This window comes from Colletes latitarsis, chromosome 12, assembly GCF_051014445.1.
Source record: "Colletes latitarsis isolate SP2378_abdomen chromosome 12, iyColLati1, whole genome shotgun sequence".
NCBI classification, from domain to species: domain Eukaryota; kingdom Metazoa; phylum Arthropoda; class Insecta; order Hymenoptera; family Colletidae; genus Colletes; species Colletes latitarsis.
The window spans coordinates 14,780,440-14,852,528 of NC_135145.1; the positions used below are offsets into that span (position 1 = coordinate 14,780,440).

General features: G+C 46.1%; 1 pseudogene; it reads right to left on the reverse strand.

The window, feature by feature from the left end:
- Positions 1 to 23,418: 23,418 nt before the first annotated feature.
- LOC143349087 (uncharacterized) lies at positions 23,419 to 36,208 on the reverse strand (annotated as a pseudogene).
- Positions 36,209 to 72,089: the final 35,881 nt, after the last annotated feature.

Consider the following 72,089-nt stretch of genomic DNA (forward strand, 5'->3'; position numbering starts at 1 on the left):
TCACGCGGACCCAGGTAGTCCGAGCGATGCAATAGCAGATAATGTGGACGAGCTTGAAGAACGTTCGGCATCGGGCAGCTCTCGTCGAGACGTGGAGAAGCGCGCTGCTTTGAGGCATTTCTCTAACATATCTGTGTATTCATTTGTTTCTTTACTGTTAAATATATTCGTTCCTTGAAATACCAAAGGTTTTGTCAGCCCATGGTCAGTATGATACTACACACATATAAAGTCCGCTCGCTTAGCTGCGTATCGCGGCGGCTGAGATTCCCGCTCCTGAGTGCGACAAGCACAAACCAGGAGCGCGCGGAAAAGAGTAAGACACACAGCGTGAATCACGTCGACAGGCATTTAACGCCTATTCGTGTCTCTTTCTGTTGCAGGGTATATTCTGGCGAATTATCTTCGACGTCTGGTAGCCGCAGACAAGTTTTTCTTCCACCAATCAACCGTCACAATAAGCAATAAACGGCTTAGCCGAATAATTCGGCTGAGTGAAAATTAAAATCAAAGTTGTATTCTTTTTGCCACAGTTCCTTCCCTCGAAATTCGGACCACCGTTAGGTGAGGTAATCAAACCTCCTCCCTATAACAATAAGAAACATTCGGAATTTTTGCTTGGAAGGCATGGACCGGCTACAACAATCTGTGGAACACGCAATTTTCACTCATTTACTCCAACCAAAGAAGTAACGCATTTAAATACCCGAATGTATTCAGACAGTGAAAAATCAACAGTTGTAGCTGTTATGAGGTAAGTAATTTTATAACAAACAATTTAATCCGATAGACGATCATTGGTAGAATCCAACTATTATTCCTTAACCAGAACCAAATCCCATTACATCCCATCATATCCTATCCCGCCTCCCGATGGAAGAATACTCACCACCTTCTCGTGGTTTCCATTGAACATTGACAACATGTGTATAATGCTAAGTGTCATTGACAACCCCTCAGGGGCTGCCAGCCTTTCAGCTGCAGTACGGGCTTAACGAACCCGGGGTACCCGAGTCATACACACACCGTAAGCCTCCTGTTGGTCGTCACAACGACCCATTCACAATTCCCTATTGGTTTTGTGAATGGTACGTGACGGCAGGAGGAACGGGGGTCTTGGCTTAACCGCCTGGGCCACGAGTATGGCGACTCTATAAAATCGCCCTCCAATCTTAAGCTATGGTGCGCGGCGATGGGATGCATGGTTGGGGGAGAAGGCCCAATCCCAAGCGACCACCTCCGGGGAGCCTGCCGAACCCCCGGAGTATATAGGCTTACCCGGGTAAGGCGGCTCTGCCCGGGCGGACCTTTTCTTCCGACCTGCTCGTGGGAATATTATGGAGTTCAATATTAAAACGGGGATGGGACGGGGTAAGTCAGAGGGGGAGGACGAAGGCGGTGTTGGGACTGGAGTGACGGCGCTCGCACCGCCTCCAGCGCCTGGCCCGGCTTCGTGGAAGGTGGAGGAGGACGACGAGACTGCGTCAGTCTCGTCCTTCTCCTCCACCAGGAGCCTCATAGGCTCTAAGAGGAAGAGGGCGGGGCAGGCCGTCGTCGAGGTGGGCGGGGCGATGAGCCCGTCGGTGAGGCTGAGTTGTCTCAGGGACGAGGTGACCGAGGAGATATCGGAGAGGATCTCCTCGTCCCTGAGGCGGGTGGAGAAAGTCGCCGCTGCCTGCGCCTTTAAGGGGCAGAAAAGCGGTGGCGCGGAGGCCCTGAAGGCCGCGGCGGAGGAAATGAGGGAGGCGGCGCGGGAGCTCAGAGGGCGGAACGCCCGTCTGCAGCTCCTGTTGGAGGAGGAGCGACAGGGGAGGAGGAGGGCAGAGGCGCTGTGGAACAGCGCGGCCCTCCCTCCCATCCTCCCTCCTCCTCCACCGCCGCGTCCCTCGGCGGAGGTAAATAAGCGGAGTGCGGCGGCAGTGGTGCGGGGCACCGCGGGCCCCTCCACCCGCACTCCGCCCGTGAAGAAGTCCCCGTCCTCCTCAGAAGACGATCTTCTGAGGAGGATTGGGGACATGATTGATGGCAAGCTGGCCGCCTTCCGGGAGGAGCTCCTCGCCGGAAGAGCGGTCAGCAGGAAGGCGGTGCCTCCCCGTCCTGTTCCGGTACAGTCGGGGAAGGCAAAGAAGGGCGGAGTGAAGGCTCCGCCCAGCGTTGCGGCACCAGGGCCCCGCGTCGCGACCCCCAAGGGGGGTGGTGTACCCGTGGTCGCGGTGGTCGCGTCCTCCACAGCACCCTCCCAAGGGGGGGTGGCGTGGAGTGAGGTGGTGGGGCGGAAGGCGAAGCGGGCGGCGAGGAAGGCCTCGCAATCGCAGCCTCCGCCTCCGCCGCCGGCGGCCAAGGTAAAGGCCGCGAAGGTCGGGAAGGCACGACCAGGTCGTCCCCCAAAAACGGCAGCGGTGACGCTGACCGTTGCGCAGGGGGGCGACCTGACCCTCGCGGAGGCGATGCGGCTCGCCAGGGAGAATATCTCCCTGGAAGAGCTGGGCATCGCCTCCGTGAGGGCGAAGAGGGCCGTGACCGGGGGTCTCTTGCTGGAGATCCCCGGTGCAGAAGGCGGCGCGAAGGCGGATCGTCTCGCCCAGAGGCTCCGGGAGCAGCTGGGCGAGCGAGGTGTCCGGGTCGCCCGGCCCACGAAGCGCACGGAGATGCGCGTTTGTGGGCTGGACGACTCGGTCAGCGCACAGGATGTGTCCCGTGCCCTTGCGAGGGCGGGGGACTGTCCTGTGGAGGACCTGCGGATCGGAGAGATCCGCAGGTCGCCCTCCGGCCTCGGGTCGGTGTGGGCCCGGTGCCCCCTCTCCGCCGCCCGTAAGGTGGCGGAATCCGGGAGGGTGTTGGTGGGGTGAGTTTCGGCGCGAGTGGAAATCCTCGCGCCGCGCCCGCTCCAGTGTCACCGCTGCCTCGAATTGGGGCACGTGAGGCAGTGGTGCACCTCGCCGGTGGACCGCAGCGGTCAGTGTTACCGCTGCGGTGCCAAAGAGCACCGTGCGAGCCAGTGCTCAGCGGCCCCCCACTGCCCGCTGTGTGCGGACATGGGGAGGCCAGCCGATCACAGGGTGGGGAGCAAGAAGTGCTCCCCCCCTCCCGGAAGGAGAGGAAGAGGCGGGCTGCACCGGCTCCGGTGCCGAGGGCGGTGGCATCGTCCTCCATGGAGGTGGACGGTGCTACGGGGACGGACGGCCGGGAGGAGGCTGGCGCGGCCATTAATTAATGCCGCACCGCCTCCTCCTCCAGGCCAACCTCAACCACTGCCGCGCGGCACAGGACTTGATGTCCCAAGTCCTCGCGGAGTGGGGGGTTGGCCTGGCGGTCGCCGCCGAGCCGTTCCGCGTCCCTGATCACCCTCATTGGGTGGGCGACGCGGACGGCTTGGTGGCGACGGTATGGGGAGGGGGCGACGGGTCCCCACCGTTCTCCTTGTTGGAGCGCGGTCGGGGATTCGTCGCCGTGGACTGGGGGGGAGTCGCTGTGGTGGGGTGCTACATTTCGCCCCGTAGCGGTCACGCTGCGTTCGAGCTGTACTTGGCCGAGGTCGCGGCATGCGTGCAGCGCTACGCGGCCCGGCCGGTGCTGGTCCTGGGGGATTTTAATGCCAAGTCGGTGGCTTGGGGATCCCCCAGGACCTCCGTTCGCGGCGGGATCCTGGGCGATTGGGCGGCGGGGCTCGACCTCCGGGTATTGAACCGAGGGTCGGAGCACACATGCGTGCGGCTATATGGGGGGTCCATCGTGGATGTTGGATTCGCGACCCCCAACGCCGTGCGCATGGTGTCGGGTTGGCACGTGGTCGCGGGGGCAGAGACACTCTCCGACCACCGGTACATCCGGATGGAGGTCTCTGCCGCCGCGAGTGCATCCCGACACGGCCGCCTGCGTGGCACCCCACCACGCCGCTGGGCGCTTCGGCGCCTGGACAAGGACGCCCTGGTGGCAGCTGCCCTCGCTGCAACTTGGCCGCAGGGAGCGGCCGAGTTGCCGAGCATAGAGGAGGAGGTCGCCCGGCTCGGAGCATTGGTCGCGGGTATTTGCGACGCGGCGATGCCTCGGGTCGGGCGGGCTTCTCCTCGCCGGGCGGTGTACTGGTGGTCGGACGCGATCGCGGAGTTGCGAGTCGCGACTGTCCGCGCCCGACGCCAGTACACCCGCGCGCGCCGTCGTCAACGTACAGGCGACGGCGTGGCGCGAGCGAGGGCAGCTGATGACCTGTATGGAGCATACCGCGTGGCGCGGGTTGCTCTGCAGGTCGCCATCAAACGGGCCAAGACCCGGGCATGGAAGGAGCTCCTCCAGACCCTTGATGACGATCCATGGGGGCGCCCATATAAGGTGGTGCTGAATAAGCTCCGCCCGTGGGCGCCCCCCGTCACCGAGGGTCTTGACCCCCGGCTGCTGGAGGACGTGGTCAATACACTCTTCCCAATTGGGGAGAGGGGACCGCGTCCTCCGGCGGTGGCGGCTGTCCCAGTGGAGTGGACGGCCGAGCTGGGGGTCACGCAGGAGGAGCTGGCAGCGGCCATCAGACGGCTCGGGGTTCGTAACACGGCCCCGGGTCCGGATGGTGTGCCCGGCCGGGTTTGGGTCTTGACCCAGGGCGTTCTTGGGGCCGACCTCAGGCGGTTGTTCGACCGCTGCCTGAGGGACGGGCGATTCCCCCCCAGTTGGAAGGTGGCGAGGATGGTCCTCCTCCGGAAGGAGGGTCGGCCCGCGGAGTCTCCCTCCGCATACCGGCCCATTTGTCTCCTCGACGAGGTGGGCAAGCTCTTCGAGCGGGTGATTGCTGCCCGCCTCGTCGAGCACCTGTCGCGGGGTGATCCCGGTCTGGCCGACTGCCAGTTCGGTTTCCGGGGGGGCCGATCGACTATCGACGCGATAGGTCGTGTGAGGGCCCTCTCGGGGGCGGCCGTCTCCCGGGGAGGGGTGGCATTGGCAATATCCTTGGATATTGCCAATGCCTTTAACACCCTCCCCTGGGAAGGGATAAGGAGGGGACTCGAATATCATCGAGTCCCCCCTTGTCTCAGGGCGGTCGTCGGGGATTATCTCCGCGGCAGGTGGATCGAGTATCCGGGCCGGGATGGTGATATGCGGAGGGAGGTGTACTGCGGTGTTCCGCAGGGGTCGGTCCTCGGGCCACTCCTGTGGAACATCGCGTACGACTCGGTGTTGCGGGCCGGCCTCCCCGACGGCGTCAGCACGGTGTGTTATGCGGATGACACACTGGTGCTGGCCGTCGGGGCGCACTGGGGGAGGGCCATGCGTCGCGCGGAGGAGGGGTCGCAACGCGTCGTCGACCGGATCAGGGGGATGGGGATGACGGTGGCGGTCCATAAGACCGAGGTGATTGCGTTTCATTCACCTCGGCAGGATCCGCCACCCCCTCTGATCCGGGTGGGTGGGGCTGACATCGAGGTGAAGCCCCAGATCAGGTATCTGGGGCTGATCCTCGATAGCCACTGGCGTTTCGAGGAGCATTTCCGCTGCCTGGTCCCCCGGTTGGAAAGGATGGTTGCGGCTCTGGGCCGGATCCTGCCCAACCTGGGGGGCCCGGCGGGCCGAGTTCGTCGCCTCTATGTGGCAATGGTCCAGTCGGTGGTCCTATACGGGGCCCCCGTCTGGGCGGGCGACCTGGCTGCCTCCCGGCGCAGCATGACTATGCTGCGTCGGGTGCAGAGGCGCATGGCGCTCAGGGTCGTCCGCGGGTATCGGACCGTGTCACATGGGGCGGCGACGGTTCTGGCGGGGATGCCGCCCATGGACCTGCTCGCGCGGTCGCACGCGGTGATGTACCGGCACCGCGTCGACCGTCGCGCGGGGGTGGGGGCGGTCCCGGGCGGGCAGGAACCTGCTTGGGGCGATTTGAAGCGCCAGGCCCGGCAGTCCGTGTTGCTCGCGTGGCAGGAGCGGCTGGCTCTGCCAACCGCGGGGCACCGGACTGTCGGGGCTGTTCGGCCACTCCTGAAGGAGTGGCTGGACAGAGGCCATGGCAGCCTCACCTACCGGCTGGCACAGGTATTTTCCGGGCATGGCAGCTTCGGAAGATACCTGTGCCGGATAGGGAAGGAGCCGACGGCGCGTTGCTGCCACTGCGACGCTGAGCAGGACACGGCGGATCATACCCTGGAGGTATGCCCCGCGTGGGAGGGGGAGCGCCGTGTCCTGGTCGGCGTCGTCGGGCGGGATGTCTCGCTGCCGGGCGTGGTGCGCGCCATGCTCGGCAGCGAGGAGAAGTGGAGGGCCGTGGCCTCCTTCTGCGAGAACGTAATGTTGCAGAAGGAGGCCGCGGGGAGGGAGCGCGAGCTTCAGCGGCGCGCTGAAGCTCGCGCTCGTGCGGTGGCCCGAGGTCGTCGCCCGGACGCAAGGAGTCGCGGGCGGCCGCCTCGGCGTGGCGGATGACCTAGGCTGGGAGGGGGGTCCTGAGGGGACCCTCCTCCCGCCAGGCGGCGCCGGGTCGGACCGGTTGGGGGTAGGAGTGCCACCCCCTACCGGTCCGACGCAAGGGGAGGCACCCTCGGCGGTCTGGTGCGGCCATGAACGCCCAGCCGCCGAGGGGTGGAAACGGGGTCGCGGGCGGTTGCGAGTTGGGGCTCGCAGCCGCCACTAAACGCGGCCCCGGGACGGATAGCGGCGGGATGGAGTGGCCCCGTCCCGCCGCTATGAGGCAGTGTGTCTACTGGGGGGACCGATTGTCCCCCCGGGGGATGGGCGCGAAAGCGCGGGCACGGTGAGGATACCGGACGAATGCTTCGAGCGATTCCCGGTATCCTCCCAAAGCGTGCCGAAGGGTCACCGTGGGGTTTTTAGTGGGTAGGTCCCGCGCCTGTCGTACGGGCGCGGGGAATCCCACACACCCCTCCCACCTCTCCCCAAGGAGGTGGGAGGGAGTCTTTCGAAGATTTTCCCCACGACAAAAAAAAAAAAAAAAAAAAAAAAAAAAAGTGTCATTGACAAAGAGTGAGTGTCCAATAACTGTTACACCTTCCAGCAGTCCAACATCCTATGTATGTATAACAATAGCAGGTATAGCCGCTTGGCTGTGCAGGCACCGCGCGACTTGGCCGGTCGAGCCAGCCTGCCATGACGCGACGCCGCGTTCCATTCAATTAATTTTTATCAGGCCAACTTTAATGTCCGTATTTTTAAACCTTGGGCCGTAAAGGGACAAACAGGACTATATGCACATTTCTTTCAGATTTTTAAATATTTCCCCGCTATAAAAAAATGACATTTGTTGTAAACAATTGCAAAATAGTCAAAAAATTTTTTCTTTAATTGAAATAATTTTTATTCGGTACTCCCATGGATCTACTACAAGTACCTAAAGTCTCATTTTTATAACTTTCTTACTTTAGCAGCTATTATTTATTGAAAAAAGTGAGCTCTATATTTCAAACAAATGTAAAACCAACAATTTTTAAAAATCTTTCGAGATACGTTTATATATCACTAAAGATTACAACATATTCAAATCAGAACAAAATCCGACATGGTACTCCAAAAGGTGTCCGACTTCGCATGAAATAACCCATTTGAAAACACCTGTGTTTAAAGATTTGCATAATGCCGAGCGATTGTCCTCGGCCGCGATTACCGTTAATCCTGTTAACGTACAATTCGAAGTAGATTATCTCTAATAGGATTTGTACAGCAAACAGTGATAGAAAAACGCGTGTATTACTAGTTTTTCTGGCATCGGTAACGGCTCATTACCTTCGATTCGAGTGTGCTAACGGTGTTGCTGACGTCAGTACCGTGAGAGAGTAGTGCGCTAAGAATCAGACGGAGAAAGACTGCCGAAATTTAGACAGCGCCGCGTAACGACTAATTAGAGTAACGCGGCCGCATCTTCGGCTGTCAATCCGGACAGTCCAACAACGACTTCTGCGAGAGACACATCGGCTTCCGATCGCGTCCGACCAGAATTCGAACACGACTTGAGAAATAAATTCTTAAGTTACTGGATTGCTTTTTCGAAAATAAAAGGTGCTACGAGCAGATGTTCAGTCTGGTGCGGGTCCAAAACCAATGTGGCCAAAAGGGCATTCGGTGGAAGTTTAATCCACCCAGTGCCCCCCATTTCGGTGGGATCCAGAAAGCCAGAGTCAAATCTGTGAAGCATCATTTAAAGCGCATCATAGGAGAATTCACTCCTACGAGCGAGGAATTACAGACGTTACTCTGTAAAATCGAAGCCAGTTTAAACTCGTGACCGATTGCCGCTCTGAGTGATAGCCCTGATGATTATGCGCCGCTCACACCGGCACACTTCCTAATTGGAGGGCCCATGATGGCACCCCCGATGGAATCCGTGGAAAATGCTAATATTTCGCATCTGACAAGATGGAGAGCTATGCAAAATTCCACGAGCAACTCTGGAGACACTGGACGAGAGATTATCTCATGCACCTCCAGAACCGCTACAAATGGCAGACAGAAAATACACGCCTAAAAAAGAATGATCTTGTTTTAGTGCAGAATCCTCTCCACCCCCCGAATCAGTGGAAAATGGGAAGAATAGAGGAAGTATTTCCGGGAAAGGATGGGCATGTACGTGTAGTTAAAGTACGCACTGCCAAATCCACATATACGCGACCAATTACGCGATTGTGTACGCTGCTAGTGGCTGAGTTTTCGTTTGAGTCACCTTCGGCAACGGTTCCCGAAGCCGAGCAGGTGATCTAAACAAAACCGTTCGAGTTCGAAAAGGCAAGGATTTTGGAAGGTGAGAACGGTTGATTCTCACCGGCCACTTGACTTCTGTGCGATAACGAAGAATAGGGGGGAAAATCCGCCAATCTCGTTATCGCTTAGGTACGGGGACACAGCCTACGCTAGCGCCCCTAAATCGAAATTCGTACGACACCTCGCCGGAAAAGATCAGTTACTGATTAACCATGGAAAGCGAGAGTGCAAGTACGCCGGAAACGGGAGTGTCGTCTCCCGGGTTCGACATAGCGTTCGAGCGCATCCTGCAACTCGGCGAGCTGGGCACGGCCAGCATGAAACCGGAGTGCGAAGATCAGCCGGTACCGACGACCAGCGGGGGCGTACAACCCCCGCTGCTGTTCCCGGTGGGCCGCCAAATAATATCCGTCCCGGCGCACATCCCGACAACACGCCGGTACAAATGCCCGGTACCGGGCGGACGATACGTCTTGCGGTGGGCGAAGGACGACAGTTTGAAGTCCTGCCTTTACCGGGAGGACGTGCCGACGGAGGTCACCTCAGCCGCTATCGCCGTCCCAGCCGCAGCCGCCACCTCAGCCGCTGCACCGGTCGCGGCCACGACCACGACCGCAGCCAAGGTCGAGACGGCGCGGAAGAAACGGAACCGGCACCGCAAACCCTCCGCGGCCGAAGGGTTAACGAAGCACAGGGTACAGCGGCCGGAAACCCGCAGGGAGAGGCGTCGCCGGTGGCCCGGCAATCCTAACAGGGCACCCCAGAACAACCTGCCATTGAAGGCGATTCAGGTCGTTCTCATTTCCCTGCAGATGATGCAGGGAAGGAATACTGCAGGACCCTCAAACCAATGTAAGTACATTGCATGTTTTAATTATGTACACGCCTACTCTCACTCGGGTCTTGGCCGTTCGGTACTATCGCTCCCTGGTTCATTGCACGAGCCGTGCAAGGGGGGCGGTATGTTTAAAGATTGCATAATGCCGAGCGATTGTCCTCGGCCGCGATTATCATTTAATCCTGCTAGCGTACAATAATCGAGAGATTATCTCTTCGAGAATTTGTACAGCGAGCAGTGATAGAAAAACGCGGTTATTACTAGTTTTTCTGGCATCGGTAACGGCTCTTTACCTTCGATTCGAGTGTGCTAACGGTGTTGATGACGTCAGTACCGTGAGAGAGTAGCGCGTAGAGAATTAGACAAAGATAGACTGCCGAAATTTGGACAGCGCCGCGTAACGACTAATTAGAGTAACGCGGCCGCATCTTCGGCTGTCAATCCGGACAGTCCAACAACGACTTCTGCGAGAGACACATCGGCTCCCGATCGCGTCCGACCAGAATTCGAACACGACTTGAGAAATAAATTCTTAAGTTATTGGATTGCTTTTTCGAAAATAGAAGGTGCTACGAGCAGATGTTCAGTCTGGTGCGGGTCCTCGAATTGACCTCGCACAGCTGAGAATTCAAAAGCTCGGATAAAAGAGTGAGAATTATTTCACTTTTTGCTTGCTAAACGAATCGGATTCCGATTCGTGCAAAGGCATCTCGAAGTTTCGCTCGGGAAATTCCCAGACAAGCTTCCGATTAAATATTGTTCAATTTGGAGGAATCGAGAATACACCAATAAGGTGCTCGACCTCCCTGGTAATTACAAGGTCGTTTCGAGCGTATAAACGTTTGAGACACAAAGAAGTGGACGAATACCGTTCAAACTTCTTTGGGATTGCTATACGGCATAGGAGACACCGAAGGGAAGAACCTACGTGGTGAACCTCCAGGTGGGCTCACTGGAGTCAGGTCAACGTCCACCTTGGACGTGTGACATTCGGTCTTCGCCTCCTTATCTCTACAGACCCCGCCGGTGTAACGTTTAGAGGAGCACCAGTGCGGAGAGGTAACGGAGTCGTGGGTCAGGCCCCCACATAGTTCAAATACTGTCACGAATTACGTCGAGTGGTGCATTCGTGCAGTGAACAACGTGCTGTCGGGCTTCGCAGTGCAACTCTCGACCAACAAGTCCTCTGTTGGAACGTCTAGAGAAGCCGCAGATCGACGGTCGTGCCGTTGCATTGCAGTGCGACTCGACGTACAGATTCAGTGAGCATACTCGCGGGATCAGTGCATTTGGAGACTTACAACCTCCACGTGCATCCCCGTCCATTGAGCAATCGACCTAATCGGCAAAGAAAAGAAGTTTAATTCTTTTCACGCCAATAAATAAAATACAGTCCACTAGCGAGTTCGTAATTTACGAACGAGCGAAATTCTCCGCTCCTGTAAATTCGAATAACGAGCCAGGAGCGTGAGGACACAAGCGCGGCGAATATACGTGTAACGTATTTACGTGTCTAACACATAGCCGTGTTTTTCTGTTCATAGGAATCCTGGCCTACCTCAACCAGAGGCAAGTTCGTCGACCGGGCCGAGGCAGGAGCTGAACCTCCGAAATTAATTGCTAATTATACTGACTCATGATTTTCGAAAATTTCTTCATTGTTTTTTTTTAATTATTAGAAATAAACGTTTTGTTGTTCAAAAGAAAATCATAAGTGCCTGAATTCACTTCCCACAATAATAAATCCGATCCCTCTATCCGGACCTCGTCGTTAAAAGCATCAGCTTTTTAACATATATATTTTGAATACATTCAAGGTTTTGTGTTTTACAGGGAAATTTGTGGGATGTCATGTATAATAGCAGAATCACATTATAATTTGTATAGCCTATTGCATGGTTTCTATTTTCAGAAACGTTGAGTGTATTCCGGGATTGTAAAGTCCTTTCTTCACGCTTTCACGTGGCCAATCCCGTCAACATTATTACACATACAATAGTAATGGAACTAAGATGAAAGAAAGGCACTTATAATTATAATGATAATTTCACATGGATTCTATTTTTCAGGCTTCTATATACGAGTGAGTCAGTCGGACAAATCATTCACAGAAGAAGATAATTTACGCGATGCATCTAGGAAAATACAAAACTTACGTTCTACATCATTAATCTCGTTTAGATCTTGTGTATAATATAGTGTAATTTGTATATTTCTTGTTAAAGTTATATTCTCTACATTACTTGTCTGTATGCATTCTTCCTTTTTGTACATTATGACCTTTAAACCCGTTTATAAATAAATTTGTTTAAATATCGCGTTAATTCGACGTATTTTCGAGTAAAATATAATTCGTCACCCGGTATTGTTTTTCGGCGTACGTAAGACCAGAGGTACCTCGGTCGTCGTGTCCGCTACGCGAAAACAGTACGGGATAGAAAAACAGCCGCTCTCGGGTTTTTTTCGAGACCTCACGCGATCGATCACGTAACGCTCAATTTCGAAACGAAAGTTTCGACGCGCGTGTCTAGAGAAGGTACGACAATTTTGTATTAGACAAAGACGGACTCAAAAAACGTTCACAGCGCCGCTCTACGGAGGTTTCACCCTTCGAGCGAACATTTTGACTGTCCGTGCTCGTCCGTCACTCTTAATCTGGAACCGGCAGGGAGCACATGGGCATACGACCCCGCTCCTCGGGAATTCCATAGTTCTCGAATAGTTACGAGTCACTCGAACTTTTCGAATAAATTCTGAACGTGGAAAAGGAAGGACTCCATACGAGAACGGATTGTAAAAACAATCCTTTGCCGTGACTCCTTCCGTGACCCGTTCACAATTTAAATTAAAAAATCGTAAACGAGGAAAGGAATCGAATACGAGGACGGATTGTGAATCAATCTCTTCCCGTGATTCCTTTCGCAACTCGTTGTAATTCGATATAGATCAGGTCGGGTTTCGACCAGATCAAAGCGACTGTAGAATTTCGTGAATTATAATCCGAAATTCCCATTCAGCGGTGGTTATAGTCCACATCAGTCTGACATCAGACACGTATCGCTGCAATCAGAGGTCGTGTCCGAGGTTTCGAATTTGAATCTCGAACCTCTCGACTGTCGAACGGTGCAAACCCACCCTTAGGGGCCTTCGTGGCGTGCATACCCTGGGTGGTATTACCGTCCTCCAGTCGGTGTTCGGGACAATACTTGAGTTCCGGCATCCGGCGACCAGCTAGAGCGCTGTTCAATCATCGCCAGTGTGTACGGACCCTGTGCGTAGAACCGCTCAGTATAGCGCCGTGGTGTACGCACTATAATTATAAGTCGCTGCATGCGCTGTAAAGGTGCTGCACCACACAGTGCCCGTACGCATTACGAGGACGATAAACGGCCGAGGAGCAGGTAAATAGTTGGAGCCTTACAACCTCCCTCTGTTAACCTCTCCGGCGACAGTCGAAACTAGCAGTCGGGAAAAATCGAGATCGATTCTCGTCTCCCAAATCTGCAATCAAACGTTTCCTGGTTTAAAGGGAACGTTCACACATACAGTCCACTAGCTTAGCTGCGTAACGCGGCGGCCGAGTTCCCCGCTCGCAAGTGCGACAAGCACAACCAAGAGCGCGTGAACCTTAGAACGAGACGGACAACGTGACTCACGTTACTCGATATTTACGCATAGTCTCGTCTCTTTTGTTTCAGGATAGAGCAACGCGAACCGCCGGAAAGGAGACGGCCCATCGGCGGGGTTTTTCTGGCCAGACGCCGGCCAGACGTCTAGGCGGTTAGATTTAAGAGTTTGTGTTTGTGTTCGTCCTGAAAAGAAAACCTGTAAATAAATAAACGGCTTCGTCGAATTTTCGACGAAGCGAAAATAAAACTAACGTGCAATTAATACTGTTCCAACGTCCTTTCCCTCGTGATCCGGACCTCCGTTAGACGAGGCGTTCAATTAAAATATTTGAAACCTCCCTATTCTAACATAAGGTCCTTCGAGCCGGATTTAAACGAGGTTATTGGACCAGGAAAAGGTGCACGATCGTACACGTGTGGAATTACCCACGTAAGAGGTTATTTCGAGCGGTTTTATCCTCGAAAATCCAACTATGGCGGTAGCTAAACAAGCCACGTGGTCGGAGCTCGATGATCACATCGATGCCTTGACCGAGGGTGCATACCGACTCAATAAGTTGGGCATTAACCTCAAGAAGAAGGGAAAAGCGAGCTACTCGGTACGAGGCCTTGAGGAAAAGCTCGAGTTTGCCAAAAACTTATGGAGGGAACTCACAGATCGGTACTCGGCTGTACGGAAATTAGTACAGCCGGCGCAAAGGCAGGAATACGAGTTCTTTAAACAGAACGGTATGGCCACTGCCGAAAACGACTATCACGATTTCGTGGAATTCGTAAGCGCTGAGATAGAACGACTCGCCGGGGATCCAAAACCGGCGACGTCGGAAGCTCAATGCAGTATACCGATCGAGCTCCCAAAACAAAGATTACCAAAATTCGGAGGGGATCCTCGAGAGTGGGAACACTTCGAGGATCTGTTCACCTCCGGGGTGATCAATAATGCATGGTTGTCCGATGTACAAAAACTGCATCATTTAAACGCATGCTTAGAAGGACCGGCTCTGGCGACGATTTCGTCTATAGAAATCGTCGGTCGCAATTTCCCGGAAGCGTGGAAAAAGCTCAAGAGCAAATTCGGTCTCCCACGTCTAGTAACGGGAAAACTACTAGACAAACTTCTGTACATGAACCCCATCGATCTAAATGATCTAGCTAGTATGCAGCAGATCACGGTGGATTGCACAGAAGCCCTCGCTGCCCTCCGGAAAAAGGGAACCCCAGAACAGCTGGTAGAATGGCTACTAGCGCACTGGGCGAAGCAACATTTCACCCCTGAAATGGAGTTGAAATGGCAGAGGACACTAGGCAGCTCGCCCGACTATCCTACGTTCGAGGACGTAAGGAGGTTCGTGGAACGAGAATCGTGCGCTCTGCTTTCCATGACCGAGGAGCGGCGGAATGCAGCCTTAGGGCTTTCAACCAAAAATGCACGAAATACGAAGGCCACTCGGGTTTCCGGTGACGCCTCCAAACACGTGCGCAGCCATAATGCTGTCCTAGACCACATCCGGGCGGAAAAACCCCGGGAAACGAGTCACGACAACAGGCAGGTTGGAACTACGTCAACAAAGTCGTGTGGATTCTGTACAGGGCCGCACAAGTTGACGAATTGCGACAACTTCATGCGATTGACTGCAAAAATGCGCAGTCAATACGTAAAACGTAGTCGGTGGTGCATACAATGCTTGGGCACCACCCATACGGTAATGAAGTGCAAAAGCCCCACGGCGTGCACGAGGTGCAGCGGAAAACACCATACCCTGCTGCACTTCGAAATATCACGGGAGCCTCAGAATAATCAGCCGGTATCGGAAACCGAGTACGGCGATAAAGAGGAAAGGCGGTCAGAAGCCCCATCCCGGCGGCCTGGAAAATTCAGGCCAAAAGGAAAAACCTCGCCGAGCGCCAACACACCGAAAGCCACGACGTCGCACTGTACGACATTCGGTACACATGTACCGAGGCCCGTGTTGTTGGCTACGGCTCGAGTGCGAGTGTACGGAAAACACGGTGCGTCGCGAATCGCGCGCGCACTGCTCGATCAAGGTTCGGAAACTTCCTTCATTTCCGCGAGTTTGGTGAATGACCTCAAACTCGCACGGAGGAAAACTCCAGCCACGGTAACGGGCTTAGGAGGAAAACGAACAGACGCGATCAAATATAGCGTCGGAATGAACCTCAGCGCGAAAGAAGATAGGAAACCGACATGTACGGTCGACGCGTACGTCGTGCCTCGAATCACGACCTACGCAACGTCGTCCAAAAAAACGCTCGGCTACGAAGCGTTTCGGGACCTACCTCTCGCCGATTCCGACGTCACAGCTGATCAAAACATTGAGATTTTGATCGGCGCCGACTTATACGCACAGATTCTGCGTCCGGGATTCCGCCGCGTAACAGCGGAAGGTCCGATAGCCCAAGAGACTGCGTTCGGCTGGGTAATCTCCGGGCCGATAAGTGCAGCGGGCGCAACCACGAATACAGTACGGACGTTGCATTGCACCGTACTCGAATCGCTGGATCAAGCGATTCGGAAATTCTGGGAATCGGAAGAAATTCCCGCGACGCCACTGCGTACAAAGGCAGAGGAAGAGTGCGAAGCATTCTTCCGAAAAACCGTCGTCCGTAACGAGACTGGGAGGTTTCTAGTACGACTCCCCTTCAATTGCCCGAGACCGGAAGAAGCGTTGGGAAATTCATTCCATATCGCGCTCTCCGCTCTCGCAAGGCTGCGAAGGAAACTAGAAACAAATCCGACCCTGGGTCAAGAATACTCGGAGTTTTTAACCGAGTACGAGTCCCTTGGTCATATGGCTCGTATCGAGCCCATCGACCGAACTAGACTCTACATACCCCATAGAGCGGTCGTCCGTACGGACAGTACGACCACGAAACTACGGGTCGTATTCAATGCGACCAGTAGGACGACTGGAGGTCGCTCCCTAAACGACATCCTACACGTAGGTCCGAAATTACAAAACGATATCACCTCGGTATTAACGAGGTGGCGTGTGTACGAATACGTGTTAGTGGCCGACATTGAGAAAATGTTTCGACAGATTCTCGTCGCCCCACAGGATCGTCGATTCCAATGCATCGTGTGGTGTGCACCCGAAACCGAACAGCTGCAAGCGTTCGAACTAAATACCGTCACATACGGAACGGCGTGCGCCCCATACTTATCGATGCGTACCCTTCTCGAATTAAAGGAGCAGGATGGGAGAAAATTTCCCTTAGCCGCCCCGATTCTCGAGAAGGACATTTACGTCGATGATGTATTCATGGGAGCACCGGACAAACCCTTGCTGGAGGAAATCCGCACGCAAGTGTGTGACCTTCTGCAAGGAGGTGGGTTTCAGCTGAGAAAGTGGGCTGGAAATTCGCCACAGTTGCTGCGAAACATCCCCCACAGCGCTCACTCCCACGCCGTGGACCTCACCCTGTTCGAGGATTCCGAACTAAAAGTGCTTGGTCTACGATGGATTCCGTCTGGAGATTATTTCTATTTCAATCTCCAACGGTTTCAACCGTCGGCATCACCGATGACAAAGAGAAATTTGTTTTCGGAAATTGCCAAACTCTTCGATCCGCTCGGCTGGTTATCACCCGTCGTAATACGCGCAAAGATTTTAATGCAGTCCCAGTGGCTGGAGAAAATCCAGTGGGACGACCAAATCTCCGCGAATACGCAGAAAACGTGGAATACGTTCTGCACGGATTGGAGTAGTTTAAAGGAACTAAAAATTCCAAGATGGATACGTTATGGAGCAGATACCGCGACCGTGGAGTTGCACGGATTCTGCGATGCCTCCCTCGCAGCCTACTCTGCCGTCACGTATTTACGCGTGACGACAACGAGCAATGAAGTCTTTTCGACATTGATAATGGCAAAAACGCGAGTGGCTCCAATTAAAACGCAGTCCATCCCCGTCCTGGAATTAAACGGGGCTGTACTCCTCTCCGAGCTTGTGATGCACGTAAAGCGGTCCCTTCCGATGAAGCTGGACCGCATAATCTGCTGGACAGATTCTACGATTGCACTCGCTTGGTTGAGAAAGCATGCATCGACATGGAAGGTTTTAATCGCCAACCGTGTCTCCAAAATCCAAACTATGCTCCCAAACGCTGAATGGTATCACGTTCCCACACGCTCAAATCCCGCAGATTTAAATTCGCGTGGAGTAGAAGCTGCGGAACTTATTCAGTCGGAGCTATGGATTTCAGGGCCGACGTGGCTTCGACTGGCGGAAGAAAGTTGGCCGAAAATGCCCGCTTCAATCGAGACCGAGGAGGGTAAACGCGTATCGCATACCCTCGTAGCAACTCCGGAAAAGGAATGGGATTTTGTATTCCGATTTTCTGAATGGAGTAAACTACTACGCGTCACCGCCTACTGCCTTCGGTTCCGAAGGGAGTGGGACGGGGAACGCCGGTCATTCGACGCCAAAATTATCGAAGCCTCGGAAATACGGCGTGCAACGGAAAGGATTGCACGCTACTTGCAACGCACGCACTTTGCAGACGAATACCAATGCTTAAAAAAGCAACGGGAAATCCCTGCAAAATCTCCATTAAAAAGCCTAAACCCCTTCCTCGACGACCGAGATGTCTTAAGAGTGGGTGGAAGGTTGGAGAATGCGGCACTCGCATGGGAGACCAAACACCCAATAATTCTGCCGAAACATCATGTTTCAAACATGATAATCAGGCAATGTCACGTGAATACGTTGCACGGGGGTCTGCAATTAACCATGTACACGGTGAGACAGAAATTCTGGATCATCGGCGCTCGTAATGCGGCGCGGACGGTTATCCACAAATGCATGCGATGCGTGAGATGGAAAGCAACCACCTCCACGCAAATAATGCAGGATTTAATACCAGAACGCAGCCGCCCTGCACGACCTTTCTCGAACTGCGGAGTAGATTACGCTGGACCGTACAAGGTCCGCGATTCCGCCGGTCGAGGGAAAACGGCTCACAAAGCTTACATAGCAGTTTTTATCTGTTTCGCTACAAGAGCCGTGCATATCGAACTCGTTCACGATTATTCAACGAGTGCGTTCTTGGCCGCCTTAGAACGATTCATCGCCCGTCGAGGAGTTCCGTCCTGCATATGCAGTGACAACGGGACAAATTTCGTCGGAGCGGATCGAGAATTGAGAGAGCATTTCAACCTCGTGTATAATACACAGGAAATGCGAAATACGTGCGGCCAGAAAGGCATTCGGTGGAAATTTAATCCACCTAGTGCACCACACTTCGGCGGTATGCAAGAAGCCGGTGTGAAATCGGTGAAACATCACCTGAAACGCATACTCGGTAATTTCGCGCCAACAAGCGAAGAAATGCAGACACTGCTCTGCAAGATCGAAGCGAGCCTAAATTCTCGACCGATCGCCACTTTAAGCGATAACCCGGAGGATTATGCACCTCTCACACCGGGCCACTTTTTAATCGGAAGTCCGGTAAACGCACTTCCGGTCGAGACCGTGGAAAATGAAAACCTCTCGCGGCTGACGCGATGGAGGGCGATTCAAAAATTCCACGAGCAACTCTGGAGGCATTGGACGCGTGATTATCTCACGCACCTCCAGAACCGCTTTAAGTGGCGTACCGCCCAATTGCAGCTACAACCAAACGATTTGGTATTAGTGCAAAACCCCCTCTTACCCCCCAATCAATGGGAAATGGGAAGAATAGAGGAAACATTCCCGGGTAAGGATAGGCACGTACGGGTTGTAAAAGTACGCACAGCTACTTCCACCTACACACGACCAATCACACGTCTGTGTAAATTGCCCGTGGAACAGTCGACGCCGTCAATAAACGAAGACGACGCTACCGGGACATAAGAAATCCCGAATTCCGCGGTACAAAGAAACAAGAATGTGGTAACCGCTGGTGGTAATAACAACGGTGTTGATTACCACGTGTCCTGCGTATGTGGTGACAAAACGAGGATAGGGGAATCTATTCCCTACCATCCCGTTAACAATTAAGGAAGGGAGCAATTCGCGAGAGTCCCAGGCTTTAAAAGCAGGACCCGTAGGCCGAATTCGCTCAGTTCCAAGTCATACGCGGAAGAAAAATCAAAAAACAATGGCGTCAAGCAGCTCCTCGGACGAAAGTGCCAAAACCGTCGTGGGGCCTCAACGAGACCCGGAAATCGACAAACAGTTCGACCAGCTGCTGAAACTGGTCGACACCTCCCGTCCGCTAACGGACGCACCAGAAACAATGGAGGCAGCGCCGACCACGACACCCACGCCAACGGAGACACCAGGTCCGTCCCAAGACTTCCTGCTAAATTTGGGGCAGGACGTCCTCCGGGTACCGGCGCACGTACCGTGGACGTCCCGGCGCCTTAAATGCAAGGTGCCCGGAGGGCACTTTCGCCTAAAATGGGCCAGGGGAGGACGTTTGATCGCCTGCAACTACCGAGCTGCAGTCGACCCGACCACAGCGCGGCCGGTCTCCACTCCGGCACTACCACCCGGAGGTCAACCATCGGTGCCCGTATCGAGCTCGAGGGGACAAAACCCGACAAGCCCCGCACGAGGACGAGCCAGGGAGGGTGGGGTCAGCCGCCCCCGAGACCGCCAGCACCGGCGACACAGGCCCACAGCCAGGGAAGGCTTGGATAGGAGCATGCTCCAGGAGGCGGTGCTTACCACCCTTCAAATTTTGGAGGGCAGACGGGCCTTAGCTCGGCGTTAAGTAAGTACTTTGATTTATATAATTATGTGTACAACGACCTTCTCTACGGTAGATTGCATGTGACCGCGAATTACCGCTCCTCCGGATTATTGCACGGACCGTGCAAGGGGGGCGGTATGTTTAAATATCGCGTTAATTCGACGTATTTTCGAGTAAAATATAATTCGTCACCCGGTATTGTTTTTCGGCGTACGTAAGACCAGAGGTACCTCGGTCGTCGTGTCCGCTACGCGAAAACAGTACGGGATAGAAAAACAGCCGCTCTCGGGTTTTTTTCGAGACCTCACGCGATCGATCACGTAACGCTCAATTTCGAAACGAAAGTTTCGACGCGCGTGTCTAGAGAAGGTACGACAATTTTGTATTAGACAAAGACGGACTCAAAAAACGTTCACAGCGCCGCTCTACGGAGGTTTCACCCTTCGAGCGAACATTTTGACTGTCCGTGCTCGTCCGTCACTCTTAATCTGGAACCGGCAGGGAGCACATGGGCATACGACCCCGCTCCTCGGGAATTCCATAGTTCTCGAATAGTTACGAGTCACTCGAACTTTTCGAATAAATTCTGAACGTGGAAAAGGAAGGACTCCATACGAGAACGGATTGTAAAAACAATCCTTTGCCGTGACTCCTTCCGTGACCCGTTCACAATTTAAATTAAAAAATCGTAAACGAGGAAAGGAATCGAATACGAGGACGGATTGTGAATCAATCTCTTCCCGTGATTCCTTTCGCAACTCGTTGTAATTCGATATAGATCAGGTCGGGTTTCGACCAGATCAAAGCGACTGTAGAATTTCGTGAATTATAATCCGAAATTCCCATTCAGCGGTGGTTATAGTCCACATCAGTCTGACATCAGACACGTATCGCTGCAATCAGAGGTCGTGTCCGAGGTTTCGAATTTGAATCTCGAACCTCTCGACTGTCGAACGGTGCAAACCCACCCTTAGGGGCCTTCGTGGCGTGCATACCCTGGGTGGTATTACCGTCCTCCAGTCGGTGTTCGGGACAATACTTGAGTTCCGGCATCCGGCGACCAGCTAGAGCGCTGTTCAATCATCGCCAGTGTGTACGGACCCTGTGCGTAGAACCGCTCAGTATAGCGCCGTGGTGTACGCACTATAATTATAAGTCGCTGCATGCGCTGTAAAGGTGCTGCACCACACAGTGCCCGTACGCATTACGAGGACGATAAACGGCCGAGGAGCAGGTAAATAGTTGGAGCCTTACAACCTCCCTCTGTTAACCTCTCCGGCGACAGTCGAAACTAGCAGTCGGGAAAAATCGAGATCGATTCTCGTCTCCCAAATCTGCAATCAAACGTTTCCTGGTTTAAAGGGAACGTTCACACATACAGTCCACTAGCTTAGCTGCGTAACGCGGCGGCCGAGTTCCCCGCTCGCAAGTGCGACAAGCACAACCAAGAGCGCGTGAACCTTAGAACGAGACGGACAACGTGACTCACGTTACTCGATATTTACGCATAGTCTCGTCTCTTTTGTTTCAGGATAGAGCAACGCGAACCGCCGGAAAGGAGACGGCCCATCGGCGGGGTTTTTCTGGCCAGACGCCGGCCAGACGTCTAGGCGGTTAGATTTAAGAGTTTGTGTTTGTGTTCGTCCTGAAAAGAAAACCTGTAAATAAATAAACGGCTTCGTCGAATTTTCGACGAAGCGAAAATAAAACTAACGTGCAATTAATACTGTTCCAACGTCCTTTCCCTCGTGATCCGGACCTCCGTTAGACGAGGCGTTCAATTAAAATATTTGAAACCTCCCTATTCTAACAAAATTAATAAATAAATTTTAATTTGTTGGTTATTACTTAATCATTCTTTATCATTATAATTGTATTACTTTATATTTTTTTTATATTTTTTACAAATAACGTATATGAAACCTTGTAATGAGAACATAAAACTTAAATGTAAAATTACATTTAAATTCATTCGGTTGTTTAAACTCAATCCTACTAATAGTATAAATATATGAATGCACGTCCATAAGCGTAATAAAAAAATGTTTTTTGTTTAATAGTTACAATATGATCAGAGAGTCTTAAAACGTATATTTCATTTGATTGATTTTAACGAGTCAACGTTTTTTTAAATTGCTAAACAAACAGGACAAATACGACAGTATTACGAAATTTTTTTAGATTTAAAAATTTAAAATTACATTGAAATTCATTCGGTTGTTTAGACTCAATCGTTCAAAAGTATAAATATATGAACGTACGTCCATAAGCATAGTTAAAATATGATCAGGTAGTCTTGAAACGTGTATTTCCGTAAAAAAAATTTTTGAAATTTTTGAAATTTTTTTTTCATTATGGTATTTTGCTTATTTGCGCCTACATAGGTCGGAAAGTAAAATATGCCAGGGCAGTCGAGATTCGAAATCTCATGCCGGTGATACGAGATCGAATTTCAACTGTGTTGAGAGCAAGAAGGGGAAAGGCTTACATTTCCTTTCCTTCTCGAATCCTCGAAGCTATACGAAGCGCCAGGACTCTTATAAAAGGTGTTTATGCATTATTGCGTTTAAATGGAGGGGCAGTTTCCTTTGGGCACCGGCCTGCCGTCTGATAATAGAGTCGTGCCCACATAACCGACCTGAAGTTTGCTCACATAAATGACTAGAGGTATCCCCACCAATTCTAAGAAGCCAAGCGACTTCGAACATCGAGCGTGTCGAATGCAAATTGACGCCGGTCGTTATCGATACATTGTATATTTGTATATGCTTCCGGGTGCAAGCTATTGTATCTTACTCGCACTTATCCTCCTTCCTTATCTCTGTTGAATTCTGAGAACTAACCATACCCACATAAATGACCGAAGTCGGTCCCGAGCTTGGTCATTTATGTAGGCATTACTGTACTGGATTGCCTTTTTCAATCCCTCCCATAGTCAATTCACATGTATTTACGCATACACTACTGCTGTCTGCCCATCAATATTAATTCGAAGAGGACACTAAAATCACCTCCGAATTTTGCAAATCTACTCCTATACCTCGTCTGTGGTTCAGCCACATATTTTTAAACATTGGAATTTTTATTGGAACACCCCCTAGGATTATGCCATTAGATGAAAAAAGTGTGGCACATCAAAACTGAAAATTTTTTATTTTCGTAATTCGTTTTTCTCCGTTTTAATTTACAGTTTTTATAGTTTTGTATATCGCTGAATTCGTCTTTTTGTGCTGTATAAAAATATAGACAAAAAATATATCATTGCATTTAAAAAAAAAAACAAGGACTGAAATTTCAAAAATTGACTTCGAAAAAAATTTTTTCTTTGAGGGTTACATTTCATTCATTAAATTTTTGTTCGAACAATTTTGTTATATATTCACAAATAACGATGACATGTATAGAATTTACATATTTCTATTTAAACGGTCTATTTATAGAAGAAAATATAACATAAAAAAAGCAATTCTGAAGCATTGAAGTAATATCTAAGAGAGTACAAAATGAAATTATTGTTATTGTGTTAAAATATCTTTCATTAAAGTATGTTTTATCACATTAGGCAATTGTTTACGGTGTTTTGAAATTATTTACTATGTAAAATTGTTTTTTTGCCTCATTTTTGGATAATAATTAATTGTATTCTTTCATAAGTTTAATTTTACGTTCAGCAGTGTCATCATAATTGTCATCATCTTCCCACGTGTCAGGATCTTTTCTTAAAAATCCAGCTGACATGGAAATTCCTTCAAAAAATCATGTTGCCTCGTGGAAAACAAAATGGTCCAGTCCTTTGTCAATATAATTTTGTATATCTTCAGTACCAATTTTTAGTCTTTGGCCAGAGTCATCTATAGCATCGTTGATCCATCGCCTCCAGCGTTCATAACTTACTGTCCTTTTCCACTTTGTTATCGGAAAAAGATAATGTTAATGCTTCCGATGTGAAGTACCAAAAGTGGTTGAAACATTTCTTTATTTCTACCTTGCTTACTTCTTCACCAATCTCATGAAACGCATGAGGTTCTGCAACGAATTCCAAATCTTGGCGTAAAACTACCATCGTCGCTGAACTTTTAATCCATATTTTTAAATACACTTTGGCGAGAAAGAAACAAATATATCTAATTCCACTTTCTTCTTTATCACTTAAATTAAATTGTTCCTTGAATGAATACATTTTCAAGCAATACAAAGCTTTCGCCATCCATCGAGCGTGATAAAAATCTCCTGGAGCTCGAAAACTTATATTTTTTAGTTGAGTTCCATCTATGAAAATAATAACAAGATCAAGAATTTCTTTATAATTCTCTCGTGGCTGTTGCTCATTTTCTAGAATATTTGTTGAAAATTGGATCATTTCTTGAACTACTGTAGTTTTAATTGTTTGGTGGACATATTCATTTTCAATTCCGGGTACAAATCTGAATTTATCAATTTTTGGTTATGTTTCTTGAAACTTGTTGTATAACGGACCAGTGGGAGCCAAAGATTTTGATAGTTTTTCGTTAAATACATTCTGTAGAATAATCTCATATATACGACACCTACAGGGTAAATATAAGATATCCCTGTTTAATTTTTGTTCAAATAGAACGCAAGTTCCTTGGAAACGTCCAGTGTCTGTTGGAGTATGTAGTGTCACAGCAAAGTGCTTGAACTTTGTTGCACCATTCATCTAATGAGTCATATATCGCAGAGGCTTGATCATTCCCACTGTTACGTAGAATGATGGGAATCCACAACAACCGTATGACACCTCTAGAAGTGATAATTATTGGTAATCTTTTGACTTTTCCTGCTGCATGTAAAGCTGGTGAAAGTATTCCGTCCCAATGTCTCGTAATCGCATCAAACCCGCAGTCATTGATTGTTGTATTACATTTTCATATTATGAATGTACTATATGATCCATTATATTTTCATATTTCATTTCACTGCATATTCCTTTTTTAGTTTCACGGCTATTCATTTCATGCGGTATATTCCATTACATTGATTCTATATCTTATAATGATTGAAATAGAAACACTAAATATTTTCGTTATTTAGAAACATATAAAAAAATGATATAGGTAAAACTTGTCCTATTTAACGAAGAAAATATAATGTGAGAAAGTATATTTTTTTCTCGCAATTAATTTTTGAAATTTTACAGTCGTAATTTATAAGAAACGAAAAATTCAAAATTCTGTTTTTATATCCTTATAAAAGTGTAAAAAGACGAATTCAGAGGAGTATTAAAATGTATGACAGCGATACATGGAGATTTAATGGAGAAAAACGGGTTACAAAAATAAAGAATTTTCGCAATTCCTGGGGTTGTTTCGAAAAAAATTTTTCATTAAATATAACTAAGGTCCACTCTATTCCCGGCCAGGCATTTATCTTTCCTACCTATGTAGGCATATATGTATGTAGAAGCAAAACAGCAGAATGAAAACAAATTTTGAAAATTTTTTGTGCAGAAATACACGTTTGAAGGCCCCCTGATCACATTTTAACTATTAAAAAATAAGAAATTTTGTCTTACTACGCTTATGAATGTGCGTGTATATATCTATATTATTGATACGATTGAGTCTGAACAACTTCATGATTTTCAATGTAATTTTACATTTACGTCTTATATCCTGATTTCAAGATCCAATTAGAATTTAATTAGCCCGTCGATTATGATTAGTATGCCCTCATAGTTTTTTAGTTATTTCGCTAGATATACCTTATTTATACAAAATGTAGGGAAATTTCTAAAATACTCTTAGAACATTTATATGTAAATATGGACCATTGTTATATAGTTAAAACTTGAAAAAATGAGGAATAAAAAAAAGTAGTAAAATCTAAAAAGAGACTTGAACTTACGGTCGAAAAACTTTCTAGCGGTTCCGCAGTTGGAAAATTTATCCCGTATACTGTCTTGCAGTCAAAACAGTTGTCGGGTACCATAAAACCACACAATATTACACTCGATTATCGGCGCACTTAGTAGCAGACATATGAACGTAGGGGAGTCCTTTAATAAAGTAGATAACGGAATAAACATTCTTTCCGAATTTTACACGAAAAAACCATGAGACTTCTTAATACGAGTATTTTGCTCACTTTATTATTCGTATTTGGGGATAACAAATTTTTTTAGAACAAAATAGTAAGAAATGTAGGAGTTTAATAATGAAATGTATAGGCTCTTTTGTAAAACAGATCCGGATGGCTGACATCATAGCGACTGTCCTGCTCATCTCAAACAAAGAAATCAAAACGTATTCTAGTAAGTGAAGATACAATTACTATAATTTTTTAACCACTGACAGCTTTTTGAATTTGAAGTATCAATTTTTCCTCATTTTTTTCATCTTTGAGATTTAGAACGAATAGAATTACACATCAGATATTCATGGGGTCTTCTACTATAAAACGCGTATTTTCAATGTTTTCTTTGGTATTTTTCTTGCATCCACGTATCGCATATATATTTATTACTCCTTCAGTAATATTCACAAATCTTTACAACGAGAAACAGTAAAAAGTAGTAGGAGTACAGAGCCTCGTATTCAATCGTGAATCGAAAAAGTGTTCTAATTGCTTCCATAAGTCCAGCAGTTCTGTTTGTCTAAATCAAGAAAACGCAAAAGGTGCTTAAGGGGCCTTTCTACTTTGTGGGTTCAAAACAATTGAATTTTTTTTGCATTTTCTTTTAGTATGTAGTCTCGAAAATATATCAACCAAATATTAAATTGGAATTTGGAAAACTAACGAAGTTATAGCCTGCTGAAATGTACCACGCGCAGATATAACAACTGGACGTGTGTTAATTATGTTAAAAACTATTTAAAATCGCATTCGCCCAGAACATTAAATTCTCGCTGCGCGACAAGCGAAAAATGACTAATAAAACTTGTCAATTGACTTTCCCTGCTATTTCCCTCGTTCGGACCCCGGTTAGAACCCTTAAACTCTAACAAACGGTCCTTCGAGTCAGATTCAGGTTCAAAGAACAGGAAAGATTTGCAAGTACGTTCACGTAAGTCGCTGCTTACGGAACAAATTAACGTCGAGTAGATTATAAAATCCTTGAATCAGAGATCAGCATGTCTGTAGCCAAGGATGAAGGTTGAAGCGAGTTCGAAGGCGATCTCGACGATCTGATCACCTGGTTCGACATGATGTCAAGGTCGATCTCTTATTTAAAGAAACGTGGCCGAGCTCAATACACTGAGCTCCTCAGGACAATGCTCGCCACCGTGTTCAAACAATACAAGGAAGCCGTTGAGCAGTACTTGTCGATTCGAAGGAAATATGCCCCTGCGAAACGCAACACTTGCGACTTCCTCGCAAAAGGTGGCGTAGACAATAAGGAGACCGAATATATGGAATTCCAGGCGTACGTTACCACGGAGCTGACCAGACTGGCCGCTGAATCAAAAGCGGCACCCACGTCGGTCAGCCCCCATGACGTCGCTATCGAACTTCCAAAACAACGGCTCCCCAAGTTCGGAGGTGACCCACGTAAATGGAGACATTTCGCGGATATGTTCACCTCCGGCATAATAAATAATCCGAGGCTGGCAGATGTGCATCGATTGCAATATCTGAACGCCTGTCTGGAGGATAAAGCGTTGGCAGCGATCGCGCATCTCGAAGTTACCGATGAGAATTTTGAAGTGGCGTTGAAAACCTTGAAAGAACAATTCGGGTTACTACGTATCGTGACCGCCAAACTGCTCAATCAATTAACAAATTTGAAAACGATAAAAAGAGATGATCTGGATAGACTAAACCAGATTGTCGTTTTCAAGCAGGTCCTTGCGGCATTCGAAAAGCAGGGCACAATTTTACAGCAGCGAAATTGGCTGCTGGCCCATAGTATTCGAAGCCATTTGGAAAGGCCTCTTAAAGCGGAGTGGGAAAGGTCGCAGCATCTCTCCCCGGACTATCTTTTGCATGTCGAGTTGATCGAGTTCCTGGAAGGGCATGCAAGGGCTCTAACTATGTTAGATGATGGTCCGAGTAAGTCTGCAATCGAACACCCACCGAAACATAAACTACGGAGTCACAACTCCGTTCTAGAAAGTCCAGCTGAAAAAATTGTGACCTGCGGATTCTGCGGCCTCGAGCACAGAATCACCAAATGTGGTGCAATCCGTAACTTGACGCCGAAGCGCCGCTATCAGTTCATAAAAGATAGCCAGCGGTGCATTCTCTGCCTGTCACCTCAGCATGGAAGCGCGCGTTGTCCTTCCGAGGAGGGGTGCCCGAAATGCAATGGCAGACATCATTCTCTGTTGCATTTTGAGACCTTTCGGAGCGAAACCGAAAGTCGTAAATCTGCGACAACGGTTTCATTAGACAAACGCCCGAAAAAGCGGTCTACGGCTCCATCGAACCGGCCACAGCATGCCGAACGAGCAGCTCGTACCACGACGTCACAGGCAACGACGTCACAGGCAACGACGTCACAGCCCGGTACGTCACATTGTACCGCGCTCGGTGCAGACGTACCGAAGGCTGTGCTGTTAGCCACGGCGAACGTACGCGTGTACGGAGAAAACGGTGCGTCGCGAATCGTGCGCACACTGATCGATCAGGGCTCAGAGTCGTCTTTCATCTCCACGAATTTGACAAATGACCTCAAATTCTTGCGGAGGAAATCCCCAGCCACAGTAACGGGCTTGGGGGGCGGCCGAACCCAATAAATTAAATACAGCGTGCAAATGCATTTGGGAACGGTACAAGATACCGCGTCGATAGTCAAGACGAGAGCGTATATCGTACAAAAAATTACGAGCTACGTCTCGCCCTTGGCAAGTGCACTCAAATGCGACACGCTGAGGAATTTGCCGCTTGCAGATCCCGATCCAGCTTCCGGTCAACCAATTGAAGTGTTGATCGGTGCGGAACCTGTACGCGCAAATTATTCGACCAGGTTTCCGTCGAATAAGCAGTACGGGTCCAGTCGCCCAAGAAACTGCATTTGGCTGGATTCTTTACGGCCCAACAAATGCTAAGGGCAATAAAAACAAAACATTGCGGACGTTACACTGTAACGTCCTCGAATCGCTGGACACGGCGATTCGCAAGTTTTGGTAAGTCAAAGAACTCCCTTCGATCTCGGAACGCACCAAGGCGGAGGAGGAGTGTGAAACGCACTTCCAAAAAACCGTCGCTCGAGATGCCACAGGACGGTTTGTCGTCCGATTGCCTTTTTCTCACCCGAGACCGGACGAAGCGTTAGGAAACTCCTATCGAATCGCTCTCTCCGCCCTTGGGAGGTTGAGGAAAAAATTGGACACAGACCAGACCCTCGTAAGAGAATATACTACGTTTCTCGAGGAATATGAGGAGCTGGGTCATATGACTCGCATAGAGTCTATTGACGAGACGAGACTCTATATTCCACACCGAGCGGTCACACACACCGAAAGTGCAACGACTAAATTAAGAGTCGCATTTAACGTGACAAGCCGAACTACCGGCAGTCGTTCGTTAATTGACATCCTACGCGTAGGTTCAAAATTGCAGAACGACATCACGTCAGTTTTGACCCGATGGCGTCTGTATGAATACGTGTTGGTGGCCGACATAGAGAAAATGTTCCGACAAATTCTCGTCGCCCCGCAGGATCGTCGTTTTCAAAGCATCCTATGGCGCGCACCCGAAAACGAACAGCTCAGTGCGTTCGAATTAAATACCGTAACTTACGGTACGTCGTGTGCACCGTACTTGTCGATGCGAACCCTTCTTGAGCTGAAAAATCAGGACAGGCACAGATACCCCCTTGCCGCCCCGATATTCGAGCAGGACATTTACGTAGACGACGTTTTTATGGGAGCACCCGATACGTCCTTGTTGGAGAAAATTCGTAACCAAGTTTGCGAGCTCCTACAAAGAGGTGGGTTTAAGCTGCGAAAATGGGCAGGAAATTCGCCATTATTATTGCGAAATATCCCCCAAAGCGCTCACTGCCACGCCGTCGACCTTATCTTATTCGATGATAGCGAATTAAGGATATTAGGTTTACGCTGGATACCATCCGGCGATTATTTTTATTTCAATCTGCAACGGTTTCAGCCGTCTGCCTTGCCGATGACAAAACGAAATTTGTTTTCGGAGATTGCTAAGTTGTTCGATCCGCTCGGCTGGTTATCACCAGTCGTGATTCGCGCGAAGATTTTGATGCAATCCCAATGGCTGGAGAAACTCCAGTGGGACGATCAAATCTCAGCAAATACGCTCAATACGTGGAATACGTTTTGCGTGGATTGGAGCAGCTTAAACAAGTTTAAAAAACACCCAGATGGATTAATTATGGAGCCGACACAATTTCCGTGGAAATTCATGGATTTTGAGACGCTTCGCTCGCGACCTTCTCAGCGGTCACTTATTTAGGAGTGACAGCAATGAGCAATGTCACGTCCTCGACATTGATAATGGCAAAAACGCGAGTGGCTCCGATTAAAACGCAGTTAATTCTTGTATTGGAATTGATCGACGCCGTGCTGCTCGCCGAACTCGTTACGCACGTGGAAAAGTCACTTTCATTGAAGGTCGACCGAATAATCTGCTGGACAGATTCCACGATCGCATTGACATGGTTGAGATAGCACGCCTCCACATGGAAGGTTTTAATCGCCAACCGTGTGTCAAAGGTCCAAACGTTACTTCCGAATGCTGAATGGAGACACGTTCCCACCCGCTTCAATCCCGCGGATCTGAATTCGCGCGGAACGGAAGCTGCAAAACTCCTTCAATCTAAGCTGTGGATTTCAGGACCAAATTGACTAACGGAATCGAAAGATTGTTGGCCGAAAACGCCTTCGTCCATCGAGACCGAAGAAGGGAAGCGGAAAGTGCACCTCCACGTAGCAATTCCGGAGAAAGAATGGGAATTTGTATTTCGATTCTCGACCTGGAATAAACTACTTCGCGTAACCGGATACTGTCTCCGACTGAGGGGACCGATGCAAGGTGAGCGAAGGTCGCATGATGCGAATATCGTTGAGGCGTCTGAGATGCAGCTCGAAAGCGAAAGAATTGTCCGCTACATCCAGCGCACGCATTTTGCAAAGGAGTACCGGTGTTTGAAAAATCACCGAAAAATCCCAGCAAAATCAACGTTGAAAAGTCTGAACCCTTTTCTCGATGACAAAGATGTCTTGAGAGTCGGAGGCAGACTGGAAAATACAGCACTGTCATGAGAAATCAAGCATCCCATAATTTTGCCGAAACTTCACGTTTCTACGATGATAATTCTGCAGTGCCACATTGATACGTTGCACGGGGGATTGCAGTTGACCATGTATACGGTGCGACAAAAATTTTGGATTCTCGGCTGTCGAAATGCAGCGCAAACGGTAATCCACGGATGCATGCGATGCGTTAGATGGAAGGCAAAAACCTCCACGCAAATCATGCAGGATTTAATACCTGAGCGTTGCCACGAGGCGAGAGCATTTTCGAACTGCGGAGTGGATTATGCAGGACCTTTTCGTGTCCGCGCCTCCGCCGGTCGAGAAAAACCGCCCACAAAGCGTACATAGTAGTTTTCGTCTGTTACGCGACACAGGCCATCCACATCGAACTCGTCCACGATTATACGACGAGTGCCTTTTTGGCAGCGTTAGATCGATTCATTGCACGAAGGAGAGTTCCGTCCTGTATTTTCAGTGACAATGGAACGAACTTTGTCGGGGCAGATCGAGAATTACGTGAAAATTTCAAAGCAGTGTACAACACGCCGGAAATGCGTAATAAATGCAGTCAAAAAGGAATTAAATGGAAATTTAACTCACCGAGTGCACCGCACTTCGGTGGCATGCAAGAGGCCGGTGTGAAATCGGTGAAATTTCACCTGAAGCGGACTCTGGACGAATTCACTCCCACAAGCGAAGAGTTACAGACATTGCTTTGTAAAATCGAAGCAAGTTTAAACTCGCAACCGATTGCCGCTTTGAGTGATAGCCCGGACGATTACGCGCCGCTCACACCAGGACATCTCTTAGTCGGAAGTCCGTTGAACGCGCTTACGACGCAATCAGTGGAAATTGAAAAACTGCCCCGTTTGACACGTTGGAGGGCAATACAAAAATTGGGTAATTATTTACTTTAGTGATTCCTCGCCGATTTCGTTGACCTTGAAGTATGTTGTCAAGGTCACTGTTATGAATACTTTTTCTTTATAGATGTTACCGCCGCTCGCCCTTTGTTTTCGAGATATTTGCAAAAATAATTTTATGTCCGAATTAGCCTCTGGTTGCGTTGGAGATAAAATATTGTACTATTATTATTGTTACTATTATTATTATTATCGTTATTATTAACAGAAATTAGAAAAATGTCTGCCATTATATCAAAAAATGCAGGTATTCTTGTATTGAAATCATATTGTCGTCGAAACAAAAACTCAGCTATGTAACCGACATAATGCTCTTTCCGGGTCCCATATCGTGGAATATTCGCTCTTGTTTCACGGCAACAACGTTCGATGTTCAATCATAATATTTACATCATATTAACTTGGTACATACCAATATTCAAATACCAGTACACAAATAATGTATACTGTGTCAAGCTAATATCGGATAATATTAATAAAGAAAATTGAAATAAAAAATTAATGCGTGGCCGGTCGCCTTACGGCGGCCGGTATAAAATAAACTAACCCAAACCTAATTCATTATATTAGTTACTAGGTAGAATAGTTAGGTTTGGGTTAGGTCTGGGTTAACTTTTTTTATACTACGGCTACTCGAATCGAGTTTTTAAGCACACCCGTTATACGCATCCATTGCCGGTCGCCTCGTAGTATCTATAGAAACAATTAACAATCGGCGATTCAACGCTTACACACACGCTGCTACAGTCACGTACGTATAGACACAATGAATTGTAGTAGCAGCGGTCTTTTTGACGAAAAATCTCGGAAACTAAGACCGAGCGGCGGTAACATGTATAAAGAAAAAATCTTCATAACAGTGACCTTGACAACATATTTCAAGGACATCGAAATCGGTGAGGAATTGCTAAAGTAAATAATTACCAAAAATTTCACCAACAAATCTGGAGGCATTGGACACGTGATTATCTCACGCACCTCCAGAATCGTTATAAGTGGCATACAGCCCAAAAAATATTAAAACTAAACGACTTAGTTTTAGTGCAAAACCCTCTCCTCCCCCCGAATCAATGGGAAATGGGACGAGTAGAGGAGGTATTCACCGGCAGGGATGGAAATGCACGTGTTGTTAAAAAACGCACGGCAAAATTCATTTTTATGCGGCCTATTAAGCGATTGTGTAAGCTGCTTGTGGAAGAAACCGAGTCAGCGACGGTTAGCGACGCCGACAAGGTCACGTAAAAATTATAACATCCAACGGCCGAAAGTGAACGAAAGGTGAGAAACGATCATTTCTAGACATAAACGGTGTTGATTCTCACCTGACCGTTGTCACCAAAGGTTTAAATGGATTAGTGGGGGTTACGAATCCACCAATCTGAGTTGGATTATTGGTAAGGCGCATCGAGTAATCCGAGCGCCTTCGATTCATAACGGAATACGCGGAGCCGAAAATCGCTCAGTTGAATTTAAGCAACGATGAGCGATACAACTTCAAAGGGCCTAGCCGGGTAAGCATGGGGAGGCGGCCCCCACCACCAATACTACTTGTTTAAATATCGCGTTAATTCGACGTATTTTCGAGTAAAATAAAATTCGTCACCCGATATTGTTTTTTCGGCGTACGTAAGACCAGAGGTACCTCGGTCGTCGTGTCCGCTACGCGAAAACAGTACGGGATAGAAAAACAGCCGCTCTCGGGTTTTTTCGAGACCTCACGCGATCGACCACGTAACGCTCAATTTCGAAACGAAAGTTTCGACGCGCGTGTCTAGAGAAGGTATGACAATTTTGTATTAGACAAAGACGGACTCAAAAAACGTCTACAGTGCCGCTCTACGGAGGTTTCACCCTTCGAGCGAACATTTTGACTGTCCGTACTCGTCCGACACTCTTAATCTGGAACCGGCAGGGAGCACATGGGCATACGACCCCGCTTCTCGGACATTCCATTGTTCTCGAATAGTTATGAGTCACTCGAACTTTTCGAATAAATTCTAAACGTGGAATAGGAAGGACTCCATACGAGAACGGATTGTAAAAATAATCCTTTACCGTGACTCCTTCCGTAACCCGTTTCCAATTTAAATTAAAAAATCGCAAACGAGGAAAGGAATCGAATACGAGGACGGATTGTGAATCAATCCCTTCCCGTGATTCCTTTCGCAACTCGCTATAATTCGATATAGATCAGGTCGGGTTTCGACCAGATCAAAGCGACTGTAAAATTTTGCGAATTATAATCCGAAATTTCCATTCAGCGGTGGCTATAGTCCACGTCAGTCTGAAATCAGACACGTATCGCTGCAATGAGAGGTCGTGTCCGAGGTTTCGAATTTGAATCTCGAACCTCTCGACTGTCGAACGGTTCAAACCGACCCTTAGGAGCCTTCGTGGCGTGCATACCCTGGGTGGTCTTGCCGTCCTCCAGTCGGTGTTATGGACAATCTTTGAGTTCCGGCATCCGGCGACCAGCTAGAGCGCAGTTCACTCATCGCCAGTGTGTACGGACACTGTGCGTAGAACCGCTCAGTATAGCGCCGTGGTGTACGCACTATAATTATCAGTCGCTGCATGCGCTGTAAAGGTGCTGCACCACACAGTGCCCGTACGCATTACGAGGACGGTAGACGACCGAGGAGCAGGCAAATAGTTGGAGCCTTACAACCTCCCTCTGTTAACTTCTGCGACAGTCGAAAATCAGCAGTCGGGAAAATCGGGATCGTTTCTCGTCTTCCAAATCTGCAATCAAACGTTTCCTGGTTTAAAGGGAACGTTCACACATACAGTCCCCTAGCTTAGCTGCGTAACGCGGCGGCCGAGTTCCCCGCTCTTGAGTGCGACAAGCACAACCAAGAGCGCGTGAACCTTAGAACGAGACGGACAACGTGACTCACGTTACTCGGTATTTACGCATAGTCTCGTCTCTTTTGTTTCAGGATAGAGCGACGCGAATCGCCAAAGGAGACGGCCCATCGGCGGGGTTTTTTCTGGCCACACGCCGGCCAGACGTCCAGACGGTTAAAATTAAGAGTCTGTGTTTGTGTTTGTCCTGAAAAATTGAAAATAAACGGCTTCGTCGCATCATCGACGAAGCGAAAATAAATTCAACGTGCAATTACTACTTTTCCAACGTCCTTTCCCTTGTGATCCGGACCTCCGTTAGACGAGGCGTTCAATTAAAATATTTGAACCCTCCCTATTCTAACACTACTATTTATGTATTCCAAATATTACTGATTACCTAGAAGTCAACTGTGTAATGTTTCAGGTCCCTAACCCTCCTCCTAAGGGAGATATGGGGATAACAACCCTAAGCATTAACACTTTTTTTCTCGGAAACGGGCTATGATATTTGGACAAATTCAAATGAAAATAATAGATATTTATTAGCTCTTCTACATATATTTTTTTCAAAATTGTAAGTTAATTACAAGGGGTGGAAAAAAATTAATTTAATTTTTGAGGGTGGTGTTTATGAACAACCCCTTGAGTGACAATCACCAAAAAAATTAAGAATAATGCTCTATCATCGAATTATTTTATATTAAATTTTCAGTACTGTCAAATGGGTGGAACATGGTCAAATAATTTAAAAAGCATTTTAGTGTTATGAGGAAGAAGTCTTTATTCAATTTTCGTCGCTATTTTACTCAATAACTGGTATTGTTTGTGTCGATTCGAATATGTTTATTAATATTTCCGATGGTTTGATAATTTTTGACTTCTATCGCGCATGCGACAAATAATAAATAATTGCGGCTACGTGGGAACAGCAGCCTACTGTTCTGTTGCCATTCGCACAATCGCATGTATATCGTGTTATTGCCGTGTAGCTAATGGAATTTGGCACGTATTCTATATAACACTTATACTTTTTTCTATTAATGTGCCGTGAGCGCACCTTTATCCTAATAATGGTTTCATTTTTCATCAAATACTCAACGTTTAAAGAATTTTCATTATTTAGCAGTTCTGCAAGATAACACACTGCTTGCGAAAACTGGTACGTGCCTGTAAATAGTATTCAACAGTTTAGTATTTATTACTCATTAATTTCGCAAGATAGCATACTGTTTGAAACAATTAGTACGTACCTGTAAATAATATCTGTAGGTCTTTTTCAGATAATTGTGGGAAATCCATAATAGAGCTGGCAGCCATTGATATGAAAGGTTTTTTGCGTCGACTTAATTTTTCTGTTTCTATCAGCTGTTGCAAGGTGTTATTTTCAGTCCGACGCATTTTCATATAGTCAATGATTAAATCTGTAATCTCTGGATTTGATTCAAATCTTTTTCCAAACATATTATGCAAGAAAGAAGCTATCCGGCATATTGATCTTAAACTTGGTAGGAGTTTGTTGTCCATTTTGTGGTGCAATAAGCGGTACTTTTGGACAATGGCACCATGCACTGCTTCGACCACCCACCTTATTTTAGTAACGAATCGTGACTCATTGGCCTCTTCAGTCGTTAATTGTAGTCGGTTACCTTTACACGCCGGCATCAAGACATTATAACCTTGTCCTTCCAAATATTTTGCTACGTCTCGAAAGCCACAATCGACAATGCAAAAGTCACCCGGTCGCAAAAGTGTTTTCAATCCGGTTGGATCTTCTAATAATATTTTCAATATTGTAGCGTCATTCATATTTCCGTTAAACGGGCCTGCTGTATCGATAATGTAGCCATTTGTTGTGCAAATAGTGAACGGTTTGCACAAAGACGTCTTTTTTTGGCCGGAGCAAAATTTTCTTTGGTATTCATTATTCTTACTTTTTTCGTGCCGGACATATGTTTCATCAAATATTACAGCTAGTGCTGATTATTCCAAATTAAAAAGTTTTCTTGCAACGTAGACAGTTTCATTCATTAGTTCATCCCTCGTTTTTGAATGAATACCAAAACGACTTGGTAAAATATCTTTTTCAAATGCAGTAATTATTTGATGAAAGTATTCCGACACTAGCTGTTCACGTTCTAAACCAAACGTACTTTGGATTACAACATTAGAGGCACCGCTTCTTAATTTAAATAAAAATATAATTAGGGCCTGCAGCACAGTTCGCGATTCACTATTACGCATGCTAATTAACATATTTCCTAGTTTCTTAATGTTTTCCCAGTTAAATCCAGTAAATGTTAATAATTGCTCTTTATTCAAAGAGAAGTCTGCTGTTTTATGAAGTAGCGACGAGTCAACATTTATCGATAGTTGCTCCAAAAATAAGGAAACATCTGATATTTCTATTAAACTAGATGCGGAATGAATGCGTAGTAACTGCAGATCATCGATGTAAAATTGGTTTCTAATTATATGCGTGGAACAGCACCGATTACCTTTCGGTATATAAATTCTTCGTTGGGTAAATGCTTGAAGGCGTGCATTTAACGGTATCACAACAAAAGTTTAGTACATGCCTGACACAAAATACAATTAGGAATTGTTGTTGGCCCGCAAACAAAATTGTTTGCTCAGCGCATAGATAGAAAGCGAATTATCACAGCTGAAGAACAGGCTTCTACGTCATTTCAACAACGAAAATTGACCAAGAAAGAATACTCAAGCACCCTCCATGAGTTTTATGAAGAAACCGAAGGATTCATGTACAGACCTGGAATTGCCGATTAAAGGTAAATGCTTTTTTAATTCAATTTTTCATCATGTAAAACTTCAAACGCGTTTTTCTCAAAGCATCATTTTTTAAACTTGTGGGATAAATATCTCCAAAAATAATTCATCAATTTGAGTGAAACTTTTCTTATATTATAGAGAATACTTTTGAGCCGGCAGTGAACCTCTAATATCTTGAGTTTTTTTAAATTTAGTAACTTTGAAAGAATGTAGAATTGTGAAAAAAATTTTTTCCACTTTTAAAGGTTCACTGCTTCGGAAATTTCATGCAGTTTAAGAATACGTACGACTTTTTTGTTCTGATGTACACTCGAGAAGCTAGAACGCCCGTATTGCAACAAAAATTTCTCGAGAATTACGACCAAATATGGCTTACTCTCTTTGAATGTTTACATAAAATAAAAAATTTTATAATTTTTTACATCTATAAAGGATGCATAATAAAATGGCAAAATTACAGATCGCTTAGTTTGTTTAGTTTGTCTTGTTTAGCTTGTTACAAAAAAAATCTTAAAGAATGACCTTTTTCAAGCACTCTAGACTGGAACTTCCCTTTTAAAAAATGACGCCAAAATCGGATTCTTCGGGTCAAAAAACATCTAATATTAACCCACTTGTAATAAATAACGTATAACTAATAAAGATATGAATTTTGTCCACGTTTTCAGGAAAATGAACCACTGTGCGACGCGTAACTTTAAGTAAAAATTGTCATCGAAGTTAGTTCGTTCCGATAGCATACTTTTGTAACGTAGAGGAAACGCGCCTTTCGACTACTGACTTAATGTAGACTTTATCTAGTGATAAAATGGAATCGCAACCATCTACCTCGGCCACAGCAGTGAACGAAGAATACAAAATTATTTGTGCAGACGCTGTGGAGTTTGCAGTACGTTCATTGCGGTCAAAAGCTTTGATTGTTGAGAAAGCATCAGGCACCATAACAAGTGCTGCAATTGTAATTAGGAATGAGTTTCTCAAACGCATCGAAGATGCCATAGAAGGCATGGTACTCTGTGAGGAGGGGGCAGTAATCCACTGTGAAGAAGAGGATGACAAAGCAGACTATCAATTCGTGGAGGAAACTGAACCTCACGAAGAAGTATCCAACGAGGGAAGCAATACATCTGGCACTGACGATGAATCTACGTACAGCCCACCTGCAAAGAAGGAAAAAACAGAAATTACTTCGTGGGATACGAAAGTAAAAGCAGTAACCGCTGCAAAGCTTCATTCTACATGGACTTGGAAATCAATTCAGAGGAGTGTGACAAGGCAGCTGTGTTCTACTAGCCAATTGTTTAAATGGAAATAGGCAGTTGAAGAAAATAGTTGCACATACGAAAAATATCATGTAATTACACAGTGGACAATGGACAGATTTATAGACGCTCGCCAAATGAAGAAGCAAGTGACAACTCGAATGTTGCAATTATGGACTTTACAACTGCATATCAATTCAGATCATATGCTTTTAAGTTCGTGGCTTCAACATCGTGGGTGAAGAAATTGAAATGAGAACAAAAAATAAGACAACGAAAAATAACGCGTTTTATATAGAAAAAGATACGCTAACGGTGGAAGAAATAACGAAATCGGCACAATTCTTCCAAAAGTAAATTCAGAATTTCCACGTTTGATAAAGATTATATTATTAATACTGATCAAACTGGATGCGAATACAAAATCCAACCCAAGAGGACGTATTCAAGGTGAGAAGACCAATGAAGTTGCTGTGGGGAGTTTATATGAAATATCGGGTGACTGCAGATGTACAAAAGCAACAAGAGGAATTAGGCAATGTATATTACTTGCACGAAATCTGGAAAATTGTAATCTGATACCTACCAATCATTTTTTAAAACTGTGTTAAAATCATACGTAAAAACAAACAAATTCCTATTAATCATCGATTCGTGGGGTGGACAAACAAATCCAACTTTATACAATTGCACCTTCTATAATGCGGAAGAAGAAAATATGACTACCTGCATGTTAAAAGTGATACAACCAAAATGTACACCCATTTGCCAACCGTGTGACGTGTATCTTTTTAGGCAGGTTAAGAACTTCCTCTCAAAACTCCAAAACGCTCCAACACTGATCCGCGAAAACAGAGAATTAACCAATAGACCGGATATAATAGAATTACATTCCATAATCCATATTCCAATTAGAGCCATTTAAAAAAAAAATGTTTGGTTATAAACATCTAGTATTTTACAGATTACGTTTGGACATCAGCCCCAAGAAAAGGTATAACCCAATAACCGGGTAAAATTAGCCCTTGAACCAAATTTGATATACGATGGATCCATCGATACAGCATTAGAATCAAACATTCTGCCCCAAGTTTCAACCTTCTATCCTGTTCGGAAGGGTAACTAGAGAAAATACGGATTATTGTATTTGTGCCCATTTTCAGTATTTTACCACGTAAGAAAATTACGTAAAAAATCTGGTGCATTGTGGTTATCGAGATACGTGTTCAAGAATTTTTCTCGATTTTTCAATTCCAACTTTTAGGCGTGAAAAATTAAAAACACAAAAACGCAGAAAAATACGGATTTGGTATTGAAGCATTCGAAATCTAAAAAAGATGAGTAGAGCCAAGTATTCGGAGAAACTCCTTGAGGAAAAACTTACCTATGCCACACAATTATGGCGAGATACCCGAGCCCTGTACATGAGCGTGCGGAGGATGATCCCCGCCGCGAAAAAACAAGCTTACGCGCTGTTTAAGCCGGGCTACCTCCTCAATGCGGAAAACAAATTCCAGGAATTCCAGAATTACGTTACCACTGAGACAGACCGAATAATCGCTGAGTCTAAACCAGCGGCACCGGAAGTTCAACAAAGCAGCATGCCGATCGAGCTCCCGAAACAACGATTGCCCAAATTCGGAGGCGATCCTCGAGAATGGGAACATTTCGAGGATCTATTCACCTCCGGGGTAATTAATAATGCATCGCTATCATCTGAATGCATGTTTAGAGGGGCCGGCCTTCGCAACGCTTGAGATAGTCGGACGAAATTTTCCGAAAGCTTGGAAAAAGTTGAAGGATAAATGCGGCCTTCCACGCCTGGTAACAGGAAAGCTGTTGGGCAGACTTCTGTTTATGAAGCCGATCGATATAAACGATCTGGCCAGTATGCAGCAGATAACTGTGGATTGCACAGAAACTCTCGGTGCCTTCTAAAAAAGAGGCACCCCCGAGCAGCTTCGAATGGCTGCTCGCTTACTGGGCGAAACAGCATTTCACCCCGAAATTGGAGTTGGAATGGCCAGCCTCTCGACCGAGTACCCTACGTTTGAAGACGTAAGGAAGTTCATCGATCATCACGCGCAAGCCCTGCTTTCGATGAACGAAGACCGGTGAGAGGCAGCCCTCGCGCCCGAAACGAAAACTCGAGCGTCGAAGCCTAATGATGCTCGACAAAAGAGCGTCGCTTCAAAAGCCCTGATGAGCCATAACGTCGTTGTGGATACCAACCTGGTTCAAAAACCAAAAGGATCGAGTTCGGAGATCGACGGGCGAGTCAGGCAGGCGCGAAAGGATGTGTGCGGATTTTGTGCTGGGCCACACCATTTGCTGCAATGCAATAATTTCAAAGTGTTGCCACTGGCACTGCCAGAGTCCCCAGGTGTGCCATAAGTGCACTGGGAGGCACCATACCCTACTGCACTACGAGTACACGCGGGAAGAAATATGTGCGAGGCCGTTAGCCCAAAACGCACACGGCAGACAAGAAAGCCGTTTAAATGACCAGCAACGGCGACCGGCCAAATCGAAGCCAAGAGGAAAAATTTCGGCTTCGAATGCTAATATGAAACATGCCTCGACTTCACACTGTACCGCGCTCGGTACAGGCGCACCGAGGCCTGCGGTGTTAGCTACGGCACGGGGGCGCGTCTTTGGTAAGAACGGTGCGACACGAATCGCTTGCGCACTGTTAGACCAAGGTTCGGAGACGTCATTCGTCTCCGCGGGTTTAGCTAACGACCTTAACCTAAAGCGGGTACGATCCCCAGCCACGGTATCGGGCTTGAGGGGCGGTCAAACGCAAAACATAAAATATAGCGTTAATTTAAACCTCGGTCCGCAAAACGAAGCAGTCTTCCGAAAAACCGTCAGACGGGACGCAACCGGTAGGTTCATAGTCCGATTGCCCTTTATCACCCGAGACCGGATGAAGCGTTAGGGCGCTCGCTCCACATAGCGTTGTCCGCTCTAACAAGACTGCGGCGTAAACTCGACACAGATTCGACCCTCGACAGAGAATACTCTGAGTTCCTTGCAGAGTACGAATCCTTAGGTCACATGACTCAGATTGAGCCGATTGAGCCGATCGACCAAGAACGCTTGTACATTCCGCATCGAGCGGTCATTCGCACCGAAAGTGCAACCACCAAACTGCGGGTTGTATTCAATGCAACCAGCAGAACAGTCAGAGGGCGCTCCCTTAACGACGTCCTACACGTAAGACAAAAACTACAAAACGATATTACCTCTGTTTTAACGAGATGGCGTCTGTATGAATATGGCTTGGTGGTCGACATCGAGAAAATGTTTCGACAAATTCTCGTCGCCCCACAGGACCGTCGTTTTCAATGCATCGTCTGGCGCGCGTCAAAAAACGAACAGCTGACCGCGTTCGAACTAAATACCGTAACATACGGTACGGCGTGTGCCTCATATTTGTCGATACGTACCCTTCTCGAATTGAAGGAACAGGATGGAGAGAGGTACCCTCTCGCCGCTCCGATTCTCGAGAAGGATATATACGTCGACGATGTATTTATGGAAGCGCCCGACAAACCCCTGCTCGAGAAAATTCGCAAGCAAGTCTGTGACCTTCAAATTGAGAAAGTGGGCTGGAAATTCGGCACAATTATTGCGGAATATCCCCCAAAGCGCTCACTCCCACGCCGTAGACCTCACTCTGTTCGATGATTCCGAACTAAAAGTGCTTGGTTTGCGTTGGATCCCTTCCAGAGACTACTTCTATTTCAATCTGCAACGGTTTCAACCGTCTGCGTTACCAATGACAAAAAGAAATTTGTTTTCGGAGATTGCGAAGCTCTTCGATCCACTCGGCTGGTTATCACCAGTCGTAATTCGTGCAAAAATTTTGATGCAGTCCCAATGGCTGGAGAAAATCCAGTGGGACGATCAAATTTCCGCGGATACGCTGAAGACGTGGGACACGTTCTGCGTGGATTGGAGCAGTCTCAAGGAATTGAAATTTCCTAGATGGATCCGTTACGGAGCCGACGCAGTCTCTATGGAATTACACGGATTCTGCGACGCGTCGCTCGCAGCCTTCTCGGCCGTCACGTATTTACACGTGACGACAAAAACCAATGACGTTTTCACGACATTAATAATGGCAAAGACGCAAGTGGCTCCGATTAAAACACAGTCCATCCCCGTCCTGGAATTGAACGGGGCTGTACTCCTCTCCGAGCTCATAGTGCACGTAAAAGGGTACTTCCTATCGAAATGGACCGCATAATCTGCTGGACAGATTCTACGATTGCACTCGCCTGGTTGAGAAAGCATGCGTCGACATGGAAGGTTGTGATAGCCAACCGCGTGTAAAAAATCCAGACCCTGCTCCCGAAAGCTGAATGGCGACACGTTCCCACACGCTTCAACCCCACAGAATTAAATTCGCAAGGTGTAGAAGCTGCGGAACTCATTCAGTCGGAGTTGTGGATCTCTGGACCGACGTGGCTTCGACAAGCAGAGGAAAATTGGCCGAAAGCGCCGGCCTCTCTCGAGACCGAGGAGGGTAAACGCGCATCGCATACCCTCGTGGCAACTCCACAAAAGGAATGGGATTTTGTATTCCGATTTTCCAAATGGAGTAAGCTGTTACGAGTCACCGCCTACTGCCTCCGGCTCCGGAGGCCGTCGGTTGGAGAACAAAGCCACCTGAACATTCTTTCATTCACGCGGGAAACATTTCCTCAAAAATAGCTTTCTTTACCGCATGAGTCATAAACCGCGTTGACCATTATCTTGCAAACCGATAAAAGAACAAACACTTAGCGATAACTATAAAATATGTAAAAAGTTGTCTGGAAATATTTCGCTGTGCACGATGAAAGGGCTCTGTAGCGTAGCGTGTAGCATGGTAGCGATAGACGCGACCATGAGTAATGCCACTGACGGCTTTAAACAATAATAATATGAAAAGTGGTCTGAAGGGGGAAGTGATTTTATATGAACATTTAGGGAAAGATGTGCTGAAAACATTCCATTTAGTTAAAATACATGATATTTTAAGATTAAGATATTTGTTATGAATTGTAAAGAATTTTGCAAATTTATTCATTTCATTCAGCATTACTTTTTAAACATATTATGTACAGCAATTATTAACGAAAGCATTGTTTTTCACTGCGAAGAAATACTCTTGATTTAAAAGAAAAAAACGAAATGAAAATATTATACGGAACTGTTAAAACATTTCAATGAGGAAAAGCAATTTCTTACGGTGAAAATGGTAGTTTTAAAACGTTCAACTTTAAAGACTTGTACAAATTATAATTTTCATTAAATTTCACAAACATTTCTATTTTTGAGGCTGCTGGACATTCAGAAAACAATTCTAATTCATTGAATTTCGATATAAAAAGGAATTTATTTTTCGACAAAATGTCGCTAAATACTTCAATCCGGACCACTGTGTGGCACGGCGGTTGATGATAGAAGACCTCTGCCTGGAAGAAATATCTAGCGGTACATACTATTGCAAATGGGTGGATAAATGAAAAGTCTTTGTTTTGTAACGAACTAGAAAGTTCCTTTTACGACTAGAAAGGATGTCCTATCGCTATGAAAACTGCACGTGAAGAAAATGTGTCGTCCACTTGAAAAAGAAACTTCAGGCCTGCACCGTGTTTATTACTTTGTCCTTCGGTGACAAACAGCAAAGGCCCTTAGACTCGTTGAACCCGTTAAGGTTTTTTTATGCAGGCAGACAGTGTTTTTCAATCATTGATTCGTTTTTGCTCATTTATTATTTACAGTAAATCTAACACATACTCTCCTACGAAGCACGTATATAAATGAAGAAGACTTTCACGGCAATATTTTATTTTAATCGACATGCAACCCCACTCTAAAATCTTTCGAAATAATGTTTCCAACAAAACTTGATTACTATGCATTCATTTAAAAATTCTGTTATACAAAATAAAGTAACATTTATTTTCGTGAATAATGTAAGGTACGAAATTGTAGACAATAAGGAACGTATTTCTTATATAAAAATTGAAATATTAATTCGTGTAGATTTCTACAATTGTATAGTACGATGTATTTCGAAGCAATTCCGAATGTAGTAAAATCTGCATATATGTAAGTAAAATAAGGACTCAAAAATTTCATGCCAGTGATGAGGTATTTATTGCAAACGTGTATCGAATCGTATGAAACATAGATTCGAAGCTTCAAATTATTGAAAATGTTCGCAGTTTCGAACCTGGTGAACACTATTCGATTGTTTCGAAACTCACGATGCCAGAGATTACAGAGTTAGGAAAGTATTGACAGAGCATAAAGTTTGGAAACTATTGACCGCTTCGAACCTCTGCTTTGATCATATTCGAGGCTCCAGCCGGATTTGAAACATTTGAAACCCTGGAAAGTATTGTCCGACTCCAACCTCGCAAAAGCATTGGCCATTCAAAATTTGATCGATTCTGAGATCCATATGGACTCGATAACTTTGTGTAGTAAGTGCTTGACGATTATTAAATATAAAATGTGTTTTAAACTTTTGTAGTACTACAGGAAATCCCAAAAATTCGGTTTGTTGTATAATGACACATATAAGTACAACCCGCGATAAAGAGAAGAAACTTGTACATAATAAATTAGAATGCAAATAATGTAGCCGTTACTGATGCAGTAAGTGTTTGATATACCATCTTCAAACGAACAGGAACGTAATTCTTGCAAATCAGTACATTTGCAACTGAGGTAGCTTGAAAAGTAATTAAAATCGGGTGTATGTCTTGAAGAAAATAAAATACAGATGACCAGCCACGAGACAGATAGTACACGAGAGAGAGAGAGAGAGAGAGAGAGAGAGAGAGAGAGAGAGAGAGAGAGAGAGAGAGAGAGAGAGAGAGAGAGAGGGCCATAACCGAGAGGCCGAAACATATCGATGACACAATACTCATTCAACAATGCAACTTTTTCATTCATTCATTTTTCCACATATAACTTTTATCAACCTATTTCTTAGACTTCTCTGATTGAAACTACACCAAGCACGATACATATATATACAGGGAGTCTCAGCCGATTTTGAAATCTTGATTTCCTCGGTATTCTGGCATGTTTTTTTAAATGTTTTTATAAATGTTTTTGTAAATGTGACAAAATATCAGCCGATACATTAAATAATGTAGGCCAGTCCTTACTAAGAACTAAGCAATCGTATGATATTTTGAAGTACTTTTTTGTGCCATTGCAATAATAACTTTTTTGAAACATGCATTCGTCAAAAATTGCGGTGGAATGAGTTCATCCTCCGCAATCAGTAAGAAATGAAAATATCCCTTCATGTTAATATTAATATAATTATAAGTACTGCAGAAACTACAAAATACCGAGACCATTGTCGATTCTGAGGTGCGACAAAACAGGCATCCACTAGCTGCGGCCGCAGCAATCAAGCACGTTGACGTTTTGTATACATCTTCTCCCTCCTCTCGAAGGACAGATTTCTGCAATGCTCTTTATCTCAGCATGTGTTACTAGTGAAACGAAAACGCTAGGCGATCACTTTTTGAGCGTTCGCACTACAGTACAGACGCGCAAAGCAGTCCGGCTTATTTTTACTGTAAACCGGATTGTGTCTAATCTTGTAATTTTTGAATTCCGCGTTTGTGGTTAGTGTAGTTCAATGGGTGATCAAACAGTTAGTGAGAACAAGAGTAAGCAGGATGGAGATAAAACCGAGAAACGCTGTTCAATTTCCAATAAGAGAAAACGGCTTGTGTTATCGGCACATCGCTTCTCAAATAGCAAAAAGCGTCGAGAAAGGTAAGTTACGCTTAGTTAGATACATAAATAAGTAACAAATGGTAGGATAAAGTTTCAATTTTTGGATTTGGATGAAACTTTACATAAATATTTATTAGTCTGAAATACTAAATTCTCGGCTGCGATTCCCGTATCCGTTTGTGTACGTGACACTGCGGAAGGTTAAGCGTTCGTCAGGTTCGTTGAACGTTCGGACGATTTAAAACCGCGGCCGTTTACGTGTTTTTGTACGCAGACCTCACGCCAAGATTCGCTTCGCACCGGTTTAAACGGTATCGTGACGTCAGCGTCGAGAGAGAGAACCGTATGATATATTGAAAAGAGATCGACAGCTGAATCCGGCAGCGCCACGTCGCGACGACAAGGCGCGACCGAGTCTTCGTCTGTCGATCCGCGACGATATTCGTAATTATTCACGAGCCGACTGCGAATGGGAGCGGATCCCTGAAGATCTCGCTCCTCAAGTACGGACTCGCACAATTACTGTTTGGACTTGTTTTTAAAAGATTCTCACCGTTGCTGCGGTTAGAGTTTTCCTATAACAATCTACCTGCGACAAAAGGGAGGTCGTAATACACGCTGCGCGTGGCACGACCGCCTTCGCTAGGAAGGATTGTACGTTGCAGTCGTTGCCGCGACCGCGACGTAAGGGACTCAAGGTGCACCCACCCAGAATCCCTTTAAAGCTATACGGCTTCGGAGCCTCCCAAAGGTCATACCGTTGAATCGGTACCGCCTCGTGGAGTGCTCTTCGTGCAAAGGTCGCTGAAAAACCCTCTCCAGAAACCCGTCGGTGTACGAGTCGACCGTACACCCTCCGGAGGAGTTCGGGTTCAAGGTCGCCTCACCTTCCGTCACGCCGCCCACCGCATACGGTCCCCGTGCAACACGGTCACCGGGTAGGCTTTATAGTGCGGTTGGACCCGCGAGGAATTTTTTGCAAAGGACACTTTACTGTCACGGTCCCCGGTAGAAACGGTCGCCGTGCAGTAATTTTACAGTGTCGCAGGAAATCACCTCGCACGACGTTTCTACGTCACCCGCACGGAGAGCGTGTTCACGGGATCCACCCACTTGGAGCTTTACGACGTCCATTTGGTGACCAGTCCGTGGCAAAATCGCCCCCGATAGATACCACTGAATTCTATTTTGTTCAGGGTAAAAGTCTCGCTGATAATTTCAATAAATAATTATCAGCGAACAAGTACAAATTTACAGTCCACTGATCCACGTTAAACGACAGCTGATCTCCCCCTCCCAGCGCACCGATAGTCGTTAGGAGACACTATGACTCGCATAGAGCCTATTGACGAGACCAGACTCTATATTCCACACCGAGCTGTCATACGCACCGAGAGTGCAACGACTAAATTAAGAGTCGTATTTAAGGCGACAAACCGAAGTGCCGGCGGTCGTTCCTTAAATGACATCCTACACGTAGGTCCAAAATTGCAGAACGACATCACGTCAGTTTTGACCCGATGGCGTCTGTATGAATACGTCTTGGTGGCCGATATAGAAAAAATGATCCGACAGATTCTCGTCGCCCCACAAGATCGTCGTTATCAGTGTATTCTATGGCGTACACCCGAAAACGAACAGCTAAGTGCGTTCGAATTAAATACCGTAACTTATGGTACGGCGTGTGCACCATACTTGTCGATGCGAACCCTTCTTGAGTTGAAAAATCAGGACAGGCACAGATACCCCCTTGCCGCCCCGATATTCGAGCAGGACATTTACGTAGACGACGTTTTTATGCGAGTACCCGATACGTCCCTGTTGGAGAAAATTCGTAACCAAGTTTGCGAGCTCCTACAAAGAGGTGGGTTTAAGCTACGAAAATGGGTAGGAAATTCACCATTATTATTACGAAATATCCCCCAAAGCGCTCACTGCCACGCCGTCGACCTTACCTTGTTCGATGACAGCGAATTAAAGGTATTAGGTTTACGCTGGATACCGTCCGGCGATTACTTTTATTTCAATCTGCAACGGTTTCAGCCGTCTGCCTTGCCGATGACAAAACGAAATTTGTTTTCGGAGATTGCTAAGTTGTTCGATCCGCTCGGCTGGTTATCGCCAGTCGCGATTCGCGCAAAGATTTTGATGCAATCCCAATGGCTGGAGAAAATCCAGTGGGATGATCAAATCTCAGCGAATACGCTCAATACGTGGAATACGTTTTGCGTGGATTGGAGCAGCTTAAATAAGTTAAAAATCCCCAGATGGATTAATTATGGAGCCGACACAATTTCCGTGGAAATTCATGGATTTTGTGACGCTTCGCTTCCAGCCTACTCAGCGGTCACTTATTTACGAGTGACGGCAATGAGCAATGTCACCTCCTTGACATTGATAATGGCAAAAACGCGAGTGGCACCGATAAAAACGCAGTCAATTCCTGTATTGGGATTGAACGGCGCCGTGCTGCTCGCCGAACTCGTTACGCACGTGGAAGAGTCACTTTCATTGATGGTCGACCGAATAATCTGCAGGACAGATTCCACGATCGCATTGGCATGGTTGAGAAAGCACGCCTCCACATGGAAGGTTTTAATCGCCAAGCGTGTGTCAAAGGTCCAAACGTTACTTTCGAATGCTGAATGGAGGCACGTTCCCACCCGCTTCAATCCCGCAGATCTGAATTCGCGCGGAGTGGAAGCTGCGGAACTCCTTCAATCTAAGCTGTGAATTTCAGGACTGAATTGGCTAACGGAATCGAAAGATTGTTGGCCGAAAACGACTTCGTCCATCGAGACCGAAGAAGCGAAACGCAAAGTACACGTCCACGTAGCAATTTCGGGGAAAGAATGGGAATTTGTATTTCGATTCTCGACCTGGAATAAGCTACTTCGCGTAACGGCATACTGTTTCCGACTGAGGGTACCGATGCAAGGTGAGCGAAGGTCGCATGATGCGAATATCGTTGAGGCGTCTGAGATGCAGCTCGCAAGCGAAAGAATTGTCCGCTACATCCAGCGCACGCATTTTGTAAAGGTGTACCGGTGTTTGAAAAACCACCAAAAAATTCCAGCAAAATCAACGTTGAGAAGTCAGAACCCTTTTCTCGATGACAAAAATGTCTTGAGAGTCGGAGGCAGACTGGAAAATACAGCACTGTCATGGGAAACCAAGCACCGCATAATTTTGCCGAAACATCACGTGTCTACGATGATAATTCGGCAGTGCCACATTGAAACGTTGCACGGGGGATTGCAGTTAACCATGTATACTGTGAGACAAAGATTTTGGATTCTCGGTTGTTGAAATGCAGCGCGAACGGTAATCCACGGATGTATGCGATGCGTTAGATGGAGGGCAAAAACCTCCATGCAAATCATGCAGGATTTAATACCTGAGCGTTGCCGCGAGGCGAGAGCATTTTCGAACTGTGGAGTGGATTATGCGGGACCTTTTCGTGTCCGCGACTCCGCCGGTCGAGGAAAAATCGCCCACAAAGCGTACATAGCAGTTTTTGTCTCTTACGCGACACGGGCCATCCATATCGAACTCGTCCACGATTATACGACGAGTGCCTTTTCGGCAGCGTTAGATCGATTCATTGCACGAAGGGGAGTTCCGTCCTGTATTTTCAGTGACAATGGAACGAACTTTGTCGGGGCAGATCGAGAATTACGTGAAATTTTCGAAGCAGTGTACAACACGCCAGAAATGCGTAATAAATGCAGTCTGTTTAAATATCGCGTTAATTCGACAATCGAAAAACGTCGGTTAAACCATCGCGTGATCGAGAGAAAAACGGACCATTTCTTGTACGGTGTTGTTCCTTGTTTACGCGACATTCCAGAGGCTTCTCTGAGGCGTAATACGTTACGGGAACAATACCGCATAGAAAAACTCCGTATTTACATTCGATAACAGTTCCGCGATCGGCCCAGTAACGGTTCTAAGAGAACAGGTGTTACTACGCCGAAACGAAGAGAGGATTCAAAATTAATAAGAGACAGACAACTTAGACCAGACAGCGCCACGAGATGAAAATTTCCCCTCCCTCGTGGCCACGGTTAAGCAGGTATGTCTCAGGTGTACTCGCTATTTGGTTCTCGACGAGAGCAGACCTCATCGTCGACCTCGTCTGAAGTCGGAGACCGATTCTCGACAAGTTAGTTTTGTCTAACTTGTCGTAGAATCATGTGAACAAAGTTGCTCGGAATTGAGACTGCAGCGGATTTAAATAATCCTGCCCTTGAGTCGAAATATTCCGGCCATACGTTCGCATGCAGAAATCGATCACCATGACGAACGAACCATTTTGGAAAGAAACAAAATCCAACTGATTTTCTTTCCACTTCCCTCAAAAAGCAACCGATGGCTGAAAAGTACCAAATTTACGCTTTTATAGTGATTGGTTACCGCCATCGGTGCTGAATAAACACGGATTGCTGTAATCAGTGGTCGTGTTCGAGAACCGAGAGAATTTCTTGATTCTCTGCTTGGCTATTGCACGGTTCAAAAACCCAATCTATAGGGCAACTTTGTTGCATACTCCCTGGGTTGGGTTCGTCGTTTTCCAGGGTCGAAACAAAAGTTTGGGATAACACCCGATAGGGGCCTTATTTGGCATTCTCCCTGGGTAAATATCTCGGCTGGTTTCGACCTGCTCGAGCGTGGGTTCCAGATCGTCAGTGGGTACGGACACTCGACGTAGAACTACGTTCAAAGGGCACCGTGGTGTTAGACCCTTAATAATCAGTCGCTTCTGCGCAGTTAAGGCTCTGCATCACACCGGTCCCGTACGGACCAGGGAACGGCGAGGGACCGCGGAGTTGACAACCTTTGGAGCCTTACAACCTCCACTTGTTGTCCTCTCCTGCAAAAACCAAGCCTGCAGCAGTGGGAAGATCGAGATTAGAATCTCGTCTTCCCCATCTGCAATTCAACGTTTCCAAAATCTGAAACGTTGAAATAATAATACAGTCCACTAACACAGTTGTGTATCGCTGTGTAAGAATCCCGCTCCTGTTTACCGTAAGCGGAAGAAGGAGCGTGTGGATTAGAGCGAGTCAGACAACGCACCGAGCGTTGTCAGGTATTAACCGCCGGATTTCGGTATTTCTTTTTGATTACAGAAGACCGAGACGAGAGCCGTAGGGGCCAACGGCGGCGCAGGTTTTTTTCCCGAGCCATCAGCTCGGGGTTTTTTCCTGCAATTTTTTAAATAATAGATAAATTTAATTTCAATTTTTATTTTCCTTCATTTTTGTTTAAATAAACGGCCTGTGTCCGGTGGACCAGGCGAAGGAAATTTTTAAATGTACAATTCACTTTCCCACACAATTCCAATCCCTCGAAATTCGGACACCCCGTTAAAGTGTGAGAGATCGGGTCAGGGGAGAAAACACCCCATCAGACGAACTCGCACCTATTTTAACACAGTCAAAAAGGAATTAGATGGAAATTTAACCCACCGAGTGCACCGTACTTCGGTGGCATGCAAGAGGCCGGTGTGAAATCGGTGAAAGGGTATAGCCGAATAAGAGGGTCAAATGTGCCTCCAAACCGAATTGAACGAACGATGGGTCATTCGATAGCTTCTCCAAAAAAAACCCTGTGTGCAAATTTTTAACTTGAAATCTTGACCGTGGGGGTAGTAATGGGGTAAAAACGAAAATCATATTTTTGTATAATTTCTCTTGACCTATTGAGTAAAAAAATGTAAAAAAATTCAGAGACATTTCGTGTATCAGGGCACATATTTTGGGAGAGTTTTAGATTTTTTGATTGAAAAACCAGGTAGTAAAAAATAAAAAACCGCAAAAAATGCCGAAAAATGCCGATCTCGTATTGAAGGAGGTCCGGAACTATTTTTATACTTTTACAGTAAACAGGTATTGCTATTACTATTATTCTCAATTTTTTTCAGATTTTTCATTTTAGTGCGCCGCAGTGAAAAACATTAAAAACCGATTTTTTCCTCATTTTCTACGCATTAGAGTATGTTTAAATATGTTAAAAAATTATTTAAAATCGCGTTAGTCTGAAAACATTAAATTCTCGGCTGCGATTCCCGTATCCGTTTGTGTACGTGACACTGCGGAAGGTTAAGCGTTCGTCAGGTTCGTTGAACGTTCGGACGATTTAAAACCGCGGCCGTTTACGTGTTTTTGTACGCCGACCTCACGCGAAGATTCGCTTCACACCGGTTTAAACGGTATCGTGACGTCAGCGTCGAGAGAGAGAACCGTATAATATATTGAAAAGAGATCGACAGCTGAATTCGGCAGCGCCGCGTCGTGACGACAAGGCGCGACCGAGTCTTCGTCTGTCGATCCGCGACGATATTCGTAATTATTCACGAGCCGACTGCCAACGGGAGCGGATCCCAGAAGATCTCGCTCCTCAAGTACGGACTCGCATATAACATTTGGACTTGTTTAACAAAGAATTCTCTCCGTTGCTGCGGTTAGAGTTTCCCAGAACAATCTACCTGCGAGAAAAGGGAGGTCGTCATACACGCTGCGCGTGGCGCGACCGCCTTCGCTAGGAAGGATTGTACGTTGCAGTCGTTGCCGCGACCGCGACGTAAGGGACTCAGGGTGCACCCACCCAGAATCCCTTTAAAGCCATACGGCTTTGGAGCCTCCCAAAGGTCATACCGTTGAATCGGTACCGCCTCGTGGAGTGCTCTTCGTGCAAAGGTCGCCAAAAAACCCTCTCCAAAAACCCGTCGGTGTACGAGTCGACCGTACACCCTACGGAGGAGTTCGGGTTCAAGGTCGCCTCACCTTCCGTCACGCCGCCTACCAAATACGGTCCCCGTGCAACACGGTCGCCGGGTAGGCTTTATAGTGCGGTTGGACCCGCGAGGGATTTTTTGCAAAGGACACTTTACTGTCACGGTCCCCGGTAGAAACGGTCGCCGTGCAGTAATTTTACAGTGTCGCAGGAAATCTCCTCGCACGACGTTCCTACGTCACCCGCACGGAGAGCGTGCTCACGGGATCCACCCATTTGGAGCTTTACGACCTCCATTTGGTGACCCGTCCGTGGCTAAGTCGCCCCCGACAGATACGAGTGAATTCTCTTCTGTTCAGGGCAAAAGTATCGCTGATAATTTCAATAAATAATTATCAGCGTACAAGTACAAATTTACAGTCCACTGATTCACGTTAAACGACAGCTGATTCCCCCCTCCCTGCGCACCGCTGGTCGCTAGGAGAGCGAGGCGAGCAGCTGACGAGCGTGTTTACGATACGTGTACGCACGTATTTAATCTGAACAAACCTTTGTTACAGCAACCAAGGTCCATCCCAACCGGGGCAACGCCGGTGAAGCCACCCCCCTGGCTGGATTAAAAAATAATTCTTTTTTGTAATTTATATTTTTTTATTTTTTTCATTTTTTTTTGTTAAATTTAAATAAACGGCTTGTCGCTTCGCGACAAGTGAAAATTACAAAATAAAAACTTCTCAATCACTCTCCCTAGTATTTCCCTCGTCCGGACCCCGGTTAGAACCCTTAGTTTCTAACAGAGTAACTTACACGTTGAATTTTTATGCATTCTTCAATATATGAGTGTTTTGTAGACTGTTTAATGTTTCTACGCTAAGCAGAATTACATAACAATTAAAACAATGAAAATAAAGCCAACCGTTGAGCGCAACATATCCTAAAAAATCAACGATATTTCCAACGGCGTCGTTGGCGCATCGTTAGAGTGTCCGACTGTGGAACCGCTGGAAGTTTTTTTACCGTAGGTTGGAGTCTCTCTTTGGGACTTAGAATTTTTTTTTATTCGTTATTTTTTTTTTCAAATTCCAACTATATAACAATGGGTTATATTTATTTATAAATATTCTAAAGGTATTTTACAAATATTTCAATCTGAAATATGTATAAATATAATTTTGGGGCGCTTTTTGCGTCTTTATTTTTTTTGTTATCCACGATTATTGTTTAACATGTTTTACACTAAAATTAATGTGAAATGTTAGTTTTCAAATCTTTTACCTTTGACTATTGTGAATGGATCGGAGCAGAAGATTGTATATTAGCTTACTATTACTTCTTCTCGCTCTTCGATCAAGCAGATCGTTTACGCCAAATCTATTAACCCATTCTCTGCCAATGATACTTTTTTCTAATAAACGCATTTTTAAGTACCAGTTTGATCGTTTTATGCTTATTTCTGAATGAAGTATCATTGCTCGATGGAATGTACGGGAAGGTGGTGGGCTTCTTCCATCAGGAAAGGCGAAGGATAGGTTAGAAGTGATTACATGGATCGGATGAGAGTAAGTGGCGGACATATGTGTTGGAAATAAAAAAATGTGTGGCTCAATCTTCGTCGCTGTCGACGTCAATTACGGGATTTACCTGTTCGATATTAAATATGTTACTGAGAATTTCCGCAGGACGTACAATTCGTGAAAGGTACCGAGCATGTGATAAGTAATAAATTATTGCTGCGACGTGTGAACAGCAACCGACATTACGGTTACCAGTCGCACATTCGCAACAATAGCGTTTAATCCCGGAGTAACCGATTCAATTTGGTACGTAATTAATGTAACATCTATATGTCTTACTATTGATGTGACGCGATTTCACTTCACATTTGATAATATTTTTTGTTTGCTTAAGTCAACGAACAGTTATATTGTTATCTTCATCCATAACTTCTGCTAAGTAAGATATGGCTTCTGATAGTTGATATGTTCCCGTAAATAGAATTTTTAAGTCCTGTTCTGTTAATTCCGGAAAATCAAGAACATCGGAAGCTGAAAGTTGTTTGAAAAGAGATTTTCGCCTATTCCAGTGATTATTTTCTACTTGTACTGCTAACGTATTTTCTATACTATCTTCTGATGTTATTTTTGCTACTATTTCGTTAGAAAGCCCTACATCTGAATTCAAACGTTTTCCAAACGTATTATGGAGATAACCTGCTATTTTGCAATATATACCGACTTTGAGGAGTAACTTATTGCTCAACTGGTGATGTAACAATTTATATTTTTGTCCTAGAATTCCGTGTATCGCTTCAACTACCCAGCGAACTTTTGTAACATGACGCGATTGATTTGATTCTGTTGTGGTGAGCTGGTTACGTTTTCCCTTCAAAGCCGGCATCAAAATTGTATAACCGCGTTTTTCTAAATCTAATTTTACGTCACGAAAACCTCTATCAACGATACAAATATCTCCTGATTTTAAAAGACCTGATAAACCAGTTGGATTCTTCAAAACAATCTTTAGAATCTCCGCGTCATTTTGGTTAGCGTAAAAGGGACCAAGTATATCGATTATATAACCATTTGTTGTGCAAATTGTAAAAGGTTTGCACAATGGTACCTTTTTTTGCCCGGAATATGATTTTCGCTGGTATTCATTATTTGAACTTTTCTCATGTCGAATATATGTTCCATCAAAAATCAGTGCCAATTGGTTTGCTAAATTATATAATTGCTTAGCAATGAATGATGTTTCATTTTCAATCAAATTATTTCGAGAAATGGCCGCGAATCCGAAATGAACTGGTAGTATATCTTTTTCGAATGAATTTAAAACAGATGTACAAAAATCCGATATTTGTTGCTCACGTTCTATTCCAAGAATTGCAGCTATCATTTTATTTGAATTCCCGGTACGTAATTTCAGTAAAAAAACAACGATAGCTTGTGTAATAGTTCGCTGCTCAGAATTTCTCAAGGAGGTCATCATTTCGCGAAGTTGCAATAGATTTTCCCACGTTAAACCCGTAAATACTTTTAATTGCTCTTCAAAAAGCGTAAAATCACCTACTTTATCTTTAATATTGGAAGTATTGTTAACTGAAAGATATTCAAAATAAACGCGTAATTCCTTGGTCTCCATTATACTAGTATTAGAATGCACTCTTAAGTTGGAAATATCGTGGTGGAATAAACGGTTTTTAAATAAATGGTTAGAATAGCACCGATTTCCTTTAGGAACATATAATCTTCTCATGAGAAATACTTGACGCCTAGTATCGGCTGGCACATTAATGATATGTTTTGAATATCCACAAACGAAGCAATATTTGTGTGTTGAAATGAAGAAGAGATGCCTAGAAAATGACATTTCCATAAATTGTGATTCAACTGGTTCAACGCTAGTGATATCCATAATATACGATGGATCCTGCACGGAAGAGACTGATGGAGTAAATGTGGAGAAAGATTCTTCTGAAGAAGATTGTTTAATGGATTCTTCAGGTGAAGATATCCTGATTGAAGATGATCCCGGTAAAGATATTGAATAGTTTGATACTTCAGCTGAAACAGCATGAAATGAAGATTCTACTGAAGAGATAGTTTCACGTGAAGATCTAACTGAAGGAAGGACGCTAAAGGTAGAAGGTACTTCTGAAGAAATAGTTTCAGTGGAAGAAAATATTCCACTTGCAGAACGAGATTTAAATGAAGAAAACGATTTAAGTACAGAAGGGGGTTTGACCGAAGAAAAGGTTTCAATTGCAGAAGAAACTTCTGTTGAAGTTTCTCCAAGCTGAAGAAATTCTTGAGAATTACTAACATTCGTACTTTTTACTATTTTATACATATAAACGCGACACTTATTACACAATATATCACCTATACTCACTGCTCTTTTAAGAGTGGTTGAAAACAATACCGCTTCAGCTTCCGTCTTGATTTTCTTAATCTGACCAGCCAATTTACGAATTAATGAATAACAACGAATACACTTAACATGCAAGGTTTTCCTTCCAACAAATTGTACTTTATTACTAGACATATTGGAAAATGTAAAGGGAACGAATGCACACGAACAAAATAATTTTAAGGAATAACTTATTAATAATAAAGTCACTGGCGTGAAAGAAAATGATCATATGACGGAACTCCGTTATGTTTGATATTTCAACCAAGACTGACAATTTTTCCACGCGTTTGCTTAAAAGAAGATTTTCCATGGAGAGATAATGGAAAGGATGAGGTGTGGGTAGGAATAGTGTGTTACTGGTTGCATTTCTGAATTTTAAAAAACCTGAGTTCCTATTGGCGGGTGAACAATTATCCTTTCCTTACTGGCTGTTTTAAAGATAATGGAAACACTTGTAGGACCACCCTCCACGAACCATGCCAAGTAATTATGTATAAATCCCATCGCATACACTAGCCTGAACTGAGTAATCAAAAAATAAACCTATTGTGACTCTTTTACAAAGATTGAAAACTGCCACTATTATTGCCGATAGCAGTTATAAAGAACTAAAATCAGTGAAGCCATAAATAATAGATATACCTAAAATCCTCATTTGGGAATTTACAGTACTAGAGTTTACGGTACGAATACCCCTACACTGCTATTTTTAAAAAACGGATGAAGATATTCAAACGTTACTGTGAATAAGTAATCGTCAGTACATGTTTCCAGTGCTTTGCTCCTCCGTACTCAATAGTCATTGACGTATCATAAATACATTGTGAAACCCGAACGCGACAATCACCCATTGACCTGAACGGTCTGGACCCTCACCGAACGAACCTTTATTTCCTTCGTAGCACAGGTAGGACAATTAATCAGTTCTCCCCGTACTTTCCATCGAGCAATGATACTTCATTCAGAAATAAGCATGAAACGATCAAACTGGTACTTAAAAATGCGTTTATTAGAAAAAAGTATCATTGGTAGAGAATGGGTTAATAGATTTGGCGTAAACGATCTGCTTGATCGAAGAGCGAGAAGAAGTAATAGTAAGCTAATATACAATCTTCTGCTCCGATCCATTCACAATAGTCAAAGGTAAAAGATTTGAAAACTAACATTTCACATTAATTTTAGTGTAAAACATGTTAAACAATAATCGTGGTTAACAAAAAAAATAAAGACGCAAAAAGCGCTCCAAAATTATATTTATACATATTTCAGATTGAAATATTTGTAAAATACCTTTAGAATATTTATAAATAAATATAACCCATTGTTATATAGTTGGAATTTGAAAAAAAAAAATAACGAATAAAAAAAAATTCTAAGTCCCAAAGAGAGACTCCAAACTACGGTAAAAAAACTCTCAGCGGTTCCACAGTCGGACACTCTAACGATGCACCAACGACGCCGTTGGAAATATCGTTGATTTTTTAGGATATGTTGCGCTCAACGGTTGGCTTTATTTTCATTGTTTTAATTGTTATGTAATTCTGCTTAGCGTAGAAACATTAAACAGTCTACAAAACACTCATATATTGAAGAATGCATAAAAATTCAACGTGTAAGTTACTCTAATGCGTAGAAAATGAGGAAAAAATCGGTTTTTAATGTTTTTCACTGCGGCGCACTAAAATGAAAAATCTGAAAAAAATTGAGAATAATAGTAATAGCAATACCTGTTTACTGTAAAAGTATAAAAACAGTTCCGGACCTCCTTCAATACGAAATCGGCATTTTTCGGCATTTTTCGGCATTTTTTGCAGTTTTTTATTTTTTACTACCTGGTTTTTCAATTAAAAAATCTAAAACTCTCCTAAAATATGTGCCCTGAAACACGAAATGTCTCTGAATTTTTTTACATTTTTTTACTCAATAGGTCAAGAGAAATTGTACAAAAATATGATTTTCGTTTTTACCCCATTACTACCCCCACGGTCAAGATTTCAAGTTAAAAATTTGCACACAGGGTTTTTTTTTGGATAAGCTATCGAATGACCCATCATTCGTTCAGTTCGGTTTGGGGGCACATTTGACCCCCTTATTCGGCTATACCCTTTATATAGCATCTTTAGAACTGGTCTCTCTATGGCATGAACTAGGCTAATTGCGATATATGCAATATGTTTTCTCTTATTAACAAAAAAGCAAGCGAATATAAGAAAATATTCAATATTTTTTCGTAAAATAGCTGCCATTTTTCGTTTTTTTGAGAAAATCCTAGTTCATGTCATAACCAAACTTATCTATATTAAGAATATCTGCGGTTTTTGGATTTCGGATAACTTGTTCGCAAGATATCACCTATGCAGTCAGGCGCCGTTCGTAAAAACTGTAGTTCGTTGATCAAGAAAAACAGCGTAATCAATGGATATTATGCGTTGCAAAAATTCGTAAATATAGTTAAATATATAATAAATATAGCCACAAAACCCGGAATTAATCGCTCTTTAATAGCACACAAAAAAGAAATCATTAAGAAACATGTAATTTTCTTACCTACAAAGTAGAATGGCCCCTTAAGGGGGTTTCACGTAAGGAAGTAAAGGTAGACGGTAATAACGTACGGTTGAGCTTATTGGTAATTCCAGATAACACAACGACTTGCGCGATTATATTTTCCAACTATTTGTAAAAATTGTGATTGGCTGTCAATTTGTGTTTAAATATCGTGTTCGACCAAGACGGATAAACTCGGCCGCGATTTCCGTTTTTATGTTGAATTCGCGTTATTCAAGAAGGCTGGGCTTGCGCTGAATTGTTTCAGCATACAGAAAATTACACCGCAGCCATTTACGTATTTTTGCTAGCTAAATTCGCAGGAATTCTCGCTACCCGGTTTTGCGGCTGCGCGACAGAGCTCAGTCCGCGGCCGTCAATGTTTGCAGATCGTCGCGAGTCATTTGTGAGCCGTCGGAGATCGTGAGCAGAACATGTGCCGGTCCATTAACGTACGTGCTCGGAGAAGTCTGAGCCAAGCTCGCTCCTCGTAAACAAGTCTAGTTTGTAGACATTTATTTATTGGAAAATCTCGTCATAACGACGTGAAATGTACCCACAAAAGGACAATCTGCCTGATGTTGTAGCGATCGCATTGTTTAAATATCGCGTTAATTCGACGTATTCTAAAGTAGAATAAAATTCGTCACCCGGTATTGTTTTTTCGGCGTATGTAAATAACCAGAGGTACCTCGGTCATCGTGTCCGCTACGCGAAAACAGTACGGGATAGAAAAACAGTCGCACTCGGGTTTTCTCGAGAGATCACGCGATCGACCATGTAACGCTCAATTTCGAAACGAAAGTTTCGACGCGCGAGTCTAGAGAAGGTACGACAATTTTGTATTAGACAAAGACGGACTCAAAAACGTCTACAGCGCCACTCTACGGAGGTTTCACCCTTCGAGCGAACATTTTGACTGTCCGTGCTCGTCCGTCTCGTTCGGGCAAACATTCTTTCAAGCTGCTAAGACACAAGTATTTATATGTAACGTCGCGGATCCGTTTCGGCACGTTACGTTTCGAACGTGCACATCATCCATTCAAGCAAGTAACGTTTACAGCATTTCCAGTTTGGGCAGACATTATTGCGGGTATTGGAATAGGAGTGTTTATATGTAGCGTCACAGCACGTTCAGGCACGTTGCGTGTACGGGCAGGCAAAGATCAGTATTCTTTGACAGAATGTTTGAGTTTGGGCAAGCTCGAAATCAAGGGCCCCGACCAAAAAAAGGTCTAAGGTCCTTATCCGCTCGTATTTCTGTCCATTTAGCTAAAATTGTATATTTACTTTGACTCCACGTCTTCAATGCCAAGAACCACTAGCCTTCTTCCCAAACAGAAAATTCGTACTTCGCGCACTTCCTCTTCTATTTTAGAAAATAACCACACCTACTACCACTGTCACTAGCAACGCAACAGAACTTATACAAACTGCGAATACCCTCGAAAAACACAATTTCTCAGTTAAAAATGAATACGTCAAACACAGGTGCAACGGAATCGCAAAGTATGAAAGATGGGAAATTAATAGAGTTGGTGCGACAACATAGTTTTTTATATAATCAGGAAGAAAGAGGATACAGTGACAATGAGAAAAAGGAAGCTGCTTGGCGAGACATTGGGAAAATTATAAATTTAACCGGTAAGTAACATATAATTACATGTATTTCATTATTCTTCGTGGGGATACATATTTTTAGTTTTGTGCAGTATTAAAAAAATTTTTAAATGTCTCCCTTACATGAAACGCGGTTGCAGTATTGCTACCACCTTGCAACGGGAGATTTTGCATGGTTGTTTCCGCAGGTTCCATGCCCATATCCAAAGGTCGAAAATCACGAAATGACAAAATATAATTATGCAAAATACATGTTGTTAAAATAATTTTATCGACATTTTGCGGATGTAATTGCATTCTTCGTAAATAAATTCGGAATTTTTGTGTTAAAATTCCGAATGCATTTTCCAACACTCGTCTCGCTCGTGAGTGTCGATGATTGTAATGTTGTTTTGCGGGATCATGGATTTGTGGTTCCGGATACAGTCTTAATAAATATTTTTTCAAAGAAAAAGCTTCATCGCCAACAATAACATGAGGCATCACAGTATCAGTACCCGGTAATTTCGTATCTTCTGGTATATTCAATTTATTTTGTGCAAGACACTTTCCCAATTTTGAATTACTGAATATACCTCCATCGCTATTCTTTCCGTACGATCCAATATCGACGGCTATAAATTTATAATTGGCATCTACCAAAGCCAATAGCACAATGGAAAATGTTTTTTTGTAATTATAATATAAAGAGCCGTTGTTAGGTGGTGCAAAAATTTGTACGTGTTTTCCATCCAACGCACCAATGCAATTGGGAAAATTCCATATTCTCCAAAATTCCTCCATTAGTTCAAGCCATTTTTCCCGACTGGGTATACTCATGTATTCTGGCATTAGTTGTTTGATAATTGCGTTACAAACTTCAATCACAATACGTGATACTGTTGTGTGGCCTAATCGATAACTGAATGCTATTGTCTTATATGAATCACAAGTTGCTAAAAATCTGGAAAACAGTATATATATATATTAAGTTTATAATACTTATATGCGTGATAATTATTAATTTTATTTCATCTTTCCAGCTAAAGATTGCAAAAAGCAATGGATATTGTTACGAGACTGCTTTCGTAGAGCCCTAAAAAAAAGAAGAGATACCAGCAGCAGGCAGGCCTCGACAAAAATAAGAAAATGGAAATTCGAGGACGAAATGTCTTTTTTAATTCCATATTTCAAAGAGAGGGAATGTATTACATCACTAGATACAGCCGATAATTTAAATGTAGAAGTAAATGATATTGCGCAGGAAACTACTGATTTTACCCCCACCGATATTTCATCGCCCAACCCAGATAATATACACGCAATAGTCAATAAATCCAAAAATAATAAAAAAAGAAAATCAGAGACGGCATCCGAAACAGTAATGAATTATATTTTACAAAATAGAAATATCGATGACTGTTTAAATAACGCGTTAATTCGTTGTTTGAAAAGTCGGTTAAACCGTCGCGTGATCGATAGAAAAAGCAGGACATTTCTTATACGGTATTCTCAGTTTACGCGACATTCCAGAGTACATGCACTTTAATTACAACACCTCTGCCACCTTCATCACCACATTTACAAAACCCAAGTACTTCCTCCAAAACGGGGTCGCGGGCGGTTGCGAGTTGGGGCTCGCAGCCGCCACTAAACGCGGCCCCGGGACGGATAGCGGCGGGATGGAGTGGCCCCGTCCCGCCGCTATGAGGCAGTGTGTCTACTGGGGGGACCGATTGTCCCCCCGGGGGATGGGCGCGAAAGCGCGGGCACGGGGAGGATACCGGAAGAATGCTTCGAGCGATTCCCGGTATCCTCCCAAAGCGTGCCGAAGGGTCACCGTGGGGTTTTTAGTGGGTAGGTCCCGCGCCTGTCGTTGTACGGGCGCGGGGAATCCCACACACCCCTCCCACCTCTCCCCAAGGAGGTGGGAGGGAGTCTTTCGAAGATTTTCCCCACGACAAAAAAAAAAAAAAAAAAAAAAAAAAAAAGTACTTCCTCCAAATACGTATAGCAATTTTTTAAATAAACCCGACGGATAGAAATAAATAAATTTTTGTACTTTTATATAATTGTATTTTTATTATATTGTATTATATTATATATTTTTATGTTAATTAATTACGAATAAATAATGTTTTTGTATTTTTATATTGTTTGTATTATTAAACATACCTTAAACATACTGCCAGTTTTTCTCTTGGGCATATAGCCTCTTTGAATACTGTGTCTTGTTTAGTAATAGAATTTTCAATTTTTTCCAAAAGTAAATTAAAACTATTAATAGGCATTCGAAAGTACTGGAAGAATTTTTCTTCATCATCCATTAAATGTTTATATAGTGTCCAATACTCTCCATCAATTTTTCTTCTTTTTAACATGTTGTGTACCGAAAAACGTCGTTTCCTCACTTTCCTTTCTTCCTCTTCATCTAATAATAACGCTACGCAGCATAAATCTTCCACGGATAAATGTGAAAACATTTTTAACTTCTTCTAATTCACAATCACAGATTAAAAATTTTTCACGATTGTCGTTACCGAACGTACACTGAAGGAATGAATTTTTGCGGAGACTAAAAATGCGAAGGCGTAACTCTGTCAAAATTCATCTAACTCTCCGTCTTGATTTTTCCCATAAGGAAACCTTCGTCTCCCCTGTCAGGGTGACAACGGCGAACATTGCCTACTGGAGGGAGGATTGGTCAAACCAATCCTTATCGTCGTCACCTTGGCAGAGCGGTTCCTAACAATTTGCAACATTCCCGCCCACGCTGCTGTCCAGTGTCCAGGCAGACCATGTAGGAATGAGCGAGAACGTTGCGTCGTTATTAACTTATTTGGGAAATGCCCAACGACCGCGAGACCCCGGTGGTCCGCAGCTGTGCACCAACGCGGGTTTACGATACATCAATCGCTATTGAGACAAGGAAGAGCTCCAATGATTTCAAGTCCCGTGTGGAGTTTGCAGGTTCCTTAATGACCGTATCCTAATTTGTTCAAGTAAAAATGTCTTGAAAGCCTAATCCTCAAAAATAGCGGAGAAGTCACGTTCGTATCATAAACCCGCTTGTTTTTTTGTGCAGTAGCACAATGTCGCACGGCAACTTAATTTTGTGCGAACTGTTTAGGGGGATACGTTTGGAGGCTCCAATATGAGATATCCGCCAGATGAAGTCTTCGGTTTGTTGATTCGTGTTCTGTGTCCTTCTCAGTGTTGTCGGTTTGATTTTTTGACTCAATCTGCTCTCTGGCGTATCCAAGGCCATGGGAGGAAGTATCGGTTGCTGATTAGTTTTGCATTACTAATACACAGGCCAATCATTTTGACAGCGAGGTTGGTCGGTGGAAGGCAGCATGTAATAGTGGTTTTCGATAATTTTTTGCGGGCCCGGGTTTTTCCGCGAGGAGGTTACGGGCACGGGTCAGCGCTTGGTGTCCAAATGTTTCGCGCGGTACCTGAGTCTGGTCATAAAACATCTGGCACCGGTCGTCGATGTTATTACAGGTAGTAAAATTATAGAGCGACTGGATTTGGAGAACCATGCAGATTTTAAGTGAATTTACTAATTAAATAGCCGCCTTACGGGCACTAGGTAGTAAGCAAAAACCTTGATTGTTTATGAAAGGTGTGACTCTATATCCGCTGGCTTTATGGATTTACTGTTACGCTGCAACATCGCTCGCTGTACCGACCCTGAACAGTGAGGTCTCGAAAGATGAGCCGTGCCAGAACCAAAACGTTACGTGCCGAAACGCAAGAGGGCATTTGCCTGAACCGTGTCGTGCCGTGCCGTGCCGTGCCGTGCCGTAAATGGATAGTATAAATCAACCTTTAATCTGGAAACGGCAGGAAGCACGTGGGCATACGACCCCGCTCCACGGACATTCCAATACGACCGAATAGTTCCGAGTTATTCGAACTTTCGAAGAAATTGTAAATGTGGAAAAGGAAGGACTCAATACGAGAATGGATTGTGAAACAATCCCTTACCGTGAATCCTTCCGTAATTCGTTTACAATTCAAATAAGAGCAACCATAAACGTGGACAGGAAGGACTCAATACGAGAACGGATTGTGAATCAATCCCTTACCGTGAATCCTTCCGCAACCCGCTTATAATTCAAAACAGATCAGGTCAGGCTACGACCAGATCAACAAGACTGTAGAATTTCGTAAATTAATCCTTTGCACTCCGAGAGTATTTATTAATATGAACGATTAGCAATACCAAATTAAATCTTGTGATGTGATTTCTAAAAATAAAAAAACATTCTTCTTTCCATAAACATGTATATGAATACCTAATTAAATTTTATTTATATATTTTCTAACTTCAGTTTGTGTAATCATAAATGAAACTTCAATCGAGCTATGGTATGTATTATGTTTGTCGCCATAGCGTCGCCAGTGAAGTACAAAGGGTTAAAATACGCCCGGCTCGGGGGGATGGTCGCGAACATATGTGACGCGGCGATGCCCCGGGTCGGGCGGGCTTCACCTCGCCGGGCGGTGTACTGGTGGTCGGCCGCGATCGTGGAAATGCGAGACGCGAGTGTCCGCGCCCGACGCCAGTACACCCGCGCGCGCCGTCGTCTACGGAGAGACGATAGCGTGGCGCGAGCGAGGGCAGATGACCTGTATGAGGCATACCGCATGTCGCGGATGGCTCTGCAGGTCGCCATCAAACGGGCCAAGACCCGGGCATGGAAGGAGCTCCTCGAGACCCTTGATGACGACCCTTGGGGGCGCCCTTATAAGGTGGTGCTGAACAAGCTCCGCCCGTTGGCGCCCCCCGTCACCGAGGGTCTTGACCCCCGGCTGCTGGAGGGTGTGGTCAATACTCTCTTCCCAATTGGGGAGATGGGACCACGTCCTCCGGCAGAGGCGACGGCCCCGTGGGAGTGGGTGGCCGAGCCGGGGGTCACGCAGGGGGAGCTGGCCGCAGCAATCAGACGGCTCGGGGCGCGTAACACGGCCCCGGGTCCGGATGGTGTGCCTGGCCGGGTTTGGGTCTTAACCCACGGCGTCCTTGGGGCCGACCTCAGGCGGTTGTTTAACCGATGCCTGAAGGACGGGCGATTCCCCCCCAGTTGGAAGGTGGCGAGGATGGTCCTCCTCCGGAAGGAGGGACGGCCCGCGGAGTCTCCATCCGCATACCGGCCCATCTGTCTCCTCGACGAGGTGGGCAAGCTCTTCGAGCGAGTGATTGCTGCCCGCCTCGTCGAGCACCTGTCGCGGGGTGCCCCGGGCCTGGCCGACTGCCAGTACGGTTTCCGGGGGGGCCGGTCGACGGTCGACGCGATCAGTCGGGTCAGGGTCCTCTCGGAGTCGGCCGTCTCCCAAGGAGGGGTGGCGTTGGCGGTATCGCTGGATATTGCCAACGCGTTTAACACCCTTCCCTGGGGGGAGATACGGAGGGGGCTCGAATATCATCGGGTACCCCCGTGTCTCAGGGCAGTCGTCGGGGATTATCTCCGCGGCAGGTGGATCGAGTATCCGGGCCGGGATGGTGATATGCGGAGGGAGGTCTACTGCGGGGTTCCGCAGGGGTCGGTCCTCGGGCCACTCCTGTGGAACATCGCGTACGACGCGGTGTTGCGGGCCGACCTCCCCGACGGCGTCAGTGCCGTGTGTTACGCAGATGACACACTGGTGCTGGCCGTCGGGGCTCAGTGGGGGAGGGCCAAGCGCCTCGCCGAGGAGGGGGCGCAACGCGTCGTCGACCGGATCAGGGGGATGGGGATGACGGTGGCGGTCCATAAGACCGAGGTGATAGCGTTCCACTCACCTCGGCAGGATCCGCCACCCCCTCTGATCCAGGTGGGTGGGGCTGATATCGAGGTGAAGCCCCGGATGAGGTATCTGGGGCTGATCCTCGATAGCCACTGGCGCTTCGAGGAGCATTTCCGCTGCCTGGTTCCCCGGTTGGAGAGGATGGTCTCGGCTTTAGGCCGGATCCTCCCCAACCTGGGGGGCCCGGCGGGACGAGTTCGCCGCCTCTATGTGGCAATGGTTCAGTCGGTGGCCCTATACGGGACCCCCGTCTGGGCGGACGACCTGGCGGCCTCCCGGCGCAGCATGACGATGCTGCGTCGGGTGCAGAGGCGGATGGCGCTGAGGGTCGTCCGCGGCTACCGGACCGTGTCGCATGAGGCGGCGACGGTTCTTGCGGGGATGCCGCCCATGGATCTCCTCGCGCGGTCGCACGCGATGATGTATCGTCATCGTGTCGACCGTCGCGCGGGAGTGGGGGCGGTCCCGGGAGAGCAGGAACCTGCTTGGGGCGATTTGAAGCGCCCGGCCCGGCAGTTCGTGGTGCTCGCGTGGCAGGAGCGGTTGGCCCTGCCAACTGCGGGGCACCGGACAGTCGGGGCTGTTCGGCTACTCCTGTGTGAGTGGCTGGACAGAGGCCATGGAAGCCTTACTTACCGGATGGCACAGATATTTTCCGGGCATGGTAGCTTCGGAAGATACCTGTGCCGGATAGGGAAGGAGCCGATGGCGCGTTGCTGCCATTGTGACGCCGAGCAGGACACGGCTGATCATACCCTCCAGGTATGCCCAGCTTGGGAGGGGGAGCGACGTGTCCTGGTCGGCGTCATAGGGCGGGATGTCTCGCTGCCGGGTGTGGTGCGCGCCATGCTCGGCAGCGAGTGGAAGTGGAGGGCCGTGGCCTCCTTCTGCGAGACCGTAATGCTGCAAAAGGAGGCCGCGGGAAGGGAGCGCGAGCTTCAGCGGCGCGCTGAGGCTCGCGCTCGTATGGTGGCGCGAGGGCGTCGCCCGGGCGCCAGGCGTCGCGGGCGGCGGCCTTTGCGCGGCGGATGACCCTGGCTGGAAGGGGGGCCCTGAGGGGAGCCTCCTCCCGCCAGGCGGCGATGGGTCGGACCAGGTGGGTCCGGCCCACGGGGAGGCACCCTCGGTGGCCTGGAGCGGCCATCAGCTCCCGGCCGCCGAGGGGTAGAAACGGGGTCGCAGGCGGTTGCGAGTTGGGGCTCGCAGCGCGCCACTAAATGCGGCCCCGGGACGGATGGCGGCGGGATGGAGTGGCCCCGTCCTGCCGCTATGAGACAGTGTGTCTACCGGGGGGACCGTTTGTCCCCCCCGGGGATGGGCGCAAAGCGCGGGCACGGGGAGGATACCGGAAGAATGCTTCGAGCGATTCCCGGTATCCTCCCAAATCGTGCGGAAGGGTCACCGTGGGGTTTTTAGTGGGTAGGTCCCGCGCCCGTCATTCTACGGGCGCGGGGAATCCCACACAACCCTCCCGCCTCTCCCCAAAGAGGTGGGAGGGAGTCTTTCGAAGATTTTCCCCACGACAAAAAAAAAAAAAAAAAAAAAGGGTTAAAATACGATATTTCCATTCAGCGGTGGCTATAATCCACATCAGTCTGAATACAGACACGTATCGCTGCAATCAGAGATCGTGTCCGGGGTATCGAGTTTGCTCCTCGAACCTCCCTTAACTGTCGAACGGTTAAACCCCCACCTATACGGGCCTTCGTGGCATATATACCCTGGGTGGACTTGCCATCCTCCAGTCGGTGTTCGGGACAACCTTTGAGTTCCGGCATCCGGCGATCAGCTAGAGCGCGGTTCACTCATCGCCAGTGTGTACAGATACTGGTCGTAGAACTCCGCTCAAGTAGTGCCGTGGTGAACGCACCTTAATTGTCAGTCGCTGGAAACACAACGTGCCCGTACGCATTACGAGAACGGTAAGAAGCCGAGGAGCAGGCAAACCGTTGGAGTCTTACAACCTCCCTCTATTAACCTCTCCTACGACAGTCGAGATCTGCAGTCGTGGAAAAATCGAGATTGATTCTCGCCTTCCCAAACTGCAATCAAACGTTTCCTGGTTTAAAAGGAAACGTTCACACATACAGTCCCCTAGCTTAGCTGCGTAACGCGGCGACCGAGTTCCCCGCTCTTAAGTGCGACAAGCACAAACAGGAGCGCGAGAACATTTAAACGAGACGGACAACAACACTAACGTGTTTCAGTACAGCGTGACGCGAACCAACCGTCGACGGCCCATCGACAGGGTTTTTTTCTAGCCAGACGCCGGTTAGACGTTGCGGCAAAAAAGAAAAATAACTAGAATTAAGAGTCAACGTTCGGTTTCGCTGAATAAAATAAAATAAACGGCTTCGTCAATAATTCGACGAAGCGAAAATCAATTAAACGTGCAATTATTACTTTTCCATTGTGCTTTTCCTCGTGATTCGAACCTCCGTTAGACGAGGCATTCAAATAAAATATTTGAACCCTCCCTATTTCTAACACAAGTTAATAGCCGAGAAAAATATTCCGTATCGAACCGCAGAGACGATTCTTGAAGTTTTCAAAGACATTGGTTAAGATCCTGATGTCTTGCAACATATGTCTGTTAAAATACTAAATCTTTTTATGTAAGAGGTCACCGTTCGGCTCGAAGAGTCTGGGGTAAGTGCCGTGCTGTTCATCACAGTCCTCTTACCAAAAGGCAAAAGCCCTCCCCACTACGTGGCCAGATCCTTCTACGAACCCTTATCGTTTTCCACGTGCCATGCCGCACCATGACTTCGGGTCATCGGCCACGCACGCAGCACCTTTGACGATCGGTGGTCGGCCTCCCTATCGCCGACCCATAAACAAAACATCCGCGACTCTCAGAATTCGTCGCGCCTCAAGTATCAACTCCGTCGGCCCAAGTCTGATGACAGACTTATGGTTCCGACATCGACACCTACAAGACTCTTGAGAGTCGGGTCAAAACCCCGAATGCATTGATCTCGCCACGTGTCACACTTGTACACGTGCCGGCGCTAACGCGGCCAACCTGATCTGCTTCACGCTCTCGGGAAGCATCAATTTCGGAATTCATTCACACAGTGCACCAACAACAATCTGGATTATTTATGCACATTTAATCAGGCATTCCATCCTCTTAAAACAGCGTCTCCAGGCCACATAGCCCTTGGCTCCGCATCTCTTTCGTGCCCTGCCTAACGTTTCGACGACAAGTGTCCTCAGGCGTCGTAACCTCCACAGCTCCGTACGCTACCTGTACCCTGCTGCAGTTACCGCCACACTTTTACCGTCCTAGGCCGGCGAGATCATAACGTCCTCTATTCCGCGCAACTTGTATACCTTTCAAACGCCGTCCTTCGACTACCTTGTCAAGGCAAGACCACGTGTCATCCCTGACAAAGTTTAGATTCGAACACCTAGCGTTACTCTATTCCGTACACAACATTGTCGCCTTTCATACGTTATACTCGGGCCTTACCACACTCACCTAAAACACTTGCTACAACCAGACAACCTCCCACTTTCCTATAACTTAAAAGGTTTAGGTTAAGTCTTAAATAAGAAAATGTAAAATTGACAAAAATCTTTTTAATTTGACCAAATATGCAAGGATTTCAAAATACTAACAGATATTAACCTAAAACTGAACTAAAGTTTAATAAATAGGCATACAAAAAGTAACTAATACTAACTCTAATATAAATATTATCTAACAATCTACCATTAGCGTATATATATAAGCGTATTATTGAATTATTATTGCTATTTTATATTTTATTATAAACCTAATTATCTACCGCTAACACGGTTCATCGCCACTCTCAAATTCATCGTCATCGCCTGGCCATTCGCCCTTCCATAACCGCAACCGATCTTTCGGTACTACCTGTAGTTTATCGCTCTTGCCTAGAATCTCATACCTGTCCTTTTCCATTACGCATGTGATTTTAAATGGTCCCACATATTTCTCGTCCAGCTTAGCCCGACGAGTATCAGATGGACGTACAAACACTGTATCACCGACTTTATATACTATATTATCTCTACGTTGTTTATTAAAACGTCTATTCTGCGATTCAGCATTTTTCGCCAGCCGTTCTGCTGCCAGCACCCTATCCGCGCTGACGTCGATCCGCTCTCCCGTATCTGGTATTTCCCTCTCGGCCGCTACCGCGCTGCCCGCGCTACGCTGCATACCAAACAATAGCCGCGTAGGTGAAAACCCGGTTGAACTCTGGATGGTGGTATTCAAAGAAAGTTGAATCTTTGCTAATTTGTTCGGCCATTCTGTAGTATTTGCTGCTTCAACCGTAAGCAAATTAGTTACAGTGGCAACGTAGCGTTCCGCCTGTCCGTTCGCTCGCGGGGCCCCGGTGGCAATTAAATCTAACTCAACCCCGTGTTTTCGAAAGAACTGTTCCAGTGGTTTATATGTAAAGTTCGTCGCCCGATCAAGGGCCACCCGACGCAGAGTTCCAAAGAGCGTCAATCAATCTCGAAAAACTTGTAACGTCTCCGGGCCGCTTAAAGATTTCAACGGGATTAGTTGTACGTACTTTGTAAAAGCATCAACGATCAACAAAATGTGCTTATAACCGTCCCGCGTCTCGGGAAAAGGACCCACGCAGTCCCCGTGAATTGTGTCAAAGGTAATCGCCGACTTGGGTATCGAATGTAATAACCCCTGCTTCGGCCCACTATGCTTTTTGGCGACGATACACGTGATGCAGTGGTCTATGTATTTTTTTGTAACACTCCGGGCACGGGGAAACCAATATCGTTGCGTAATGCGGTCATAGGTTTTATCAAACCCCACGTGGCAATTTTCGTCATGATACATACCTAACAGACCAATACGACTTCCCTTTGGCACG